Source organism: Heteronotia binoei, chromosome 5 (assembly GCF_032191835.1).
Source record: "Heteronotia binoei isolate CCM8104 ecotype False Entrance Well chromosome 5, APGP_CSIRO_Hbin_v1, whole genome shotgun sequence".
NCBI lineage: Eukaryota > Metazoa > Chordata > Lepidosauria > Squamata > Gekkonidae > Heteronotia > Heteronotia binoei.
In genome coordinates, this window is record NC_083227.1 from 22,347,406 (window position 1) to 22,413,615 (window position 66,210).

Genomic DNA, 66,210 nt, shown 5'->3' on the forward strand with positions numbered 1-66,210 from the left:
ATAGCATAGCTGCTTGTCACTGTTATTCGAATACACCAAGTCAGGCTTGCCAGGTTTCTCAAGAAACCCCCCAGATGTTTCTCTTTCACCACTTCCCCTATGTTTCAGAGGCCTAGGTTTTGATACGAAGCCTGAAGGAATGTTTCAACGCAAACAAAACATTGAACTGCAGGATCCATTTTCTTGACAGCCACTCCAACAGAAGCACTTCTCACATTTTGAGCATTTATTCCGCTTCTCACCAGTGTTTATTTTATTTTATTTATTTATTTATTTTATGATTTATATCCCGCCCTTCCCGCCGAGGTGGCTCAGGGCGTGTTCCTTTTAAGTTGTTAGTGTGAGTGAGCGCACAGATTTTTAGCCTCCAGCTCACACATTTTGGTCTTAGATCAGGAAAAACAGCCCCAGAGCACAATAATTTATGCAGCAACTCACAACTTTAATGCCAGTAGCCCACAACTTTAATAGTAGTAGCTCACAAAGTAGAATTTTTGCTCACAAGACTCTGCAGCTTAGAGGGAACATTGCTTCTCACCAGAATGAATCTTTTGATGTGTCTTAGGTGGCTACTGTGAGGGAAGCACTCTTCACATTCCAAGCGTTTATATGGCTTCTCCTCTTCATGAATCTTTTGCTGTGCTTTTAGAGTTCCATTCTCAGATAAGCATTTTCCACACTCCAAGCATTTATACGGTTTGTCAATAATTTGATGTGTAGTTAGGCTGCCATTTTGAGAGAAGCACCTTCTGCACTCCAAGCATTTTTATAGTTTCTCCCCTGTGTGAATCTTCTGGTGTACTCTTAGCCTGTCATTCCAAGAAAAGCACTTTCCACACTCCAAGCATTTATATGGCTTCTCCCCAGTATGAATATTTTGATGTGCTTTTAGAGATCCATTCCCAAAGAAGCACTTTCACTCATATAACTTCTTCCCTGTGTGAATCTTCTGGTGTGATCTTAGCCTGTCATTCCGAGAAAAGAACTTTCCACACTCCAAGCATTTATATGGCTTCTCCCCTGAATGATTCCTTTGGTGCACAGTTAGGCTCCAATTCTGAGAGAAGCATTTTCCACACTCCAAGCATTCATATGGTTTCTCCCCAGTATGAATCCTTTGATGTGTCCTTAGGTCACCACTCTGAGAGAAGCACTTTCCGCACTCCAAGCATTTATATGGCTTCTCCCCAGTATGAATCCTTTGATGTACGTTTAAGGGTCCATTCCCAGAGAAGCACTTCCCACAGTCCAAACATTCATATGGCTTCTCCTCGGTATGAATCCTTTGATGTGCTTTTAAGGCTCCATTCCCAGAGAAGCACTTCCCACAGTCCGAACATTCATATGGTTTCTTCCCTGTGTGAATCGTCTGGTGTGATCTTAGGCTGTCATTCCGAGAAAAGCTCTGTCCACATTCCAAGCATTTATATGGCTTCTCCCCACTATGAATCCTTTGATGTATTCTTAGACTATAACTTCGAGAAAAGTACTTTCCACAGTCTAAGCATTTATATGGTTTCTTCCCTGTATTGATCTTTTGATGTGTAGTTAGCTCACCATTCTGAGAAAAACACTTTCCAGGCTCCAAGCATTTATATTTCTCTTCACTGTGAATCTTTTGATGTTTGTTTAGGGAACTACTGCTGCAGAAACACTTTCCACACTCCAAGCATTTATATGGCTTCTCCCCACTATGAATTCTTTGATGTATTTTTAGGTGGCCATTCTCAGAGAAACACTTCCCACACTCCAAGCATTTATATGGCTTCTCACCTGTATGAATCCTTTGATGTGTTCTTAGGCTGCTACTGTAAGGGAAGCACCTTCCACACTCCAAGCATTTATATGGCTTCTCCCCAGTATGGATCCTTTGATGTTTTCTTAAGATACCACTCTGAGAGAAGCACTTTCCACACTCCAAACATTTATGTGACCTGTCCCCATTATGAATCTTTTGATGTATTTTTAGGCTGTCATTCCGAGAAAAACACTTCCCGCACTCTAAGCATTTATATGGCTTCTCCCCTGTGTGAATCTTTTGATGCATTCTTTGGTCGCTAGTCTGAGAAAAGCTCTTTTCACACTCTAAGCGTTTATATGGCTTCTCCCCTGTGTGAATATTTTGATGTATTCTTAGGCTGCTATTCTGAGAAAAGCACTTTCCACAGTCTAAGCATTTATATGGCTTCTCCGCAGTATGAGCCTTTTGATATGCTTTTAGGGGTCCATTCCCAAAGAAGCACTTTCCATACTCCAAGCATTTATATCGCTTCTCCCTAGTATGAATGCTTTGATCAGCTTTTAGGAGTCCATTTTCATAGAAACGTTTTCCAGATTCCAAGCATTCATATGGCTTCTCTCCTGAATGAATCCTTTGATGTAAAGTTAGTTCACAGTTTTGAGAGAAACACTTTTTGCACTCCAAGCATTTATGTGGCTTCTCCCCAGTATGAATCATTCGCTTGCAAGTTAATCTATTACTGTAATGGAAGCTGTTTCCAGATTCCAAGCATTTATAAGGCTTTTCCTTTGTGTGAATTCTTTGATGCCTACTTCTTGCACTACTCCAATGGAAGCACATTCCACATTCCACACATTTATACCTTTTCCAGCATGTTGTAATGTTCTGATATGTTTTAACACTGCCTTTGCTGTGGAACCCTTTTTGGTTCATAGCACTATTAGGCCTTCTCCTTCTATTGTCTGTTCCATCTTGGGCTGAGACCCCAGGCTTATTTTTGCTCTGACAGGGCACCAATTCTGTTCTTTGTATCTGTTTTTCTTTCCTTTTTCTTCTGTAATGTCTCTCTGGTCCCACTTGATCCCCAGATTTTGCTTCCACCTGCAGACTGCTGCTTTTCCCCACAATTCTCATTCCCGATTCCATCTCATGATCCGTTTTCCTCACATCTTGAACTGCAGGAGAGAGACAGAAATCCAGTAAGAATCAAAAGGGTACAAAAGCCAGTTAACTCATAAAGTGTGTAGCCAATGGTATTTTCTACAATGAGAACCCAGAGTCTGCAAAAACCTCAGTGAAAGGAAGAGACTAGTTCAGGCCCAAAACAGAAATTCCAATGAACTAAAAGCAGAGCACTGACCTAACAAGAAGTTGCAGAATGGTTCGGCTTTCATCTTGCCAGAGCTGCTGAGTCACCTTAATTAAAAGTGGAAGGGCTTCTAGCCCCACTTGTGAACCTCCTTTCTTTTTTGGCCACTGTGTGACACAGAGTGTTGGACTGGATGGGCCATTGGCCTGATCCAACATGGCTTCTCTTATGTTCTTAACAGCTGCACCAAGGGAGGAAGGGGCAGCGAGTTAATGTTTTCTCCTTCAGACTAAAGCCAAGCAGGAGGGGGAAAGGAAAGGAGTGATCACAGACATCTTTTTGGGTAGGAAACTCCCCTGCCTTTGAAGTCTGGATAACTTTTCCCTGATTTTAATTGATTTGTTGTTCCTTGTGGACTTGCCTGCTTAAGTACTGTTATTAGAGGTCACTTCCACTTCTCTGCAATAATAAAGACATTTTTTTGCCTGACCTTCTGGACTGGCATGTAGATCTTTGAGCCGAGGATCCCGTCAGGGGATTTAGAACCTGGAAACATATACTCAGCTACAGGGCTTTTTTTGTAGCAGGAACTCCTTTGTATATTGGGCCACACCCATCTGATGTAGCCAATCCTCCAAGAGCTTACAGGGCCCTACATCTGGGTGTGTGGCCTAATATGCACCCAAAAACTTGCCAGGGTAGTCCCTGCTTAACATACATACATATATATATATACATACATATATGTTACTTTGTGGTGGTGGTGGGGGGGTGCCAGACTTTGTGGCCCACTTGCAGACAGGCGGTGGACCGGTAGTGGTCCGCGGCCCAGGGATCCCTGTTCTAGATGACAGCCCTTCAAGGACTTGAAGACAGTGATCATATCACCTCTCAGCCGCCTCCTCTCCAGGCTAAACATCCCCAGCTCCTTCAACCTTTCTTCATAGGACTTGGTCTCCAGACCCCTCACCATCTTTGCCGCCCTTCTCTGGACCTCTTCCAGCTTGTCTATATCCTTCTTAAAATGTGGTGCCCAAAACTGAACACAATACTCCAGGTGAGGTCTTACCAGAGCAGAGTAAAGCAATACCATCACTTCACTATACTTCTGTTGATAAAGCCCAACACTGCATTTGCCTTTTTTAGCCACCGCATCACACTGCGTATGGTCCACTAAGCGTATCAGCGTATGGTCCACTAAAACCCCTAGATCCTTTTCGCACATACTACTGCTAAGACAAGTCTCCCCCATCCTATAACCATGCATTGGATTTTTCCTACGTAAATGCAGAACTTTACATTTATCCCTGTTAAAATTTATTCTATTTGTTTTAGCCCAGTTTTTTAGCCTGTCAAGGTATTTTGTTGTTGTCTTCTACTGTATTTGCAACCCCTCCCAATTTAGTATCATCTGCATATTTAATAAGCATTTCCTCTATTCCTTCATCCAAATCATTTATAAAGATGCTGAACAAAACAGGTCCCAGGAAAGATCCTTGAGGCACTTCACTCGTCACTCCTCTCCAAGAGGATGAGGAACCATTTAGTAATAGTATACCGGATTTAGTAATAGCATGCCAGTAGTATACCCTATTCGTTACAAGGTGCTGGTTCAAAGCCCTATATGGCCAAGGACCTGTCTACTTTAGGGACCGTCTCTCCCCACATGTTCCCCAGAGGGTACTTAGATCCGGGATGCAGAATTTACTATCGATCCCCAGGCCAAGGGAAGTGAGACTGAAGTCTACTACAGAGAGCCTTCTCAATTGTGGCCCCCTACTCGTGGAACCAAGTTCCAGAAGAAGTAAGGGCCTTGCAGGACCTTGCTCAATTCCGGAAGGCCTGTAAAACAGCATTATTTCGACTTCAGCTGAATAACAGTTTAAGAGGACGCCCAACATGGCTGAACATACTGAAATCAATGATACTAGCACCAAAAACGTTTTTTTTTGTGTTTAAACAATTTATTGGTAGCATATGGTTACAAAACTTAACTATTTCTTAGTTCCCCCCCCCCCGCATTAACCCATATGACATTTCCATCCCCCCTCCCTCCAATGTTGACTTCCCCGAGGTTATAAATTCAAAATCAATACTAAAGGCACTTCTAACTGCTCAAAGTTCAATGTATATATTCTTACTACTAAAAAATTGTCCAGTATTTCTTTACTTTCCAAGTTTTCTCCATATATCCTTTAAATTTTCTCCACTCCCTTTTGAATATCTCTAAATCTTAGGCCCTTTTCACACTTACCAGTGGAAACCGGAAGGGAGTCGGTATTGTGCGGCTTGCAGTAATCCGAGACAGGGATGGGAGTTTTCAGACACGTTTTTTTTTCCGGTAGGGTTCCGTGATTGAAGCGAGCCATTTCACACTGTTCCGCTCTTATCTCGCTTCCACCAGCGCCAGCCGTTTTTGCCTGCCGGCTCGCGATCTCCAGCTTTTTTTTTTTTTTGGAACGTCGGGCTAAGATCACTATAGCGCTATAGCAACGTATCACAACAGCAGCACCATAGAGATGGCTAGGCTCTATTGAGATAATTTACCAGGTTTCAGTGATACACCGCTATAGCGCTATAGCTATAGCGCTATAGCGATCTTAGCCCGACGTTCCAAAAAAAAAAAAAAAGCCGGAGATTGCGCGCGCCGGCGGGCGAAAAAGGGCGCGAAAACTGCTCCCTGTCGTGCCTGCCCCAGACCCCGCCCTTGCCAACTCAGAGCAGGAGCCACCTGAAACTGATCAGGCCACACCGGGCCCCAGCTCAGCCCCCGCCCTTGCTAACTCCGAGCAGGAGCCACCTGAGACTGATCAGGCCACGCCCGGCCCTAGTGCATCCCCTCCTGAATCACCACCTCCTGTAAGCCGGTTACGTGAGAGGAGGCGACAGGAATTCAGGAACAGACGGAGAGATGCACGCATGCGTGGGAGGAGAGATCTCAGCCCAGAGTATTAACAAGTTAACAAGCCAGCACAGTATATCTGTAGCCCTGACCCCAAGGCAAACTGTGCTGGCAACGAACGACCTACCTGGGACGTGACTACGCTGCACCCTCTTGCTTGCTACAAGAACCCGTGTGACTCCTGACCCGGCCTGAACCTTGGACTTCTGGATTCTGACTTGCTTTGTGGACTGACCTAGGTAATTGGCGTTGTTTTTCCTGGCTTCCGACCCCCTGCATTCCTGCGACCAAGCTTTCTGTCTTCTCCTCCGGCTGGACTGATTTACGGTGTTGAAATAATTGGACTGTTTAACGACCACTCCTGTGCTCCTCCCCAGCCGGCTGACAGAGTCCTGGCCAGCTGCCAGACGTCGGCCGCCGGCGTTCCTTATCTGCACACCCGGGCCGTGACACTCCCGGGTTAGATACTGGACATTTCACACAGCACCCCATAGCGATTTCAACCCAGAAGGAGGGGTTGAAAAGTGGAAGAAGCTGCTCTTTGTTTGTAACGACTCAGGCACGCCTCACTATCGGGACAGCCCCGGGAGTGTGTGAAAAGGTGAGAGTATTCCGGTAGCAGCCAGTTACTGAATCGGGTCTGTCTGAAATGCCAGCAGAAACCCGTTACTGTTTAGTAACTGACCAGCTTCCATACCGAAATACATAGACTGTATGAAAAAGCCCATAGTCTCTTAGTGTTCTAGTTAGTTTGTCCATTTCACACCACGATAAAACTTTCATGGTCCAGTCCCATTTCTCCGGTATTTTTTCTTGCTTCCAAAGCTGCGCGTATAATGTCCTAGCAGCTGATAGCAGGTACCAAATTAGAGTCCTGTCTTCTTTTGGAAATTTTTCTAATTGTAATCCAATTAAAAACGTCTCTGCAGTTTTCTTAAAGTCGTAGCCCAAAATTTTGGAGATTTCTTGTTGTATCATCTTCCAGAATTCTTTCGCTTTTTCACATGTCCACCACATATGGAAGAAAGAACCTTCATGTTTTTTACATTTCCAACATCTATCCGACATTTTCTTACTTATCTTAGCCAGTTTTTTCGGAGTCATATACCACCTATACATCATCTTAAAACAGTTCTCTTTAATACTTTGACAAGTTGATATCTTCATTGAGTTCTTCCAAAGGTGCTCCCATGCATCCATTTGTATTTCTCTGTTCACAATGATTGCCCATTTGACCATTTGAGACTTTACTACTTCTTCTTCTGTAGACCATTTCAATAATAACATATACTTTTGATATCAATTTTTCATTGTCACCTAGCAAGACCCTTTCCAGTTCTGTTTGTTCTCGTCTAATTCCCTCTGATTTTATGTCATTTTCCATCAAGCTTTTAATTTGTTGCATTTGAAACCAGTCATAATTGTTATTTAGCTCTTCTGAGGATTTTAATTCAATTTTGTCTCCTTGAATCTTAAGCAGTTGATTATATGACATTTCTCTTTTTTCTTCGGATTCAGCTGTTATTTTTATTACTTCTGCTGGCACTATCCATAGCGGTTTTCTCTCGTCCCCGTATTTCTTGTATTTTATCCAAGTACTTAGTAAAGTATTTCTGACATAGTGGTGAGAGAAAAAACCATCCATTTTATTCTTCCCATAGTACATGTACGCGTGCCAGCCGAATTTATTTCCGTGAGCTTCTAACCATAAAGGTTTTTTGTCTAACAGCATTATCCAATCTTTTATCCATGTCAAACAAACTGCATCGTGATACAATCTTAGATCGGGAAGTTGAAAACCTCCTCTCTCTTTGGCATCCGTTAAGATCTTCATCTTTATCCTTGGTTTCTTTCCGGCCCAAATGAAATCAGAAATTTTCCTTTGCCATTTGTTAAATTGTTTTGCATCTTTTACAATCGGGATGGTTTGAAACAAATACATTATCCTTGGCAGAATATTCATTTTAATTGCAGCTATCCTGCCCAGTAAAGACAAGTTAAGCTTATTCCATTTCATCAAATCTTTGTCCATCTTACACCACAGTTTTTCATAATTGTTTTTAAATAAATCAATGTTCTTCATTGTTATCTTAACTTTGGTTGTGACTTCACAACCCGTCACCTTTTGTAGTTCTTTTATTTTCTTTGGTTGCATGTTTTTACATAAGAATTTCGATTTCTCCTTATTTATGTATAATCCTGCTAATTCTCCGTACTCTTTTATCTTAGCTAACAGCAATGGTGACACTTGGATCGGATTCTCCATTATGAACACTATATCATCTGCAAAAGCTTTGTATTTATAAGAGAATCTTCTGATTTTTAGACCTTCTATTTCTTCATCTTTTTGAATTTGTTGTAACAGAATTTCAAGGGTCATTATAAACAACAATGGTGATAGCGGGCATCCTTGCCTTGTTCCTTTACTCACTTTCAATTCTTTGGTAAGATCTGCATTTATACACAGTTTTGCATGCTGATCTGTATATATTGCTCTTGTCATTTTTATAAATTATCCCCCTAGATTAATTTTTTCCATTACCGCAAACATAAAGTCCCAATTCAAGTTGTCAAAGGCTTTCTCTGCGTCGACAAAAAATAAGGCCGCTTCTTTTTCTGGGTGCTTCTCATAATATTCCATGACATTAACAACAGCTCTTACATTGTCCCTTATTTGTCTTTTAGGAAGAAATCCCGCTTGGTCTTTGTTTATAAAGTTGATCAAGTATTGTTTCAATCGCTCTGCTAAAATTCTTGTATAGATCTTATAGTCATTATTCAACAATGAGATTGGTGTATAATTTTTTACATTTCTGATATCTTTATCTTCCTTAGGAATCAAAGAAATTACAGCTTCCCTCCAGGTCTTTGGAATTTTCCCTTCTTCTCTTATCGTATTTAACAACTTCAATAGTTTGGGTGTTAATTCATCCTTAAGAGATTTGTAAAATTTTGATGTAAATCCATCTGGCCCTGGGGCTTTACCTTCTTGCATTGCTTTTATTGCTGCTTCTACTTCAATTTTCTCTATTGGATCATTTAATGTCTTTTTCATATATTCCGTCAAAGGTGCCACCTGGATATTTCGTAGATACTCTTCCACTTTTTCTTTACTTATGTTCACACCTTTGAATAATTTTGCATAGTATTTAAAGAATTCTCTTTTAATTCCTTCTTGATCCACTATTGTTTTCCCATTTGCCATAATTTTATTTATAGTCTTATTTTCTTTCTTTTTTTTTAGTTGCCAGGCCAAATATTTACCAGGTTTGTTCGCACTTTCAAACGATTTCTGTTTCAAATTTTTTAAATTCCATTCTAATTCTTTATTCAGCAAATGCTTAACTTGGGATTGTAATATCGTAATTTCTTTTATTAATTTTTTCTTCCCTGGTCTTTTTTTCAAGTCCCTTTCTTTTTTATTTATTTCATTTTGTAGTGCTGACAGCCTTTCTTCTTTTGCTCTTTTGTCTTTATTATTCAATGTAATTAATATACCCCTCATTACTGCTTTATAAGTGTCCCATACTGTTTGAAATTCCATATCCTCCGTTTCATTTATTTGGAAGAATGCTGCAGTCTCCTTTTCTAAGAATGACACGATGTCTTTATTTTGTAGTAAATCCTCATTAATTCTCCATCTTCTTGATTTCCTTTGCAATTTTGTAGACCAGCATATTGGATTATGGTCCGCCCAAACCTTTGGAAGAATCTCAATTTTTTTTGTTATGAGGCCCAAGCCTTGGGAACCCCATAACATGTCAATTCTGGAAAAAGAATTATGCCTTGCTGAGAAAAATGTATAGTCTCTTACCTCAGGGTTGAACTTTCTCCAAATGTCTTCTAAATTTTCCTGTTTAATCAACTCAAAGAAAGAATTGGGTAGCTTCCCTTCTTTGTCATTCTTCTTTGAACTTGATCTGTCAAGATTATTTTGTATTGTCCCATTGAAATCTCCCATCATCAATACCTGATCATATGTCCTTTCATCCATTTGTCGATTTATGTCTTTAAAAAATTTGTCTTTCACTCCATTGGGTGCATAAAGTCCTAGTAATAACGGTTTTTTCGCCTCTATCGTCACCTCAACAGCAATATATCTTCCTTCTGTATCTTTAAAAATTAATTTTGGCTCAAGTTGTTCTTTGATGTAAAAGACCACCCCTCTTTTCTTTTGCTCTGCTAGTGAAAAAAATTCCAACCCCAAATTTCTATTCCACAAAAATTTACTGTCTTTGCGTTGTATATGAACTTCCTGTAAACAAATTATATTACATTTTTGCTTTTTAATCCAATGAAATGTTCTCCTTTTCTGTGGTGAATTTAGTCCGTTTATATTCCAAGATAGTAATTTGTACTCCATTATGATGTTGGTTCTTTATTTTCTTCAAAAAAGCTATGCATCTCTTGTTCGCTTCGTATTGTTATCCTCTTGCCATTTTGTTCAAATCCAAGACCCTCCAGTATTATCCATCTATATCTTGTGCCCTCTGCACGTAGCTGGTCAGTTAGCCTCTTGTATTTTTTCCTATCACTGATCACTTGTCTTGGTAGCTCTTTCATTATTTTAACTCTGCTCCCTTCTATTGCCCAGGCTTTTTGGTACCCTTTGCTCAAAATCTTCTCTGCCACCTCTTTTGATCCTAGTCTTATGACAATGTCTCTTGGCAGGTTTTTATTTTTTGCATAAACTGAGTTGACTCTATAGGCACCCTCCAACATACTCTTAAATTTGTCAGGGTCTTCTTCTATGTACTCAGTGATGATATTCACCATATAGCCCTTTAAATCTGCCCCTTCCTTTTCAGGTACCCCTCTCAGATGAACTTGTGATTCCATCAACTTACAATCGTGTATTGTGACCTTTTCTTGAAGTTTTAGCAAGGCAGAGGCCTGTGTATCCACTTTCATCTCTACCTCCTTCACTTTATTTTGAGTCTCTTCCTTAAAACCCTCTATCTCTTTCCTAAGATCTCCAACTTCTTTCTTAAAATCTTTTTTCATTGCCAAATGCAATTTGTCCATTGCTTTTAACATTTTTGCCTCCAGAGCATCAAATTGGGATTGCATCTTATCAAATGATTGGGCTCTTGCACGTGTTATTCTTTCTACTGACATATAAAAAATCACCAAACCTTAAAAAAATCCCCACATAAAGTTTAGCATCCAGTCCAATAGCTTAGAACAAGTTCTTTCAGATGAGACTAATTTCGTTTTCCTCCCTTCTTCCTAAGCAAAGATATTGAATTTTAACAATTTTGACAGTTTTTCTCCCTTTTAAAATGGCAATCGTTATTTCTCTATGGTACAGTTCCAGTCCAGAGAGGTCTTTCTTAGTCTTTCTTGATCTTGGACTCAATTCCTTTCTGGTTCAAAGGTCGGATGTCACAGCTTTTGTAATTCTTATAGGCTCTGTATTATTGTCCAGCCCCTTTTAGTTTCACTTCCTGTTACAGCTTGGTCTAATCTCGTGTCCAGTTCTCGCAGTTTTTTGAGCTACATGAAGAAACCGAAACCACAAAAACCCAAAACAATATGTCTTTTCTTCAAATATCTTTGAAGGCAATTATTTTTGCAGCATCCAATTTTCACAGGCTGAATTCTTCTTCTACTATGCCCCCACTCAGCTCAGTTCATTCAAAGTTCCACAGTTTGTGGGCATATATACACGGCAAATCTCTATTCTTCCTTCTGCGTCACTAGCCTCGGACTGCCAACATTCTCTCTTATCTTAAAGTTCTTTTGCTGTTGTTCGCTTCCAAAGTCACAGAGCTCAGCTTAACAAGGTAAAGATTTTTTTTTCATTCAATTATGCTTTGCCTTCGTCTGTTTATAATCCACTCAGTGTTTAAATTATATTCAAAGTCTCTCAGAGTGAAGATAAAAATGATGAATGTACCTTGCAGATCTTCACAACTCCCCCGGCTCACGTTTTCTTGCAATTAAAATCAGTCCGTCTAGAGTGTTTGGATTCCGACAGGCTTGAGTCAAATTAATGACTTTAGAATCACTGCAGATAATGGTTGACAAGTCCCGTACCGCCGGACATCAAGAACTGAAGGAGACAGCTCCCTGACCCCTCCAGATCGATATCAACAGCTAAAGGGAAAAAGAACGTCGTCTTGGATTAACCCTTGCCTACGGTTAATGGGCATAGACCTTTTCACGGGTCTTTAATACCCTGAACAGTGACAATAAAATCCCCCTCTGTTAGGGAGCTGCAGCCTGTCTTCCAGCCAAACAGGAAGTCCCCACCAAAAACGTTTTAAATTGTTTTAAACTATTTAATTGTTATTATTGGCTTGGTTTAACTGTTAAACTCTAATGCTTATCTATTGTTTTATTATTTTAGTTTGATTGTTGTGAGCCACCCTGAGCCTGCTTCGGTGGGGAGGGCAGAATATAAATCCAATAAATAAATAATTTACAAGCATTCTTTGAGTGCGATCTGTCAACCAGTTACAGATCCACCTAATGGTAACAGGATCCAAACCACGTTTTACCAACTAGTCAACAAGCATAGTGTGTGGAACCTTATCAAAAAGTCTTACTGAAATCAAGATAAACGATGTTCAGCCTCCATGCCCTCTTCCTTTGACACTCCAGGGCAGCTGGTGGGCCACTGTATGAAACAGAGTGCTGGACTAGATGCACTGATCCAGCAGGCCTCTTCTGTTCTTTAAAATAACAGCAAATGGCAGGGTGGGGGAACAGATGTTTCTGATTTCAGCTCAATAAACAGAAGCCCCCTTTTGTTTTTCCAGGGGAAGGAAAGTGGAAGGGTTCCCATTGGTGGGGAGAAAGGAGGACAAAGTTCACCGCCTTGATTTCCAAACTTCTGGAGCAACATTCTCTGAACTGCAGAATGGAGTAAAGAGAAGGGGACCCCACCCCCTAATCCCTCTTGGCCTTCATTAATCTCCTCAGATTCTCTGAAGATCAAGCAGATGCTGTAAAGAGGACATGGGCAGAGTGGGTGCCTGGCTAGGCTCTCACTGGAACCTGCTGTGAACTGGCCAAGGAAGAGCAGAAAGTTTAAAGATGGAATCTTGGGAATATTTGTGGAAGAACTCTATGAAACTCGCAACATGTCATAGTATTAAAGAAAACTGTTTTAAGATGATGTATAGATGGTATATGACTCCAAAAAAATTAGCAAAGATGAATAATAAGATGCCAGATAGGTGCTGGAAATGTAAAAAGCATGAAGGTTCTTTCTACCATATGTGGTGGACTTGTGAAAGGGCTAAAATGTTTTGGCAGATGATTCAGCAAGAAATTACTAAGATCTTGGGATATGAATTTAAGAAATGTGCAGAGACTTTTCTGCTGGGATTACAAATGGAAAAATTTCCAAAAGAAGATAGAACTTTAATATGGTACTTGCTCTCAGCTGCTAGGACATTGTATGCGCAGTTATGGAAGCAAGAAAAAATACCAGAAAAATGGGACTGGATTACAAAAGTTATGTCATGGAGTGAAATGGACAAATTAACAAGAAAACTAAGAGACTATGATTTAGAACTTTTCAATTTCGAGTGGAAGAAATTCAGAAGATACGTAGAGAAAGAGTGGAAAATAAAAGGACATTGGACAATTTTTGATGATTAAGATTTTTAAAATAAGAATATAATTTTTGGAGGGGGGTTCTTTTTTTGTTTTTTCTTAATAGTTAAGGGTACCTTTAATATTTGTTTTTTCTTTTAAAAATAACACTGGCGGAGGTCAAGTAATGGAGGGAGGGGTGGGAGGAAAGTAAGATATGGGGTAGGAAGATTTTTCTTTTATTTTAAGTTCTATATAAGTTGTAGATATAACTCTGCTACCATATGTTACTAATAAAATTGTTTATACACAAGGAAGAGCAGAAAGTTAGGAGGAAAAGCACTTCTGCCTCCCAAATCCCCACTTGTCATCTGGAAGGGGGGGGGGGTGCAGTGTCTCTTGCCTTCCTTCTCTTCCCCTAACTACCAATGTCCTCACAGTTAACACTCTTGTTCTCCTCCACCAAGATTTTATCTGGAGTTTTCCATGAAGGCAGGGGCCTTTCCCAACCCTAAAATGGAAGATTCTCCCCATTTCAAGGGCTGTGAACTTTCAAAAGGTAGATCTTAAGCTGCACTACTGATGAAGGGCCCTTCCTCTGGCCTAGTCAAATCAGGAATGCCTTTCCTCCTCTCTTCCCATCAGTCTCACTCACTCAAACAAAGGACTGCAGAAGAGCCACTCTGCATCATAAGAACATAAGAGAAGCCATGTTGGATCAGGCCAATGGCCCATCCAGTCCAACACTCTGTGTCACACAGTGGCAAAAAATTCTATATATACACACACACTGTGGCTAATAACCACCCATGGACCTCTGCTCCATATTTTTATCTAAACCCCTCTTGAAGGTGGCTATGCTTGTGGCCGCCACCACCTCCTGTGGCAATGAACTCCACATGTTAATCACCCTTTGGGTGAAGAAGTACTTCCTTTTATCCGTTTTAACCTGGCTGCTCAACAATTTCATCGAATGCCCACAAGTTCTTGTATTGTGAGAAAGGGAGAAAAGTACTTCTTTCTCCACTTTCTCCATCCCATGCATTATCTTGTAAACCTCTATCATGTCACCCCGCAGTCGATGTTTCTCCAAGCTAAAGAGTCCCAAGCGTTTCAACCTTTCTTCATAGGGAAAGTGTTCCAGCCCTTTAATCATTCTAGTTGCCCTTTTCTGGACTTTCTCCAATGCTATAATATCCTTTTTGAGGTGCGGCGACCAGAACTGCACACAGTACTCCAAGTGAGACGGCACCATCGATTTATACAGGGGCATTATGATACTGGCTGATTTGTTTTCAATTCCCTTCCTAATAATTCCCAGCATGGCGTTGGCCTTTTTTATTGCAAATGCACACTGTCTTGACATTTTCAGTGAGTTATCTACCACGACCCCGAGATCTCTCTCTTGGTCAGTCTCTGCCAGTTCACACCCCATCAACTTGTATTTGTAGCTGGGATTCTTGGCCCCAATGTGCATTACTTTGCACTTGGCCACATTGAACCGCATCTGCCACGTTGACGCCCACTCACCCAGCCTCAACAGATCCCTTTGGAGTTCCTCACAATCCTCTCTGGTTCTCACCACCCTGAATAATTTAGTGTCATCTGCAAACTTGGCCACTTCACTGCTCACTTCCAACTCTAAATCATTTATGAACAAGTTAAAGAGCATGGGACCCAGTACCGAGCCCTGCGGCACCCCACTGCTTACTGTCCTCCACTGCGAAGACTGCCCATTTATACTCACTCTCTGCTTCCTATTACTCAGCCAGTTTTTGATCCACAAGAGGACCTGTCCTTTTACTCCATGACTCTCAAGCTTTCTAAGGAGCCTTTGATGAGGAACTTTATCAAAAACTTTCTGGAAGTCAAGGTAAACAACATCTATCGGGTCTCCTTTGTCCACATGTTTGTTTACCCCCTCAAAGAACTGTAACAGGTTAGTGAGGCAAGTTCTTCCCTTGCAGAACCCATGCTGAGTCTTCCTCAATAACCCGTGTTCATCAATGTGCCTACTCATTCTGTCTTTAATAATGGTTTCTACCAACTTTCCTGGTATTGAAGTCAGACTGACAGGCCTGTAATTTCCCGGATCTCCTCTGGAACCCTTTTTAAAGATGGGGGTGACATTTGCTACCTTCCAGTCCTCAGGAACGGAGGCAGATTTCAATGAAAGATTACAGATTTTTGTTAGAAGATCCACAAGTTCAACTTTGAGTTCTTTCAGAACTCTCGGATGTATGCCATCCGGACCCGGTGACTTATTAGTTTTTAATTTGTCTAACAGTTGTAGGACCTCCTCTTTTGTCACCTCAATCTGACTCAGGTCTTTCAACACCCCTTCCAAAATTAGTGGTTCTGGGGCGGGCAAAAAGTTCTCGTCTTCCATAGTGAAGACGGAGGCAAAAAATTCATTTAGCTTCTCAGCCATTTCCCTATCCTCCTTCAGTAATCCTTTTACCCCATGGTCATCCAAGGGCCCCACTGCTTCCCTGGCTGGTTTCCTACTTTTAATATATTTGAAAAAAAAATTATTGTTGGTCTTTATGTTTTTTTGCAATATGCTCCTCATAGTCCCTTTTTGCCTGCCTGATCACAGTCTTGCATTTGATTTGCCACACCCTGTGTTCCCTTTTACTAATCTCACTTGGACTGGTTTTCCACCGCTTAAAGGAGTCCTTCTTACCTTTTACAGCTTCCATTACTTTGTTTGTTAACCATGCAGGCCTTTTCTTATGCCTGTTTGTGCCTTTCCTAACTTGTGGTATGTATTTTATCTGAGCTTCTAGGATTATAGTTTTAAATAGTGACCAAGCTTCCCCAAGGGTTTTGAGCATATTTACCTTTCCTTTCAGTTTCCTTCTCACATGCCTCCTCATCTCAGTGTATTTACCGCTTTTAAAGTTAAACATGGTTGTGGCGGTCTTTTTGGGCAACTCCCTATTTATACAAACGGTAAAATCAATAACATTATGGTCACTGCTCACAAGCGGCGCAATCACTTTTACATCTCTCACCAAGTCTTGGGCATTACTTAGGACCAAATCCAGGATCGCCCCACCCCTGGTAGGTTCTGAGACCATCTGCTCCATGGCACAGTCATTGAGAGCATCAAGAAACTCAATCTCTTTCTCTTGACCAGAACACATATTGACCCAATCAATCTGCGGGTAGTTAAAATCACCTATTACGACACAGTTTTTACGTTTAGCCGCTATCTTTAAGCCTTCCATCATATTATAATCGTCCTCTCTCTTTTGATTTGGTGGGCGATAACAAACTCCCATAGTTAAATTTCCTTTTGGGCCCTCTATTTCAACCCAAAGCATTTCTAAAAGGGAATCTAATTCTCTGACCTCAGTTTTACTGGACTGTATATCCTCTCTGACATACAGAGCCACCCCACTCCAACCCTTCCCTCCCTATCCTTCCGATATAACTTATATCCAGGAATCACCGTGCCCCACTGATTCTCCTCATTCCACCAAGTTTCTGAAATTCCCACAATGTCTACGTTTTCTCCCAACACTAAACATTCCAATTCACCAATTTTACTTCGAACACTTCTAGCATTTGCATACAAACATCTGTAATTTCCCAGGCAAGTTAGGCCCGCCACTTTCCTCCTGCCGCCTCGAGACTCAGGCAGACAGTCCATACTGTTTGTCACCATCACAGTGGACAACTCTGGTCCGTTACCCGGTAGAAAAGTAGCAGCCAACCCTTCATCTCTTTGAGATGAGTCCTCCCGAACCAGAGACATTTCATCTCCTGTCGGCTTTCCCCCAAGATTTAGTTTAAAAACTGCTCTGCCACCTTTTTGATTTTAAGCGCCAGCAGCCTGGTTCCATCCAGGGACAAGTGGAGACCGTCTCTTTTGTACAGCTCCCTCTTGTTCCAGAAAGCATCCCAGTGCCTAACAAACTTAAACCCTTCCTCCTTACACCATCGTCTCATCCACACATTGAGACTTCTAATTTGTGCCTGTCTCTCCTGCCCTGCACGTGGAACAGGTAGCACTTCTGAGAAGGCTACCTTGGAGGTCCTGGCCTTAAGTCTCCCGCCTAGCAGCCTAAATTTTTCCTCCAGGACCTCACGACTGCATTTCCCCACATCGTTGGTGCCAACATGCACCACGACCACAGGCTCCTTCCCAGCACTGTCTATCAGCCTATCTACTACACGCGTAATGTCCGCTACCTTAGCACCAGGCAGGCAAGTCACCATAAGGTCAGTACGCAGTTTCGCCACCCAGCTGTCTACTTGCCTAAGGATCGAATCACCAACTACCAAAACTCCCCCTCTCCCCTTGCTCAGGGATGGTTCCTTGGCGCGAAAGGATTCCCGCTCACCAACCAAAGAAGAGGTCCCTTCTGAGGGCGCATTCCCCTTATCCTCAGCACGGTGCCCTGTTCCCTCTCGACCCTCACGCTCTCTGGCAGCAATGGGGCTGCTACGTTCAGAGCGGGGCTCATCTAATACGCCCCGGAGAGTCTTCCCCGAGTGCCTAACTGACCGTCTCTGCTTCTCCAGGGCAGTCACCTCGGCCTCAAGGGTACGAACCCGTTCCCTGAGGACCAGGAGCTCCTTGCATCGAGCACACACCCAAGACTTCTGTCCTTTGGGCAGATAGTCATACATGTGACGCTCAGTGCAAAACACTGGAAAGCCCCCAACCCCCTGCTGGCATTCTATCTTCATGATATATATATATATATATTAAAATATACAGTCCTCTTTAAATGCTGTCTGTTTAAGTGGCTCCCCTTCTGGAGGGTCAACTTACCTTACCTTACCTTACCTTATGGGGAGAACAAGGAAATCAGGGATCTGGGTTCCTGGTCCTTAGGGAGCCCCTAGGCGAAGAGCCACAGGCCAAGAGCCCTTTAGCTCTCGCCCTTCGGCTCGTGCCTTTGGCAAGGCGCAGCTTAAAATGCAAAGAGGGTGGGGCAGAGTCACTCCTCAGCAATCAGCAGCAATCACTCTTAATCTCTTTCTCCTTTAGCCACTCAACCAAACAAGAGCAAACAAGACCAAACAAACAGCATTTCCCCTGCTATCACACCTCAGAATTTTTGGCAGCCCCACAAGCTCAGAATGAAGTCTTCCAACACTCAGAAATTCCCAGCAACTTCTCCAGCTGCTGTGCACTGTTGTGCTCCTCTCAGACCTCTGTGAGATGTGCCAAAATACAGAGGCCAAAAAATAAAGCAGGAACCGTGGGGATTTCCTAGTAGGAACCTGACTTGGTATTGTGTACATCTCCCAATCAGAAAACATAAGAGAAGCTATGCTGGATCAGGCCAGTGGCTCATCCAGTCCAACATTCTGTATCACACAGTGGCCAAAGAAACCAGGTGCCCTCAGGAGCTCCATCTGTTCATCAACAGGTTTCTCTTTACATCATGTACGCATTTTGTTTTCTTTCTTAGCAGCTTTAAGATCCCCAAATGTGGGAACTCTGTTCTTTCCTCTGAGGCAAATTAAAATGTGCCCTGAAATCAAAGAGGTTCAAGGAAGATGCCACCCCCACCTCCATATTCTTCCATAATCATTACAGAAGGGAAAAGATCCTTACCAAGAGAGGCCACAGTCTCATAATTTGCCTTCATTACATCCCAGTAGAGATTCTTCTGGCCTGGATCCAGCAGAGCCCATTCCTTCAACGTGAAGAACACGGCTACCTCCTCAAAGGTCACTCGGGATCTCTGAAAGAGGAAAACATGGCCAAGTTGATCACCTATTCCTTTCCCTATCTATTCATGAAAGAAAGAAGAATCCCATTGGCCAGTTAACTGATTAAAAGATGCAATGGATCAAGCTGATAGCGAGAGAAATAGGTTTTTTTCAGCCTCTGACAGGTATAGTATACTGAAAGTCTCCAAGTTACATAAACTCAGACTGTTGAAGGAACTAGATTTCTCTGTGTTGAGGCCAGTTAAAAGTGGGGTGGGGGGATAGACCATAGGGCTGACATAACACCACCTTGCATGCTAAACCCCAGAAATACACAGAAATTGTGCTCTGAGAGACTGCTTCTTCTTGAAACATTTTCATCTGCAGAGGGGTTCTGTGCTACTCTAAATATTGCATCCAACTCTAAACATGAACTAGTCTAATTAAAGTCTATGTGTCTTTTGTTCTATTTTTAAGAACATAAAAGAAGCCATGATGGGTCAGTCCAGTGGCCCATCCTGTCCAGCACTTGGCGTCACATGGCATCCAAAGGACCATCAGGGAGTCCACCACTGGGGCCAGGACACTAGAAGCCCTCCCACTGTTGCCTCCCCCCCACCCCCCAGCACCAAGAATATAGAGCATCCTGCTCCAGACAAAAGTGCTCCATCTGTACCTTGTCACTAATAGCCAATGATAGACCTCAGCTCCACAACTGAAGAAGTGATCAGTGACTTGTGAAAGCTCATCTCCTGCCACAAATTTTGTTAGTCTTTAAAGTGCTCCTGGACTCTTACTCTTTTCTACTCTGCTCCATATGTTCATCTAATCCCCTCTTGAAGCTGCCTTTGCTTGCAGCCACCACCACTTCCTGAAGCAGAGATTTCCACATGTTCATTACTCTCTGGGTGAAGAAGTATTTCCCTTTATCTGTTCTAAACCTACGGCTCATTAAGTTCATTGATTTCCCAATGATTTCTTCTTTTGTGAGAAAGGGAGAAAAGTACTTCTCTCTCTGCTTTCTCTATCCCATCCATAATTTTGTAGACCTCTATCATGTCACTCCTCAGCAGGCCCATAGCCAGAAAATTTAAGGTGGGGAGGGGGGGGGTCCAGGGAATAAAATTTTAGGTGGAGGGGCCCTGGGGCCCAAAATGGCATCACACACTTTAAAAATAAATTTAAAAAGAGAATGGCGGCAGCAGCAAGCCTGGGGAGAGCAGTGGGGAGAGTGGAAGAGGCAAAAACGGAGCAGTGAGAGTAGAAGGGAGAGGGGGAAGCGAAAACGGGGCAGCAAGATTGGCAGGGAGAGTGGGAGAGGCAAAAAAGGGCGGTGGGGAGAGCAGTGGAGGCAAAAACAGGACGGGGAGAGCAGCAGGGAGAGCGAAAATGGGTGGCAAGGAGAGCAGGAGAGGCAAAAATGGGCGGCAGGGAGAGCAGGGGAGGCTAAAACAGGGGAAGCAAGAGCGCAGGGAGAGCGGAGGCTGTGGGGAAAGGAGGGGCCATACAAGTGGAAGGGGGGGGTTGGGTGGAGTGTCCAGAGCCCCCCATAGCTACGGGTCTGCTCCTCAGTCATCATTTCTCCGAGCCAAAGAGCCCTAAATCTTTCTTCATAGGGAAAATGTTCCATCCCCTTAATCATTTTCGTTGCCTTTTCTGCACTTTTTCTAATGCTATCTTTGTTACTACACTATACTATCTTTTTTTGAGTTGCAGTGACCAGAACTGTACACAGTATTCCAAATGAGGCTGCACCATTGATTTACGCAGAGCCAGTTTGGTGTAGTGGTTAAGTGTGCGGACTCTTATCTGGGAGAACCGTGTTTGATTCCCCACTCCTCTACTTGCAGCTGCTGGGATGGCCTTGGGTCACCCATAGCTCTCGTAGGAGTTGTCCTTGAAAGGGCAGCTGCTTTCAGAGCCTTTTCAGTCCCACCCACCTCACAGGGTGTCTGTTGTGTGGGGAGAAGATGTAGGAGATTGTAAGTCACTCTGAGTCTCTGATTCAAAGAGACGGGCGGGGTATAAATCTGCAGTCTTCTTCTGGCTAATTTCGTCTCAGTTCCCTTTGTAATAATCCCCAGCCATTTATATTGCAGTAGCGCACTGAGTCAACATTTTCAGTGAGTTCTCTACCACAACTGCAAGATCTCTCTCCTGGTCAGCCTCCCCAAGTTCCGACCCCATCCGTGCGTATTCATAGTTAGGGTTCTGGCTCCGGTATGCATTATTTTGCACTTGCCCACATTGAACCTCATTTGCCACGTTGATGCTCACTTGTCCAGCCTCAAAAGATTGCTCTGGAGAGCCTCACAATCCTCCCTGGTGATAATATAACTGCCTCCTATTTGTTATTATCCAGATTATAATGAACAAATGCCTAATAAAGGTTTCAGTCGAGTCCTCCCTGGTGCTGACCACCATGAATAATTATGATATGTTTCTTTAACAACAGCACTCACTCACCACAACACAGGTACTCACTGTAAAGCCTTAAAATAGCTATTACCTTCTCGACTTGGGTCCAGCCAGTGTGTGGCTGATAACTGGTTTGTTTGAGGGGCTAAAAAACTCCAGTGTTTACCCCTTTTGACGCCTAGATATTGTTTGGGTATTTCTGTGGTCCCTTACAGCAATTTAGTGTCATCTGAAAACTCAGCCATTGCTAACTCCAAATAATTACTGAAGATGTTAAAAAGCTTTGGAACTTGTACTGACCCTGGTGGCACCCCACTGTTTGCCATTCTCCACTGTGAAAACTACCCATTTAGATGCACTCTTTGTTGTTGTTAATATTATTATTATTAATTTATTTATATTTCGCCCATTCTCCCATGGGGGCTCAGGGCAGAGTACATCAATGAATCACAACAAATTACAATAACGAGTTAGTAGTACAGCAAGATGGTCCAACGGAGTGATGTAGTAGTGTGGTAGCACTGTGTGATACCACAGGGGGGGCCAACCGAGCTATCAAGTAGATGCCTGCCACCTCATCCAAAAGCCTGGCGGAACAGCTCTGTTTTACAGGCCCTACGAAAGACTAACAAGCCAGGTAGGGCCTGATCTCCATAGGGAGCTGATTCTACCAGGTTAGGGCCAGGTTATTTCCTGTTAATTAACAAGTTGTTAATCCACAAGAGGACTTGTCCTCTTATCCCGTGACTGCTGAGTTTACTTTGGAGTCTTTGATGAGGAGCTTTATCAAGTGTTTTCCGGAAGTCTAGGCAAACAACATTTATTGGGTCACCCTGGTCCACATGTTTGTTCATCCCCTCAAAGAACTCTAACAGGTTAATGAGACAAGATCTCCCCTTACACAGTCCATGCCGATTCCTCCTCAATAGCTTTTGTACATTTTTAACCTAACAAAGCAATGTGATCCTTGGGGTTTCCAGTTCAGAGATCTTTCTTGAGGGAGACGCATATTGGAATCACTCTCTAGAGCAGGGGGCCTTAACCCTTCTTGCACCATGGACCTCTTTGGCATTCCAGTGAAGAGCATAGACCCCTCGTGAGAATGTTTTTAAATCAGTGTAAATGATATTTCAAGATATCTGCAACACCTTCATGTGATATGGAAATATCTCATTTCCATTGGTGACATCACAAGCACTTCCATGCAATGTTCCCTCTAAGCTGCAGAGTCTTGTGAGCAAAAATGCTATTTTGGGAGCTTCTGGTATTAAAAGTTGTGAGCTCCTGGCATTAAAGCTGTGAGCGACTGCATAAATCAGTGTGGTCTGGGGCCACTTTTCCTGAGCGAAGAAAAAAAAGGTGTGAGCTGGAGGCTGAAAATCTATGTGCTAGCTCACACTAACTCAGCTTAGAGGGAACACTGCTTTCATAACAACTGTGGTTTGCTGCCAACAGTCATAATCAAAGGAAATGCTAACTTTCAGTGAAAGCGTAGGGAAAATGAAGATGAAAATTGTTTCCCATTCATGTTCAAGGGCCCCCAGTAACCTCTTCCAGGTGAAGAACCCCTGCTCCAGATGAATCAACTATAGGTGTTTAAAGTACTTCCATCACAGGAGCAAAACATGGCCCAATGTGTCTTTTGGTGCTAGCCCACAGAGCACAGAAAAAAAGAAGATGATATTGGATTTATATCCCACTCTATACTCTGAATCTCAGAGTGGTCACAATCTCCTTTACCTTCCCTGCCCTCCCACACCAGACACCCTGTGAGGTAGGTGGGGCTGAGAGAGCTCTCACAGAAGCTGCCCTTTCAAGGACAACGCTTGCAAGAGCTATGGCTGACCTAAGGCCATTCCAGCAGCTGCAAGTGGAGGAGTGGGGAATCAAACCCAGTTCTCCCAGATAAGAGTCCGCGCACTTAAACACTATACCAAACTGGCAGAATAGAACTGGCAATGAACCCAGCTAGATTAGACCAGGGGTCCATCTGGGTGTTAAGAATAAAAAGAAGCCCAGGCTGGTTGTAGGGGACACATACAAGGAGATGAACACACAAATACCCAACCTCCACAACACAGATCTGACCCTGAATCCTCTCCCCTGATGCACCCGCTGGCCAGCTCTTCCTCCTCCACTCCTCTTACATATTTTCTCTCCCTCCTCTGCTCTTGACCAACAGCTGCTGATGAAACTCACCTTTCCTGCAGACTCGCAAAACCCAAATTCTCCCTCCAGCCGGGGGAAACAGGAAAGAAGGGAGGCCCTGTGGAACTGCAGATCCCATACACTTCTGCATCCTTCTTGAGGAAAAACCATGCCCTGGTCACCTGGAAAAAGCAGGGATGATCCTTTTGAAGCTTGCAGTTCCTTCTGGGAAATGTAGTCCCCTGCAACAGCAACACCCAAACAGAATAAAGCAACTAAATATTTGGGAACATAGAACAGAAGGGACCTTTTGCTCATTTGTCACTACCAGGGGCAGCTTCTTGTGTACATGAATAAATTTTCTTTTTTCTATTATCAACCCAACTGCTTCAGATCAACAGAAAATTTATATCATAGCAGTGACCCAAAGCCTTTACACTTCCTACCCTAGCAACATCTTGTCACTGAGGGGAAGCTGTGTATCAAAAGAACAAAAAGAAAACAGTGTGGAAATGCGTTCTTAAATCCAAAACAGTCAAAGGAAGATGCCACCCCCTCCCTCCTCTGCCATGTTCATAATAAAAAGGAGAACGAGCCTTACCCAGAGAGGCCACCATCTCGTAATTTTCCTCCATCACTTCCCAGAAGACCTTTCTCTGGCCTGTATTCAGCAGAGCCCATTCCTCCTCCGTGAAGGAAACAGCTACCTCCTCAAAGGATACTTGGGATCTCTGAAAAGGGAAAAGATGGCCCACTTGATCATTTATTTCAGTCCCTGCGGTTTTTATTTTTATTTCATTCGATTTATATCCCGCCCTACCCCACCGAAGGTTTTAAGAAGAGAGCAGGCTCCCATCACCCACTCAGTTGTTTAAAACACTGGTTCCCAACCTTTTTGGCACCAGGGACCGGTTTTGTGGACAACAATTTTTCCAATGACTGGGGAGGGGTGATAGTTTTGGCCAATGCACCCTCTAAGCTGTGGAGTCTTGCGAGCAAAGATTCTAGTTTGGTGTAGTGGTTAAGTGTATGGACTCTTATCTGGGAGAACTGGATTTGATTCCCCACTCCTCCACTTGAACCTGCTGGAATGGCCTTGGGTCAGCCATAGCTCTGGCAGAGGTTGTCCTTCAAAGGGCAGCTGCTGTGAGAGCCCTCTCAGTCCCACCCACCTCACAGGGTGTCTGTTGTGGAGGGAGAAGATATAGGAAATTGTATGCCACTCTGAGTCTCTGATTCAGAGAGAAGAGCGGGATATAAATCTGCAATTCTTCTTCTACTACTACTTTGTGTGTTACTGGCATTAAAATTGTGAGCTACCGCATAAATTAGTTTGCTCTGGGGCCCTTTTTCCTGAGCTAAAACAGAAATGTGTGAGCCGGAGGCTAAAAAACGTCGGGTTCAGAATGACTGAGGGAGAGCTGCAATGCCAAAAAGCTTTCTCTGTTACTCTACATTATGTCCGGTTCAGTAAACATAAAGTGGCCTATTTAAGCTCATCATGCATTGTGTTCTATTTTTTTCTGAACAAACCCAAGGCCTCCTCATTCCAGCCTGTGTGATCCTCTGGGCTTCACAGAGGAGAGAGGCAGGGCACTTAACAGCCACCAAAAATGGGCCACCTCAGAGACCTTTCCAGGTATTTGTGCAGGCCCGTAGCCAGAAAATTTTAGATTGGGGGGGGATCAAAATTTAGGGGGGGGCTGCAGGGCGGGTGAGTGAGAAAAGCGGCAGGTGAGCAAGGAAGGTGACAGGCAGGCAGCGGGGTCTTGTGGAATGACTGCGATTTGCACAGCAAGCCGTTGAACTGCACACAAGCGACTGCTGCATCAACTCAACAGAATTTCAATTTCATAGAACCAAGATAAACATCTTGCAGAAAAATCCCTAAATTGGAGGGCGAGGGGAGATAATTTATCCACAACAAAATGCAAACTAGGAGCCTCAACGTTGGGTTCAGGATGACTGAGGGAGAGCTGCAATGGCAAAAATTAGGGGACTGGGCATATCCTGGTCCAGACAGACCCCAGAAAAACCCCTCTAGCAATTGGTAATAGAAGGGAGGGGTGACTCCCAAGAAGGCAGGAAGGTGGAAGCAGCCCAGACAGGGAGAAGGAAGTTCATTCTCGCCTTCACTAAAGGAACCTTTAGACCCCTTTCCAGTTCAGGGCACTTCTGGAGAGTGATGCTCATTGGAATCGTTCACCAGAGAGAGCAAAAGGTGACCCTCCCCTGCTTCAGGGCAGCTGCTGTGAGAGCCCTCTCCAGCTCCACCCACCTCACAGGGTGTCTGTTGTGGGGGGGGCGGGGGAAGGTAAAGGAGATTGTGAGCCGCTCTGAGACTCTTCAGAGTGGAGGGCGGGATATAAATCCAATATCTTCTTCTTCTTCTTCAGGGTCATCAGAAAGGGGGGGGGGATGTCCGCTGGACACTCCATTATTCCCTATGGAGACCAATTCCCATAGGGTAAATGGAGAATTGTTCCGTGTGTATCTGGGTCTCAGTGGGGGCTGTTTTTTGAGGTAGAAACACCAAATTCTCAGCATAGTATCCGGTGCCTCTCCTCAAAAGACCCTCCAGGTTTCAAAAGGTTTGGACCAGGGGGTCCAATTCTAGAAGCCCTCAAAGAAGGTTCCCCTATCCTCCATTATTTCAAATGGGGGAAGGCAATTTAAAAGGTGCGCAGTCCCTTGAAATGTGACGGCCGGAACTCCCTTTGGAGTTCAATTTTGCTTGTCACAACCTGGCTCCACCCCCAATGTCTCCTGGCTCCACCCCCAAAGTCCCCAGATAGTTCTTGAATTGGACTTGGCAACCCTAGGCAGCGAAGAGGGCCCGGGAAGAGCAGACGAGGAAGTTCCCTGCTGGGTCAGGCCGGGGGTCCGTCCAGGACGGCGTGAAGAAGAAAAGCCCAGCCTGGCTGCAGGGAAGATACTGGAGGGGCTGGAAAAAGCGCACCCACATTCTGCTAATCTCGCCCGGGGAAGCCTCTCTGCTCCCTCTCCCTCGGCTTCCACTTCCCTCCTTGCAAATGATCTCTTTTCGGAAACCCTCAACTCACCTTTCCTGCAAAGGTGCAGACTCCGGATTCTCCCTCCAGCCGAGGCAAAGGAGGAAGACGAGTAACGCTGCGAAATTCCATGGCTCCCAACTTTGCTTTGCCGCCTTAACTATTTTAAAAACCCTCCGCGGCTGTCCGCATGGAAAAGGCAGGGCTGACTTCTCTGGGTCTCGCAAGGCCTTCTGGGAAATGTAGTCCCCTGAAACAGCCAGACCCCGGGGGGGGGGGAATGCAGAGAAGTGGTCGTCAAACTGTGACGACACAGCAGCGTAATTACGCCCGTTTAATAATTTATGTGTTGCTTGCTTTACTACATCATGCCCCAAGGCAAGACACCGAACTTTTAAGAGTGGATTGGATAAATATATGGAGCAGAAATCCATCAGTATCTATTAGCCACAGCGTATTGTTGGAACCCGCATTGGTCTTGTCAGCCACCAGCGAGTCTGCAGCAGACGTGGACTATCGCACCCTTCTTAAATCTTCGTTTGCGAAGTCAAGCCGAGAGAGAGAGATTGTTGGAACTCTCTGGGGCAGTGATGCTCTGTATTCTTGGTGCTTGGGTGGGGGCACAGTGGAAGTGCTTCTAGCCCCACTTGTGGACCTCCTGATGGCACGGGTTTTGTGTGTGTGTGGGGGGGGGGGGGCACTGTGTGACTGGATGGGCCATTGGCCTGATCAAACATGGCTTCTCTTATGTTCTTAAACATTTCTTAAAACGAGAAAAAAGAAATGCAATCAATTGTATAATCCACAATGAAACAGAATAGGTTTTATCCAGAAGAGAAAGTGGAAAATAAAAAAAAACCCCTTGCTATACTTTGGTTTGGTTCAGTTAATATTTCTGCTCTATTTTGTAAAGACTTTCTTTGAATGCAATTGCATGGAGTTCAGTCACTTATCTCTGCACTATTCACATAAATCATACAATCATAGAGTTGGAAGGCACCTCCATGGTCATCTAGTCCAACCCCCTGCACAATGCAGGAAACTCACAAATACCTCCCCCTAAATTATCAGGTTACACATTGCTGTCAGATGGCCATCTAGCCTCTGTTTAAAAACCTCCAAGGAAGGAGAGTCCACCACCTCCTGAGGAAGCCTGTTTCACTGAGGAACAGCTCTAACAGTCAGGGAGTTCTTTCTAATGTTGAGCAGGAAACCCTTCTGATTTAATTTCAACCCACTGGTTCTGGTCCTGCGGCCACAGAAAACAATTCCACATCATCCTCTAGATGACAGCCCTTCAAGTACTTGAAGATGGTGATCATATCACCTCTCAGCCACTCCATCTCCGGGCTAAACATGCCCAGCTCCTTCAACCTTTCCTCATAGGACTTGGTCTCCAGACCCCTCACCATCTTCATTGCCCTACTCTGGACCCGTTCCAGCTTGTCTATATCCTTCTTAAAATGTGGTGCCCAAAACTGAACACAATACTCCAGGAGAGGTCTTACCAGAGCAGAGCAAAGAGACACCATCTCTTCATGTGTCTAGACACTATGATTCTGTTGATACAGCCCAAAATTGCATTTGCCTTTTAAGCTACCACATCGCATTGTTGACTCATGTTCAGCATATGGTCCACTAAGACTGTTAGGAAATTAATAATGTTGATTAGAATGTTCATTTATTCAATTATGTTTAAACATATAAAACAAGATAAGACGTAGAAGAAAAAGAACCCCCCCATACTTTCCGCAAACATAGTACACCTGCCAGACATTTGAGCTGGCTCTGCAAGCAATTTCCTGCTGCGGCTTGTGGCAAGCTACTTCCTATTGCAGACTTATTAATAGCTAGTATCTGATTTGCTAACATCTGTTGCAGATCTAGCCCCTCTCACTGTTCCCTTATAGATCTTAGCCTTTTCTAATCTAAGATAAATAGAACTGTTTCTCATTTGCTTTAAGGCTTGCTAGGAAACGAAGGCATAATCAATATTTAGTATGAGCAAAAGGATAAATGAGTAACTAGCAGGGACGTCAAGTATACCTATCTCTCTGCTAGCAATTTCCGGCCTTCGTCAGTGTGGTTGTAGCGAGGCCATTTCCTCTTGAAGTTTCATAGCAACTCTAAGATGAAAAGCTAAAGATCTGTCTTAATTGCTTTCTATTCTTTATGGGTTAAAGTATATTAGTAAAAGTATTTTTAGAATCTTAGTGAGCTAAGTTAATATAATTTTAACAAGTAGACCATTAGGGGAGGTATTAGTTGTAGAGTTATATTAGGTTTAGAATTTTGTATTTAATAGAATAAAACAAGGGGAAAACGATGCTATAAGATGTTTGTACCTTATATGGTTAGAATATGGCATTCTAAAAGTTGTGCTGTCCCTTTAAATGTGATGGCCAGAACTCCCTTGGAGTTCAATTATGCTTGTCACACCCTTGCTCCTGGCTCCGCCCCCAATGTCTCCTGGCTCCACCCCCAAAGTCCCCAGATATTTCTTGAATTGGACTTGGCAACCCTACCTGCACACGAAATACCCAGAATTAAACTTCAGACTGACACAGCTACCCAACTGAATCTAAGGGGCGGGAGGGGAAGGGACATGACAGAGATTTATAAAATGATGCATGGGGTGGAGGGAATGGACAAAGTTTACTCTCTCTCTCCAAATACTACAAAATAGGGATTAAAATGTGAGGGAGTGATTACAATGGAATTTGCTGCCAGAGGACCACAGGAATCAACAGCTTTCAAAGGGGATTAGATTCATAAAGGGCTTTTTGGTCGAAAAAGCCCTGCAGGAACTCATTTGCATACTAGGGCACACACCCCCTGACAGCACCACTGTTTGACCAGCTGGAACTCATTTGCATAGTGGGCCACACCCCCAGACACCAAGCCAGCTGGAACTGCGTTCCTGCTCCCCCCCCCCCCCCTAGATTCATGGAGGAGTCAGTTAAAGACTACTAGGCATGGTGACTGAGGGGAATCTCCATTCACAGGCACTAATCCTCTGAATCCCAGAGCCAGGAGGCAACATCAAGCAAAAGCCTTGGCCTCTGTGACCTGTTGTTGGCCCTCCAGAAGAATGTGCTTGGCCACTAAGGCTGTAATTACACACACCAAATAATGCACTTTTGATGCACTTTCCAACTGGATTTTGCCAGTTCACACAGTAAAATCTGGTTCGAAAGTGCATTGAAACATTATTCAGTGTGCATGACTGCAGCCTAAGTAGATTCTGGTGGGTAGTGTGTTGATCTGAAGAAACAGAACAAAGCTTCAGTCTAGTGGCATCTTTAACACTAAGCCGTAATTAAGCTTTGTTGGTCTTAAATGTGCCGCTGGACTCAGATTTTGTTCTGGTTGGCTACTGTGTGAGACAGGATGCTGGACTAGATGGCCTATTGGTCTGAGTCAGCAGGGCTCTTATGTCTCTTTCACACATAACACTGATGCAAACCTGTGGCTGCTTTTGCCACCAAGTATGCCCACAGCAGAGAGCCAGAACCAATGACGATTCTCACCGCGTACATCCGTGTAGATAGATCCAAGTGGGCAGCTGTGCTGGTCTGAAGCAGTAGAACAAAGTAGGAGTCCAGTAGCACCTTTAAGACCAACAAAGTTTTATTCAGAATGTAAGCTTTCGTGTGTGCATGCACACTTCTTCAGACGAGGACTCAAGGTAAAGTGAGCGGAGCTACACAGAGCTGGTAGGCAGTGGTTTAGAATGCAAAATGGTACAAAGTTAAAATCCAGGGACAGAATAGTAAAATTAACAAATTGAGCAAATCTTTGTTCTGGGTAGCATGAGCATGAGAAACCAATAAAACAGTAACCTGTCAAAATGTGAGAATGTCTGCTAATCACTCTATTGTTATAGGAAAGGTCCCCTGTGCGAGCACCAGTCATTTCCGACTCTGGGTTTCACGGCAGACTTTTTACGGGGTGGTTTGCCATTGCCTCCCCCCCCCCCCCCCAGCAAGCTGGGTACTCATTTTCCCGACCTCGGAAGGATGGAAGGCTGAGTCAACCTCGAGCCGGTTACCTGAAAACCCAGGTTCCACCGGGGATCGAACTCAGGTCGTGAGCCAAGCTTAGGACTGCAGTACTGCAGCTTTACCACTCTGCGCCATGGGGCCCTCGCTATTGTTATAAGTAGGGTTGCCAAGTCCAATTTAAGAAATATCTGGGGAGTTTGGGGGTGGAGCCAGGAGACATTGGGGTGGAGCCAAGATCAAGGCTGTGACAAGCAAAATTGAACTCCAAAGGGAGTTCTGGCCATCACATTTAAGGGGACCGCACACCTTTTCAATGCCTTCCTTCCGTAGGAAATAATGAAGGATAGGGGCACCTTCTTTTGGGGCTCATAGAATTGGACCCTCTGGTCCAATGGTTTTGAAACTTGGGGGATATTTTGGGGAGAGGCACTAGATGCTGTGCTGAATATTTGGTGTCTCTACCTTAAAAAACAGCCCCCCCCCCAGAGCCCCAGATACCAGCAGATCAATTCTCCATTATTTTCTATGGCAATAAGTCTCCATAGGGAATAATGGAGTTCCCAGCAGACATTTCCCTCCCCTCCCCCCGCTTTCCGATGACCCTGAAGCAGGGGGAGGGCCTCCAAACCAGGGGATCGGCAACCCTAGTTATAAACCTGGGCCAAAATGAGGGCATTTCTTTCTCTGAAGCTTTTCCCATTCAACTAATTTACCTTTTAACATGTAGCATACATATAGTTTGCTGTTAGAAGAAAAATATATTAAAATATAATGAAAGATGTGTTTAGTATATGTAATAAGTTAAACAGCCAATATCCCTTATTTGAGTACATCCATGATACAGATGCTGGTCATACTCACACTTTGCACCCCGGATGCACACTTGAAACCCGTAACCTGTGCACAGGACTTCGCTTCTGCACACTCAAACCTCCGTTACTGCACCGCTTATTGTTTTTTCGCTTAATTGCCCACCCACGGTTTCCTCCCTGCGTCCCTACCCCCAAGAGCGATGAGGAAATACTGGCAATGTAAGACAGTGCGGGCATCTTCGAAAAGGGCAAAGCAGACATTTTGTTTGGCCACAACCATAGCTCGGCCATCATGGAAAAGGGTAAGGCGCGCCTTTTGATCATAGTGATGCCTCCGGTGCAACCATCTTTGAAAAGGGCAGAGTTGCTTGCGCTTGTTCCAGAGACGCTGGAGCCTATGGCCATCTTGAAAGAGGGCAGGAGCCCGTTTCTAAAGGATCTACAGCGCCCTGAGATCTGGATAGCTCATGCTACCCCTACCTTGTCAGCTTTCAGAAGCTAAACAGGGTTGGCTATGGCTAGTATTTGGATGGGAAACAAAGAATGTAAACAAGAATGTAAGCTATTGCAAGTGAGCTGTTGCCTTAGCAGTGGTTCCTGATAAAAATACAGGTGGCCAGTGGAAGTGGCAGATGAAACACCAACAGAATCTTGGACTTGTGTAGCCACACCTGTTGGATGGAGGACTGCTACCTTTACACCATTTGAACATACGTTATTCCTGTGTCTTTCAGAAAGGAAATTCAGAGACAGGACATGTTACCAATCAATCACAGCATTGAAAATATCTCTTTGGAACTAGAGAAATAATAGCTGAACTTTGAGCTCTGTTGAGCCACTTTGATTTGTATTTGATAATTGTTTTTGATTAGTTCCAATGTTTCAAAGCTTGTTAATTTCTCCGTGTTTTCTTTCTAGTTTACCCAATCTGTACACTGTGGTTTCCTGTTTGATCTAATCCCCAGATGGGGGCAGGGGATCCCCCAAATGGGGGCAGGGGATCCCCTGGTTTGGAGGCCCTCCCCCCTCCACCTATTGGCTGCATTTCTTACACAGTGTAACCTGCTTTGAGTCTCAGTGTGAAAGGAAGGAAAGGTCCCCTGTGCAAGCACCAATCAACTCTGGGGTGACGTTGCTTTCACAACATTTTCACAGCAGACTTTTTACGAAGTGGTTTGCCATTGCCTTCCCCAGTCATCTACGCTCTCCCCCCCAGCCCCAGCCCCAGCCCCAGCAAGCTGGGTACTCATTTTACCGACCTCGGAAGGATGGAAGGCTGAGTCAACCTCAAGCTGGCTACCTGAAAACCCAGCTTCCACCGGGGATCAAACTCAGGTCCTGAGCACAGCTTAGGACTGCAGTACTGCAGCTTTAACACTCTGCCTCATGGGTGAGAAAGGCAGCCTATAAATAGTGCAAATAGGTCCTAAATGAGTGATTAAGCCATCATGGCACTCAGGCAGGAGGCAAGCAAAGCAGCAGGCGTGCAGGTTACAAACTGGCAGTGTTTTTGTTCTTGTTCAGAGGGAAATTCCCTGATTGGAGCCTCCATGTTTTACCTATGAATTTACATAGGTAATACTACTAGACAAGTAAGGGTCCGGATCCTTGAGCACCAGTCTCGGGTTCGTCTCAAAAACATGGAGGCTCCTTTAATGGAACATTATGTATCTGTTAATCATACTGATAGGGATATGAGGTTTTGTGTCTTATATAAATAACAAGGGATCAACAAAACTCAGAATGAAATTCAAGGGATATTACTCAGGGAAGAAGCTGCCTGATTTTCAAGTTGAATGCATTGGAACCTTTAGGTTTGAATTCAGTCCTGGATTTATCTCGCTTCTTATAATATGGAGCTAATTTGGCAAACAATTTCCAGTATTGTTTATAGTAAGGGATATTTAATAACTTAGGCTTGGGTTTCCAGCCCTCATGTTAGCAATGTTGTTTTAAAAAGTTGCACCAGCTGTTTCCAATTTGTAAAGATAAAAGGAGGCTGTGAGGGAGGATCCTTTGAGGTTTACTCCAGAGCTAGTGCCATAGGAATGGTGTATGCTGGAAGCTGGTGAGTTGGCTGTCCTGGTTGATTTGTATGAATTGTATTTAGTGTTGAAAGATGTGTTAGAATGATGTATTGTGTTGGTTATAGATAAATGGACTACGTCTCTCAGATGAAGACATTTGAAACAGTATTACAAGCTTTACTGTTAGAGGCTTATGACCATCCATTGTATAATATACGTCTTTAAAGAAATGAAGTTTAAAGCAACGTCTTAACATCATAAACTCTTTGCTGAAGAACAAGAATTATCTGCAGTTGCAACACATTGGACACTGGCACTTTAATTAATGGTTTTCAAGGACTTCAAACTGGATATGGACTAACTGCAAGCACTTTTGAATATTTATTCTCTGTACTTTATATCTTGTATTTGCGATAATATGCTGCTGTATGTAATGATATGTGAAAATGTGCAAAGTTGAAGTGTTTAATTATCTATTACACTTTTGAAGTATTTTTCACTAATTTTTCGTTATTTTTCCACAGTTTTTTGTTGTTGGTTGAGCCTCCTGGGGGTTGGCCACCCTATGCTCCTGCAATCGGAGAAGATGGGGAGGGATTGGAGACACAACCAGCTTCACACTGGTTTCGCCAAAGCAGGAGTCCAGTAGCACCTTTAAGACCAACAAACTTTTATTCAGAATGGAAGCTTTCATGTGGATGCGCACTTCTTCAGATGAGGAATGAGGTACAGTGAGCAGAGCTACCTGGAGCTAGTGGGGTTTTGCCAGTTCCACTTTCATCCTTGCATAGCAGCTTCTGCACAATCTGGGAGACTGGTCCAGATCCGGCCAGGGCAGTGAGGGGCCAGGTGCTAACCCAAAGGGTAGAGGAGCCAGGTTGCCAACTCTGGTTTGGGAGATTTGGGAGCAGAGCCTGGGGAAAGCAGAGGGAGCTCAGCTGGGATGCGATGTCATAGCTTATTTGCATATCAGGCCACACCCTCTGCCACCAAGCCAGCCGGAACTGCGTTCCTGTTTGTTCCTGCTCAAAAGGAAGCTCTGGTGCCCAGCCTCCACAGGAACTGATCTCCATCAACTCAAAACCAGTTGTAATTCTGGGTGAGTGTACCAACCCTTATAGGGAGTGATGTCAACACAGCGAAGGCCTATTGGTCATGACAACCATTATTTATTTATACATTTTACACTGCTCTTCCTCCAAAGAGGTATACTTTACATATTTCTGTACTGTATCTCCATGACCACCAGAAAGGGAGAGTGTGTGACTAGCCCAAGATCACCCTTCATTGGTCTAGAAGGAATCTGAACTCAGGTCTGCTTAGTCCTAATTCAGCCACTGGCTTGTATAAAATGTCCTTAAAGTCAACATAGTACAAAGTCTCTCTGAAATGAAATGTGGGTTTGATGGGTGGCTTTCCCTCCCTGCAATCCAAGCACATGTAAGATTTTCTGCTCCCTTCCATGGGTTCTTGAATGTGTTTCAACAGTATGTGTAAAGCATTTCCATAACATAAATGGTTCTTGGAAAATCTCCCAGTTTGGATCTGTTAGGCTGGAACCGGAGCTCTTTGCCGTCATTCATCTCTAAGCACTGCAGACATAAGAACAGAAGAGAAGCCATGTTGGATCAGGCTAATGGCCCTTCCAGTCCAACACTGTGTCACACAGTGGCCAAAAACAGGAGCCATCAGGAGGTCCACCAGCGGGGCCAGGGTACATTCTCAAAAAAAATTCCCACCCACCAGAATTTTTACCAGTCCACGTGTGTGCCAGGGGTGTTCAAGAATTTCATATACGATGCACAGACGGTATTATGGGACCCACAAAATCAGCTGAACTGAGCAGCCCAGATCTCCACAGATCTCAGAAGCTAAGCTGGGTCAGGCCTGGTTGGACAGGAGACCATCAAGGAAGTTCAGGGTTGTTGTGCAGGGGCAGGCAATGTCAATCCACCTCTGAAAGTTTCTTGCCCTGAAAACCCTGCAGAGTCACCATAAGGCAGCTGAGACTTGATGGCGATTTCCATCCCCAAACTGTTTGCCAAAGGACACCCCCCACCCCACCCTTAATCTTTCCCCCAGTCAGTTTGTTCCCCAGGCAGTGGCTGATCTGGCTCTGACTTTTATTGCAAAAAGAGTGTTCTTGCTCAGAATGTGGTCCAGCCAATGAACAAATTAATTTGATGACATGGCGGTGCTGGGCAGCCAGCCAGAACTGGCTTTGTGATGACGTCATAAAGCCAAATCAGAGCAAGGCTCTCTGCCCTCACTAACGGGTGAACATTTTCTCCTGTTCCCTAGGCCCACAGAGGAGTTTCATGAAGGGCAAAGTTTTCCTTTGAAAAATGTCCTCATGCCCACACATACCTATGTTCAGGGGTGGAATTCTAGCAGGAGCTCCTTTGCATATTAGGCCACACACCCCTGATGTAGCCAATCCTCCAAGAACTTACAAGGCTCTTTTCTGTAAGCTCTTGGAGGACTGGCTACATCAGGAGTGTGTAGCCTAATATGCAAAGGAGTCCTGCTAGAATTCCACCCCACCTATGTTTATCATCGCTAGTCTACCAACAGCCTTAACAAACCAAATGTCTTCCCATTTAGAAAAAGGCTCCCCGTTTAATCACCAGGAGGTTAATATGACTCGCCCTAGATGATCAGGCAGCCTGCCTATTTACAAGTCTCCTTTATCTATATATCACACAGGTGTCCCGCTCTTTATCCCAGGAGCGCAGGTGGGCATACATGGGATCATCTGGTTGGCACAGTTGCCCTGCTGTGTGACTTCCCTAATCATGTGTTTCATAAGGTTCGTGTTACGCGTGAAGCTCATGCCGCAGTTGACACATTTGTGTGGTTTCTCTCCCGTGTGGGTTTTCTTGTGGCTCTTCAGGTTGGTGCTCCGGCTGAATCTTTTCCCACACTCTGAGCACTGATATGGTTTCTCTCCCGTGTGGATTCTTTGGTGGATAATAAGATGGTGGCTCAGGCCAAAGCTCTTCCCGCAGTCCAGGCACTCGTACGGTTTCTCTCCTGTGTGGGTTCTCTGATGTCTCATAAGGTGCTCGCCCCGGAGGAAACTCTTCCCGCAATCTGAGCATTTGTACGTTTTCTCTCCTGTGTGGATTCTCTGATGCCTCAGAAGGTGCTCGCCCCGAGAGAAGCTTTTCCCACAGTCTGGGCATTTGTATATCCTCTCTCCCGTGTGCAATTTCTGGTGGCTCACAAGGTTCCATCTATTAGAGAAGCTTTTGGGGCACTCTGAGCATTTGTATGGTTTGTCGCCCGCATGGGTTCTCTTGTGGCTGCAGAGCTGCGAGATCAGAGAGAAAGTTTCCCCGCAGTCGGTGCATTTGTAGTGTTTCTCCCCTGTGTGGATTCTCTGATGTCTGTAAAGCTCTGAGTCCTTTCCAAAAACTTTCCCACATATCAGGCACTTACTCCTTCGGCTTCCGTTACAGGTTCTCCTTTGCAAGCCTGGGTGACAAGTGACGGATTTATCACCTGCATGACAAGCGATGGATTTATTCCTTTGCATTTCTGCCTCTCCCCCCTGCCAGGCACGTCCCTCTGGATTCCTGTTATTTTCTTCCAGCATGCAGTGCTTGATCTCTTCTATCTCCCTTTGCTGTTCTGCATTTACAACTGGCCAGCCTCCACCTGCTGGAATCAAGAAAGAAGACCATTAAAAGAACAGTGGGGAGGGACAGTGGCTCAGTGGCAGAGCATCTGCTTGGTAAGCAGAGGGTCCCAGGTTCAATCCCTGGCATCTCCAACTAAAAAGGGGTCCAGGCAAATAGCTATGAAAAACCTCAGCTTAAGACCCTGGAGAGCTGCTGCCAGTCTGAGTAGACAATACTGACTTTAAGAACATAAGAGAAGCCATGTTGGATCAGGCCAATGGCCCATCCAGTCCAACACTCTGTGTCACACAGTGGCAAAAGATTTTATATATACACACACACTGTGGCTAATAGCCACTGATGGACCTCTGCTCCATATTTTTATCTAAACCCCTCTTGAAGGTGGCTATGCTTGTGGCCGCCACCACCTCCTGTGGCAGTGAATTCCACATGTTAATCACCCTTTGGGTGAAGAAGTACTTCCTTTTATCCGTTTTAACCTGTCTGCTCAGCAATTTCATCGAATGCCCACAAGTTCTTGTATTGTGAGACTTGGATGGACTGAGGGTCTGATTCAGTATAAAGCAGCTTCATATGTTCAACACCAGAGATATGATTAATTATACCTATAAAGGGGCCTTATTGGTTCACCCAGACCAGTATTTTCTACTCTGTGCTCTCCAAAATCTCAGGCCCAGAAAGGTATAGGGGACTGAACCTGGGTCCTTGTTATTATTTTACTATATGTTTGGTGTAGTGGTTAAGTGCACCGACTCTTATCTAGGAGAACTGAGTTTGATTCCCAACTCCTCTGCATGCACCTGCTGATGTGATCTTGAGTCAGTCACAAGTTCTCGGAGAGCCGTTCCTCTCAAGAGCACTTTTGTTACTTGTAAAAAATTGCTATTGCAAATAAAAAATATAAATGTAAAAAAAGAGAGAACAGTTTCTGTCTGAATTCTCTCAGCTCCATCTACCTCACAGGCAGTGTTCCCTCAGAGCTGAGTTAGTGTGAGCTAGCACACAGATTTTTGGCCTCCGGTTCACACGTTTTTGTCTTAGCTCAGGAAAGATAGCCCGAGAGCAAACTAATTTATGCAGCAGCTCACAACTTTAATGCCAGTAGCTCACAAAGTAGAATTTTTGCTCACAAGATTCCATGGCTTAGACGGAACATTGCTCACAGAGTGTCTGTTGTGGGGAGGGAAAGGAGATTGTAAGCTGCTCTGAGACTCCTTTGGGTAGTGAAGGGTGTGGAATAAATCCAATCTCCTCCTCTTTTTCTACACTGGTCCTGCTGCATTGTAATTGAGGGTGGGGGGAGTTGTATGTATGTATGTCTGTGTTTTGCACCTGGAAGTTATGGTGATTGACCCCAACTGGGGGCCTGAAGGATATTCAGAGAGGTGGCTGAATAGAGCCTGCCTTGTCCTCTTGACTGGGTATTCGAAAGGAGATCTCCAATCCAGGCTGACTGAACCACAGTCAACCCTGCTTTCAAGATCTGCATAGTTAAATTTTGTAAAATCCCTAGAGCCTTGGCAAGGAAGGCAGACTATGAACAAATGTTTTATTTCCTTTGCTACTTATTTTATTGTGTTTGTAGTCCACCTTTCGCACTGAAACTCAGTGCAGTTTACAATGTGAGTTGATGTGATGAACAGTAGTAGAATACTCCCTCTAAGCTGCGGAGTCTTGCGAGCAAAAATTCTACTGTGTGAGCTGCTGGCATTAAAATGTGAGCTACTGCATCAATTAGTTTGCTCTGGGGCCATTTCTCCTGAGCTGATGTTGCTTAGAAAGCACACAAAAGCTCACGTTCTGAATAAACTTGGTTGGTCTTAAAGGTGCCACTTGACTCCTGCTTTGTTCAACTAAGGCAAAAATGTGTGAGCAAGAGGCTTAAAAACTGTGAGTTAGCTCACACTAACTCAGCTTAGAGGAAACACTGGTAGGAACGGATTCCAAAACTAGAAAACAATGTGATAAAAACGGTAGAAGACATAAGAAATGCAAAACCCCACAATTCCATTTCGCTGTCTTAAGGCCTCAACCTGGATGGTCCACACTAGTCGCATTCTGCCAGATCTTAGCAACTAGCAAATACTGCTACAAACAGCACCACTGAAAACAATAATAATACATATGCTTAAATTCTTATATAGGTTTTTTTTTACATTTAGTCTTATTATTATCACCAAAAAAGAAAAAACAAACAAAAGATACACCATCAAACAAGACAAACGCACACACACAAAAAGGATGGAGAATGCATTTTCTATACATAACACAACCCTAACGTACAATCACATATAACGTACAATCACAAATAAAATAAAATAAAATTACCTACCTACATATCCTTTTCACCATTGTTTTAACTTCTCTTCACTCTAGCTACTACCTCAGCAGTCTCTTTGCCAACTTCGCTCTTTACAATAATCCATTATTTAGATTTATATATCCAATCATTTGGTGGTAATCACTTCCATACCTCAAGCTAATTCTCTTCTATTTCAGTATATATGACAGGGTATTTTTTTTCTTCTTTCTCTTATTTCCCTTTCTCTCCCTCTCTCTCTTCTTTATTGGATGGGAGTCATTTATAGAGGTTAATTAGGGTTGCCAAGTCCAATTCAAGAAATATCTGGGGACTTTGGGAATGGAGCCAGGAGACTTTGGGGGCAGAGCCAGGAGCAAGGGTGGGACAAGCATAATTGAACTCCAAGGGAGCTCTGGCCATCACATTTAAAGGGACCACACACCTTTTTAAATGCCTTCCTTCCATAGGAAATGATGAACAATAGGGGCACCTTCTTTTGGGGCTCATAGAATTGGACCCCCTGATTCAATCTTTTTGAAGCTTGGGGGGTATTTGGGGGAGAGGCACTAGATGCTATACTGAAAATGTAGTGCCTCTACCTCAAAAAACATACCCCCCCAGAGCCCCCGATACCTCCATATCAATTCCTCATTATACCCTATGAGAATCGATCTTCAGATAGGTAATAATGAAGTGCCCAGCAGACATTTCCCTCCCCCACCCCTTTCTGGCTACTCTGAAGCTAGGGATTGGCGTCTCTACTCACGAGTCGCTGCCAACGTCTTCAAAGTAACACAGACACACCATCCCAAGAGGATGCCTTTCAATCAGAGACTGAAGCCTCTGGAGGTGGAAAGTCACATGGTGGCTTTGGGGGCGGGGCTCCCCCCACTGGTCAGCTGACTGGGGGCAGGAAGGAGCCTGAGAAAGCGGAAGAACCCCCGCTGGGACCTGGGGATTGGCAAGCCTAAGGCGAATGTTGATTTTAGTCTTCTCTTCTTCATTAGCCATGGAATTTCTCTCAACTGCTTAGTCTTTCTTTCGGTAATCTTTAGTGACTGATCCATAAAAATTTTCCAAACCGTCTCCTTAAATATTTTTCTATTAACCCTTCCATGTTTACCCCTCTGAAGTGGGTACTTTCCAATATCAACTAATCTGTCCCTCAGTAAACCATCTGTTTCTTTCTCCATATCTAAAGACTCAATTTGCCTTATCACGGCCCATGCATCATTTGATCTTTGTATTGGGGCCTCTTGCACTCCAGATCCCAAGGCCTCACTCAATACACCAGATAAGCCTTCCTGTACCTGCTGTCCTGGTATATATGCTGTCTGCTTTGCCTCCAATCCAACCAGCTTTTCTTCTGACTTTTGAACTGTTTCTATGACTTCCTCCTTTTGGCTCATTTCCTTCATCTCCAAACCATAAGACTTGACCATTTAACTTGAACCAAACACTTCCACTTTTAAATCAGTTATCTTTCCCTGCAAACCATCCACTTTTGAATTTAGCCTTCCAATCTGACCTAACAGATTGCCCTGCATCTGACTCAACGCTGTTGCTAGATACATTTGCATACTGGTTTGCCATTCTTCAACAATCTCCTGTGTAATCATATCATGCACTGGTTCAGGAATCCCTGAGGGTGAGGGTGTCATTCTCCCTGTCTTACTCATCATATATAGGCTGAGTTTATCTCCTACTCCTTAATTTACTTTTTTTTTTAAACAAAAATGTTTTACCTTCCCTTATCCCTGTTCCAATTCAAATTAAACTACTCAATTCATTAGTTCACAAGATCACACTATAACAACTTAAGTTAGCTATTTCTCTCACCGTTAATTACTATTCCCTTGACAAAAATCACCAGTCACCAACCCCACTATGGACCATTCACTATTCACCAAATTCCAGTCACCCATACACTCACAATGCTCCACAATATTTCATTAACTACCAGAGTGAATCATTCTAAACAATCAGAGCCAAACAATATAAACAATAATTAAATACTCAGTCTATCCAGTATTAGACTCCCATCAGTCAAGATATTGTAGTGTATTTATTACCCAAAGTTCATCAAGTATTCAGTTTAAATATCTCTTTCCAGTCTATAATATTTCCGCCAGCTTTCCTTCCTGTCTTCCTAACACTCACGTAGGTGCAGGGGTGGAATTCTAGCAGGAGCTCCTTTGCATATTAGGCCACACCTTTCTGATGTAGCCAATCCTCCAAGAGCTTACAAAAAAGAGCCTTGTAAGCTCTTGGAGAATTCGCTATGTCAGGATGGTGTGGCCTAATATGCATAGGAGCTCCTGCTAGAATTACACCCCTGCATAGGCGCCTTTGGAAACTACATTTCCCAGAGTTCCTGGCATCTGGGAGGCTGTTTGTAGCCTGGCCAGTCAGCAACTCCACCAACTGCAGATACCCTCAGTAGTCAGAAAAGCAGTTTGTGAATGTTAAGATCTTTGAGAAAGTCGACAAAGAATAGACAAGAAAACCCCAAATCTATTTTGGATTGAACAGATTCTTACTGAGAGCGCGGCCGTCTCCTCCCTCTTGCTTGACCTCTCTGCTGGTTTGTGTTCTTGTGGTTTCTGGAGTAATCCCTTCTGCCAGTGGAAAATTCACACCCCAGTCCTGGAATAGCTTCCCTTGCACCTAGAAGAAGAAGATATTGGATTTATATCCCGCTCTTCACTCTGAACCTCAGAGCGGCTCACAATCTCCTTTCCCTTTCTTCCCCACAACAAACAACCTGTGAGGTAGGTGGGGCTGAGAGGGCTCTCCCAGAAGCTGCCCTTTCAAGGACAGCTCTGCGAGAGCTGTGACTGACCCAAGGCCATTCCAGCAGCTGCAAGTGGAGGAGTGGGGAAGCAAACCCAGTTCTCCCAGATAAGAGTCTGCGCACTTAACCACTACACCAAACCAGCCACAGACACGTTAGGCCTCTGACTCCATAGAAGGAAATATTGTTTCCCCATGCAGTGTGGCATGTTTTGTTATTAATGTGTTAATCCCAATGGTGACAATATTCAGGGCTTTTTTTGTAGCAGGAACTCCTTTGCATATTAGGTCACACACCCCTGATGTAGCTAATCCTTCAAGAATTTACAGTAGACCCTGTACTAAGAGTCCTGTAAGCTCTTGGAGGATTGGCTACATCAGGGGTGTATTGCCTAATATGCAAAGGAGTTCCTGCTACAAAAAAAGCCCTGATTATTCATAACAAGAGCCGTGATAAATATACATGGTAGAGTTGTCAGACTCCCGGTGGGACCTGGAGATCCCCTGGAATTACAGCTCATCTCCAGACAGCAGAGATCAGTTTCCCTGCAAAAAATGGATGCTTTGGAAAGTGAACTCTATGGCATTGTACCTGTCTTCCCTAGCCCCTGTCCTCCCCAGCCTCCTCCCCCAAATCGCCAGGAATTTCCCAACCTGGATTTGGCAATTCTACCCCCATACTAGGGTTGCCAAGTCCAATTAAAGAAATATCTGGGGACTTTGGGGGTGGAGCCAGGAGACATTAGGGGTGGAGCCAAGATCAAGGCTGTGACAAGCATAATTGAACTCCAAAGGGAGTTCTGGCCATCACATTTAAAGGGCCATCACCTTTTAAATGCCTTCCTTCCACAGGAAATAATGGATAGGGGCACTTTCTTTTGGGGCTCATAGAATTGAACTACCTGGTCCAATCGTTTTGAAACTTGGGGGTTATTTTGGGGAGAGGCACTAGATGCTGTACTGAAAATTTGGTAGCTCTACCTCAAAAAACAGCTTCCCCAGAGCCCCAGATACCCGCGGATCAATTCTCCATTATTTTCTATGGGAATAAATCTCCATAGGGAATAATAGAGTTCCCAGCAGACCTTTCCCTCCCCTCCCCCGCTTTCTGACGACCCTGAAGCGGGGGGAGGGCCTCCAGGGGATCCCCTGCCCCCACGTGGAGATTGGCAACCCTACCCCATACTCCACTGGTGGTCCGGGGGGGGGGTGGCTACTGTGGGGCTCTAGAAAATTTGAAACTTTATGTGTATTATTCTTCAAATGTATTAATTTCTTTTTTTAATCTTATGACACATGGATAAATTTTCATTGCACTTTATGTACATTATATTGCTAGTTGCATTTTTATTCCAAGACAACACTGTAAACTAGGGTAGGTTGAAAAAGTGAGCGTTCCAAGGTCACCCACTGAGCCTAATGGCTGTGGGGGTGATTGGAACCCAGGTCTCCCTGTTCATAGTCCAACACTAAACCAGCTAGCTCTTCAGGATTATTTTATAATCCTTTCAACAACCCTGTAAGGTAGTGTTCTATGATTAATCCCTCGGGTTTGAGAGCAGGGCTCACCTACGGCCACTTAACAAGTTCACGGCAGAAGTGAGATTTGAATCAGGGTCCATAGTCCCCAACTCTGGACCGCTCCCAATGAAACCCTCTCACCTGCCGCTCCTGTCCCTTGGTCACTTCCTGCCTCAGGAGGAAATCCTCCACCAGGGCCACTGCCTGGGAGCAGCTCTTGGATCCCCGCTCCTTCACCCAGCACTGGATCTCCTGGGGCAGGATGGCTAAGAACTGCTCCAGGATCACCAAGTCCAGGATCTGCTCCTTGGTGCATAGTTCCGGCTGTAGCCACTGACGACAAAGATCCCAGAGGTGGCCATAAACTTCCCGCGGCCCCTTGGCTTCCTGGTAGCGGAACTGCCTGAAGTTTCGGCGCCATACCTCTGAGCCGACTGCTTCCTCCCCCTTGACTTTTTTCAGTTGCCCGGATCCTCTTTCCTCCGTGGTGTCCAGCTCTCCACCAGCCCAAGGCGCCCCTCCGTTCATTCCAAGCAGGGGTCTGGCTGCCCCTTCTTCTGCCAGCCACTGGGTACTGGTGACAGCTAGTCCCTCAAAAAGGCCAAGGGAGGTCTTCGTATCGCCCCACTGTGTTGTCTCAGCGAGCTGCGCGTTATATAGACATCCAGACTGAGGGACCTGAACTGTCTTGAGGAATTCCTGCCACTGGGCTTCCCACCTCTGCAACACCGGTCCGTCTACCAGTTCCCTCTTAAACATCTGAGGGGGGCCCCACCTCAGGCACTGCTCAAAGGGCCCCCCTGCTGGAACAACACGAGGGGCTCCCCCGGCTCTCTCCAATCCCATTTTCAAAATGGCCGCTTCACCCACATTGGCTTCTGTCTGCAGCCCGGACTCCAGGAACCGGAGACCCAAAGCCGACACCTCTCCCAATTCAGCAGCCATGTTTGCTGAGCCCCAACTTCAGCTCCTTCTTCAAGAAACGTCTGACCAAGTGGTTTTCCTCTTGTTTGTACAAAATGGCTCACGTTCTCCTTCACCGTCCCACGAAAATGAGATAGGAACACCCTCACCTCGGGTTCCTAATGCCAGTACAACACAGCAGTTCTGCAAGATTACAGGGTCCCTGTCATCAGCAAATTTGGCAAAACTGAGAACATTTTCCCAGGTGACCTTTTCTGTGGAGGAACAGAAAAGTGAAATGATATGTGTACACCTTTTGCAGAAGGAAAAAAAAATCTGAGTTAATTCAGTGTGGGTCAATTCAGACATTAGGGTTGCCAAGTCTGTGTTGGAAAATACCTGGAGGCTTTGAGGGTGGATCTGGGAGAGGGCAGGGTTTGGGAGGGGAGGGGCCTCAGTATGGTCCAATGCCACAGACTCCACCCTTCCAAGCAGCCATTATCTCAAGGCGAGCTGATCTCTGCCAGCTGGAGATCAGTTATAAAAGTGGGAGATCTCCAGGCCCCACCTGGAATCTGGCAACCCTACTTGATTATCCAATTCATGGTATCTCCAGTTCAAGGAACTGTGGTACTGGGAAAGCCTGAGAGACCAGAGAAGTTCTGCCAGAGAAGTCCCCTATTTCTTCCCACCAAACCTCCTTCTCCTTTTATCAGGGTGAGATTTAGAGCCACCTCCAATACAAAACCTATTGCTTATCGGAGATTTGGGGGCAGAAGATGAGGAGGGAGAGGTCTAAGGAGGGAAGGGAGTTCAGCTGGTACGTAATGAAGATTCTGTGAATTTAGGGGGAGGTATTTGTGAGTTTCCTGCATTGTGCAGGGGGTTGGATTAGATGATCCTGGAGCTCCCTTCCAACTCTATGATTCTATGATGCCGAATACATAAAGCCTATCTTCCAAAGCCACCATTTCCTCCAAGCAGGGCATTTTTTGTAGCAGGAGCTCCTTTGCATATTAGGCCACACACCCCTGATGTAGCCAATCCTCCAAGAGCTTACAGGGCTCTCAGTACAGGACCTACTGTAAGCTCTTGGAGGATTGGCTACATCAGGATGGTGTGACCTAATATGCAAAGGAGTTCCTGCTGCAGAAAAAGCCCTGCCTCCAGGGGAAGCAATCTCTGCAGTGAGCAGATCATTTGTTATTCTGGAGGAACTCCAGGCCCGACTTGGAGGATGGCCACCTTTAATGTGGGAAGGTTAAAATCCCCACACACATTCTCCCTTCCTCCCTTATATCTCGCAATGACCCTGTGAGGTAGATTGGCCTGAGTGCTTGACTGGCCCAAGGTCATCTAGTAAGCTTCCATGGGGAAGCAGAAATTCAGAAGTGGGTCTCCCCAATGTTTGTCTGATGTTCTGTTTCTCCAGTGCTGTCAAAGGACATCAAGATGAAAATTAAAAACCTAGCTCACTGTTTGCCTGTCTGTCTCTTGACCTGTGTTCTCCATGTTGTTAAGTATTTGATGCCCTCAATGTCAGTGAAACTGGCAATCAGGGGTGGAATTCTCGCAGGAGCTCCTTTGCATATTAGGCCACACACCCCTGATGTAGCCAATCCTCCAAGAGCTTACAAGGCTCTTTTTTGTAAGCTCCAGGAGGATTGGCTATATCAGGGGTGTGTGGCCTAATAAGCAAAGGAGCTCCTGCTAGAATTCCACCCCGGTTGACAATGATCCAGTGAGCAAAAGTAAAGAAGCACTGTGTGAATCCAACATGTTCAAAATGAGTCACTTGGCTGCTTTCGTTCACCCTTAGAGCATGGAACCTTTTAAGTCCTTATGTAATTTTATTATCTTATTTTGTTAATTGCTCTGGTTGGGTTACAACATAAAATTATTCAAAATTTGTGGCTGGCTGGTTTTTGTTCCTTGAATATATCTGTTAAGAATGAGTACTGCAGTATTTTAGAGGCAGTCAACACTACTGAATGACATCCTAATGAATGTGTATTTTTTTCCTATCTCCTTTTTTAATTTTTGGCCTCTGTATTAACAAAACAGACCGGCTCGTCATTGTTTCTTTTTCTATTATTATTGCTTGTTAATGGAACTTGTATAATTCTTCAATAAAGTTACATTGGTTGCAACCCCCCCCCCCATAAAATTGTAACAATTTCAACAATCCCTTTCAAAACTTTAAAAACATACAATTACCAATCAAGAAACAATAAGATGAGATGCAACCCAAGAATCATACCATACTGACTCCATTTCTAAGTTAATTTGCCTTTTTTTTGCCTTTTCTTTTTTTAATGAAACTTTAAAAAAACGATATGCAACAAGAGCAGCCAAATGTTCACAGGCCCTTTAAATCCCCTCCCCCAGACAAAAACCTATAATCACACATCTCTACCATCATCCTAGGCTCAGATTCGAACAGGCAAAGTTCCAGAGGCTGATACAGCAACAAGACAATCTGAACAAAAGAAAAGGCTGCATAATTAACTCCCTACCAAGAGCATACACACGGACAGAGCTCAGAAGAGCTCAGTTTATGGAATGCACGGAAAATTATGATAGTCTGGCCAGATCGGAGGGTTACGGGCAGTGTTCCCTCTGAGCTGAGTTAGTGTGAGCTAGCTCACAGTTTTTTGGCCTCCGACTCAAACAATTTTTGCCTTAGCTCAGGAAAAACGGCCCCAGAGCCAGCTAATTTCTGCAGTAGCTCACAATTTGAATGCCAGCAGCTCACAAAATAGAGTTTTTGCTCGCAAGACCCCCCCCCCCCCCCCACAGCTTAAAGGGAGTGTTGGTTACGGGTATGCCAACTCAGTAACTCTCAGATCAGGCCATACTAACAGAATATGAGAGAGAGAGAGACTTTTAACTCACGTTTCAGAGCTGTAGGAAAAGACTTCTTAAGAACGCTCCAAAAAAAAAACACTCCCTGGGAAAATGCAGCAAACAAGCGATCCTCCCGGTTAGGAGGAAGGAGCAAGACAAATCTCTTTCCTCTCCCACCCCCCTTTCTTATTTTTTTCCCCACATTTCCGGGGCCTGTCTAAGCATCGGGTCTCTCTATTCATTTAACTCTTTAAAGCTCAACCCGAGTGCAAGAGCTCTGGATGGGTGAGCTGCGAGTAGCTTTGTTATAATCAGCAAGTAGGGTTGCTAGTGCCCCCCCCCCACCCGGCAACCGGCAGGAAATGGGGCACAAGAGGGTTGCCAGATCCAGATTGGGAAATTCCTGGAGATTTGAGGACGGAGCCTGTACAATGCCATAAAGCCCACCCTTCAGAGCAGCCATTTTCTCCGGGGGAACTGATTTCTGGAGTCTAAAGATGAGCTGTACTTCCACGGGATTCTCCAGGTCCCATCTGGAGGATGGCATCCCAATTGCCAACCCATCTAGCTATAGATACACATATACACAAGAAGCTGTCATAGGAATCAGGCCCTTGGTCGACCAATGTCCATCTTATCTATTTAGACTGGCAGCATCTTTCCAGGATCTCAGGTAGAGGTTTTGTGTATCATCTGATTCTTTTCACTGGAGATGTTGGGGATTGAACCAGGGGCTTCCTGCATGCAAAGCAGAGGCTCCTCCATTGAACCTCAGTCCCTCAGTATCAGGGGAAATACTGCTTTGAAACACATGGGGCTGCGATCAGTTTTAGAGAGTCACGCAGCTCAGTCTACTTGGGGGCCCTTATTGCTAACCTCCAGGTGGAGATCCGCTAGCTGGTCTCCAGATGACAGAGATAAGTTCCCTTGGAGAAAATGAGCTACTTTGGAGGGGGGGGGGGAACTCTATGGCATTGTAGGTCCCTCTGCTCCCCAAACCCCGCCCTTTCCACAGTCCCTCAGAGACGGTAGATTTTGGGGATGAGGGAAAAGCTGACTTGATCAGATGCCCCTTAAGAGGGAAAAGAAACCACTGTCACAAACAAATCCCTGCCGTCAAATTTATGTGAAAGTTCTGGTTGCTGATGGGCCTGGAGAAAAGTGTACTTTGATGAGGGTCAGTGTGTGAAAGCAAACAGGTAAGGGCTTTTCAGGGCATGGTGGGCAAAAGCATCATCTGGTTGATAATACCCTATTAAACCCCTATTGCAGAGGCAGCACATTTTCCTTCAGACCTGTTGCCAACCTATAACTGACACGTCATGCGTATGATCAGTGGGCTGTGTGAAAAATCTGTTGCCCTTTAAGGTGATCCAGGGACCAAAAGCCAAGAGAAGCTTTGTGTGAATCCAACATGGTCATAATGAGTTCCTTGGAAGGTTTAGTCCACGCTCAGAACACACAACCTTTAAGTCTTTGTGTAACCCCCTGAGGCGCAAGAGAAGAGTGCATATGTATCTTAGATCTATCTTTTACTTTTAAAATCTCACTTTTCCTCCAAAACTCTTTGGCTGTTATTTACAGACCTAGACTGTGTCAGATACTGGGTCCATTAAGGCCGGGGTCCCCAACCCCCGGTCCATGGACTGGTCCCAGTCTGCGGCCTGTTAGCAACCGGGCCGTGAATTGTATAATTACTTCATTATATATTACAGTGTAGTAAGAAGACGACGACATTGGATTTACATTCCACTCTCCACTCCAAATTTCAGTCTCAGAGCAGCTCACAATCTCCTTTCCCTTCTTCCCCCACAACAGACACCTTATGAGGTAGGTGGGGCTGAGAGAGCTCTCCTAGAAGCTGCCCTTTCAAGGACAACTCCTAGGAGAGTTATGGCTAACCCAGAGCCATTCCAGCAGCTGCAAACAGAGGAGTGGGAAATCAAACATGGTTCTCCCAAATAAGAGCATGCATACTTAACCACCACACCAAACTAATAGAAATTGTATCATCCCGAAACTTTCCCCCACGCCCTCCGGGCCCTGGAAGAATTGTCTTCCACAAAACTGGTGCCTGGTGCCAAAAAGCTTGGGGACCGCTGCATTAAGGTATCTGAAGAAGAATTGCAGATTTATACCCCGCCCTTCTCTCTGAATAAGAGACTCAGAGCAGCTTACAATCTCCTATATCTTTTCCCCCAACAGACAACCTGTGAGGATTGGGCTGAGAGGGCTCTCACAGCAGCTGCCCTTTCAAGGACAACTTCTGCTAGAGCAATAGCTGACCCAAGGCCATTCCAGCAGGTGCAAGTGGAGGAGCGGGGAATCAAACCTGGTTCTCCCAGATAAGAGTCCATGCACTTAACCACTACACCAAACTGGCTCTCCACAGCTCCTCCCCTACCACAAATTTTATTAGTCTTTAAGGTGCTCCTGGACTCTTGCTCTTTTCTATTGGTCCATTAAGGTCTATATTGTCTGTTCTGATTGGCAGTGGTTCTTAGACCCAAGTTAATAGATATTATCCAAGAACAACAAGCAGATCCCCTGTGCTGGAAAGAAGAGAATATCAGATGCTGGAGAACAAACAATTAGTGGAGAGGGAGAGCTGTTGCTTACCTGTCTTGTGTGTGGGTGGGTGCTTTCCTGCCAGTATTGGTTGGAGGAGGAGGAAGAGTTGGTTTTCTACACTGCCCTTCACTACCTGAAGGAGTCTTGGAGCAGCTTGCAATCACCTTCCCTTCCCCTCCCCACAACAGACACCCTAGAGTCATAGACTTGGAAGGGATCTCCAGGGTCATCTAGCCTAACCCCCTGCACAATGCAGGAAACTCACAAATACCTTCCCTCCCACACCCCCAGTGACACCAAGCCCAGGAGATGGCTGTGACGTGTGTGGGGCTGAGAGAGCTGGGACTGGCCCAAGATCACCCAAATGGCTACATGTGGGGGAGGAGTCAAGAATCAAACCTGGTTCTCCAGATTACAGTCTGCTGCTCTTAACCACGACACCACAGCTGAATTTCTGGCCAAACTTGCTTAATGGAAGAGCCATATAGAATAAATGTCAGATGCCTGAGAGCCGCAAGACATGAATGTCAGATGTTTGAGGATGGGCAGGCAGAAAAATAGATTGGGAAGGGAGAGGTGGAAAGAAAGCAACTTTAAATGCATTCTCCAGCTGGTTTGACTTGGAGAAGTGATTTAAAGAGAGAAATGCATTTTCCGAGTCGGCCAACAGGGCAGTAGGGGCTTAGAGAGCCCCACAATATATGTGAAACAAACATGTGGCTCCCGAGTCGCAGTTTGGCCACCCCTGCTCTAGGTTGAAAGGTACAGAGGGTAGCCGTGTCAATCTGCAGGAGAACAGCTATATCTGAGTCCAGAAGCAACTCAGAGACCAACAAGAGCGTAAGTTGGAGCATAAGCTTTCAAGAACCAACGTTTGAATCTAGCTGTTCCTGCTTGACAGGCCTTTTTCCATTTGAATTTTGTGCATGTAAAAAATGAGGCATTTACTTGGGCTAGAGTTGGTTTGTTCATGTAAGGGTCCTCCAGCTTGTAGCTTTGAGAAAATAAATTTTACAAAAGAAATAAAAGAGAGCTAAATTGAATAAAGACAAGCCCTTTCAAGGAGAGAAGCCTTTATTGAAAAGCAGGCAACAACCTTCGTCTTGCAAGCTGAGTTGGTGATTGCCTCAGACAGCTGGAGTGAAAGGGCTGTATAGGTCCTGCATTTTTGTTTTATTGTATTCTTCTACCCTTCAATTATCAACCAAGCCCCATCAATGTAACAGTCTAACAGCAGCTATTATCATAATACCATCCCCATAATCTAGCACCAGTGTTCCCTCTAAACTGAGTTAATGTGAGCTAGCTCACAGGTTTTTTAGCCTCTGGCTCACACATTTTTGTCTTAGCTCAGGAGAAATGGCCCCGGAGCAAAGTAAGGTATGCAGGAGCTCACAACTTTAATGCCAGTAGTTCACAAAGTAAAATTTTCGCTCTCAAGACTCCACAGCTTAGTGGGAGTATTGTCTAGCACCGATGCATCTCTTTTTCACTTCAAAAATATTATCATGGTACAATCCAGACAACAATCCTGTAAGGTAGACCAGTATTATCATACCACAGATGCCAAAGGGGACTGGCTTAAATAGGACCACCTAGTCAGTTTGTAGGAAAAATGAGATTTGAACCAGGGACCACCTGGATCACAGCGCATTCTCTTGACCACCATGCCACATCAGCTCCCTAGGAAAAAAGAAGGATATGGACATATTTAGGTATTTATATCCTCCTTTTCTCTCCAGTGGGCACCCAAAGAGGGTTTCATTGTTCTCTCTTCGATTAATCCTCACAACAACCCAGTGAGGTAGGTGAGGCCAAAACTGGCCCAAGATCACCCAGCGAACTCCCATGGCCGAGTGGGGATTCAGTTCCAGGCTTCCCAAATCCTCTTCCAGCTCTTTAACCATGAAATCTGTGCTGTGACATTGTTCCCAGCAGGGCTTTTTTTTGTAGCAGGAATTCCTTTGCCTATTAGGCCACCCCCCCCCCGCCACCACCCATGTAGCCAATCCCCCTGCAGCTTACAGTAGACCATGTAAGAAGAGCCCTGTAAGCTCATGGAGGATTGGCTACATCAGGGGTGTGTGGCCTAATACGCAAAGGAGTTCCTGCTACAAAAAAAGCCCTGGTTCCCAGACTTTCAAGATATCAGTTGAAATGAAATCAAAATGAAATAAACAGAAAATCATGTTAAGGGACGCAGAACATCCTTGTGAGGGAACTGGGAAAAGAGGCTACTCTGACGGCAGCGTGTCCAATCATGCTTTTGTACAGAAGTCCTGCAGCCCAAGCTGTGGCTGTTTAAACCATTTTGTTCCCACACCTTCCCGGTCTGGTCTACTTAACTCCCTGGCTTTCATTCCTGATCTCCAAAAACCTCCTGTCGATGCCCACTCTGATGTTTTCTGACCAGCCACACCAACAGTGGGAGGGCTTCTAGTGTCCTGGCCCCACTGGTGGACCACCTGATGGCACCTGACTTTTTTGGCCAGTGTGCGACACAGAGTGTTGGACTGGATGGGCCGTTGGCCTGATCCAACATGGCTTCTCTTATGTTCTCATGTTCTTAACTTCCCCCTGTAGCAGACCTACATTACCACTGGTGCAGCTAAACCATGCAGGTTGAATGCCTGCGCACATTCCGTGCCATCCCATCCGATTCCAGCCACACCAGCTTTCCCTTTAATAGACCTGTGCTACTGTGCCATCCCTATCGGTTTGTGCAGCTCGGCTTTGGATTCAGAACCAGCTGGGCCCGACGGATGAGATGCAGACATGGCCGCTTCCCCCCGGCCTATGACAGGTTCTCTCGCGTGTGGATCTTCTTGTGTTTCGTAAGTGCTGGCCTCTCCCGGAAACTCCTCTCGCACACCAAACACTTGTAAGGTTTCTCTCCTGTGTGGATGCGCAGGTGAGCCATGAGCAGCGCCGTGCGTGTGAAGCTTTTCCCACAGATCGAGCAGGTGTAGGGCTTCTCCCCCGTGTGGACCCGCCGGTGAACGATGAGGTTCGAGTGCTGGCTGAACCCCTTCCCGCAGTCTGAGCAAGTGTAGGGCTTCTCACCGGTGTGGGACCTCACATGGTCTGTCAGGGCGGAGCTGCGGTGGAAGCTCTTCCCGCACTCGAGGCACTTGTAGGGCTTCTCGCCCAGGTGGATCTTTTCATGTTGGTGCAGGCCGGAACTCCAAATGAAGCTCTTGTGGCAGAAGGAACACGAGTAGGCTTTCTCTCCTGTGTGGATTCTCTGGTGCCCGAGAAGGCAGGAGCCCTGGGTGAAGCTTTTCCCACAATCCAGGCACTTGTATGGCTTCTCCCCTGTATGGATTCTCAAGTGCCTGTTGAGGTGCGAGAGCTGGTGGAAACGTTTCCCGCACTCCACGCACTTGTGCGATTTCAGGCCAGGGGGAGTTTTTTCGCAGGCGCTAATGTCAGAACGCAAACCAAAGGCTCCCCTGCAATCTTCTGACGTTTCCTTTTTCTTAGGGCTATCCAGCTGAGAAAGAGCTGAGTTTTTCCTGGTCGGCACCTCGCTGTCTGCAGGAACGATAAGAGAATTAGCACTTGAAGGAAGTTTCAGCTGGAACTGACCCAATTTTAATTTTTAGTTAACTTAAGCAGGGAATAAAAACCAAGTTTTAAATCTGTGTACCAATGTTCCCTCTAAGCTGCAAAGTCTTGTGAGCAAAAATTCTTGTTTTGTGAGCTACTGGCATTAAAGCTGTGAGCTACTGCATAAGTTAGTGTGCTCTGGGGGTCACCCTTCCTGAGCGAAGGCAAAAATCTGTGAGCTGGAGGCTAAAAATCTGTGAGCTAGCTCACGCTCACTCAGCGTAGAGGGAACACTGCTGTGTGCAAACTTCCCTCTCTCCCAGAGGAGGGGGTACATTTTCTTGTTGCAGAGTGAGCTTTTCACTTCTCTCTCTTTTTGGCTCTCTACTATCATGTGTTTAAAAAACAAACAAACATCCAGGCAAGGTGGAGGGATTGTCTATCCCTCATGCCAATCATAAGGTCACCTCCTTCCCACATTTCCATCTGGCTGTGCAGGTTGTGAATTGCCACAAGGGACAATCAATCAGTGCTCTGAACAGCCAGATGGGAGGCGGCAGGGTGATGGCTTCATGACTGTCACAAGGAACAGTTAATCAGCACTCTGAGCAGCTAGATAGGGAGGTGGGAAGGAGGTGGTTTCATGATTGTCACGAGAGACAGTCCATCAGTGCTCTGCACAGCCAGACAGGAGGAGGGAAGGAGATGGCTTCATAACTGTCATGAGGGACAGCCAGTCAGCACTCAGAACAACCGGATTGGAGGTGGGAAAGAGATGGCGTCAAGATTTTCACAAGGGAGAAACAGTCTGCATTCTGCACAGCCAGACAGGGAGTTGGGAGGAACGTCTTCCTGACTGTCACAAGAGACTGTCAATCAGGACTCTGCACAGCCACATGGAGAGGGGGAGAGAGTCAGCTTCATGATTGTCACAAGTAGTGTTCCCTCTAAGCTGAGTGTGAGCTAACTCACAGTTTTTTAGCCTCCGGCTCACACATTTGTCTTGGCTCAGGAAAAATGGCCCCAGAGCACACTAATTTATGCAGTAGCTCACAGCTTTAATGCCAGTAGCTCACAATGCAGATTTTTTTTCTCACAAGACTCCACAGCTTAGAGGAAGCACTCTTGTACAGCTGATTAATTCCTTCATAATATCATAGGTTTCATAGGATGCCCTAGAGTTCTAATATTTTGATCCTTAGGCAAGTAGACAGCTGGGTGGCGAAACCGCGTACTGACCGTATGGTGACTTGCCTGCCTGGTGCAAAGGTAGCGGACATTACGCGTGTAGTAGATAGGCTGATAGACAGTGCTGGGGAGGAGCCTGTGGTCGTGGTGCATGTTGGCACCAACGATGTGGGGAAATGCAGTCGTGAGGTCCTGGAGGAAAAATTTAGGCTGCTAGGTGGGAGACTTAAGGCCAGGACCTCCAAGGTAGCCTTCTCGGAAGTCCTACCTGTTCCACGTGCAGGGCAGGAAAGACAGGCACAAATTAGAAGTCTCAATGTGTGGATGAGACGATGGTGTAAGGAGGAAGGGTTTAAGTTTGTTAGGCACTGGGATGCTTTCTGGAACAAGCGGGAGCTGTACAAGAGAGCTGATTTAAAGGAGCTGTACAAGAGAGCTGTACAAGAGAGATGATTTAAGCTGATTAATTCCTTCATAATATCATTTTTCTAAGTCTGTTATGATTCTGGCTTACCTGAAGAGGGACAGAAGTAAAAATTGCGTTGTGAAGTATTTAATATAAACTGCAGAGTAAAATGATTATTATTTTATTAACTGATATTATTTATTGTCCATCTGAGGCATGCCCTTTGTGGTCCTGCGATACGTGCTGTGCAGGGATGACATATATATCTTTTCAAATAAAATACAAACAAAGAAGTCAGAAGCGCAGCAAAGCCTTACCCGGTAAAGTGGGATCCGCACTGCTCTCCTGCCTCCCCCTTTTGGAGCTGCCAAGTGGAGCAGACTTCGTTTTGGAGGAGTACAGGCCCACCTCCGCCAACAGTCCAGAGACCTGAGACAGAATGAAAATTTGGATCAGGACCCAATCGGGGTGGGCGTCACATTGGATGGCAGTGAAACAGAAGGTCTAGGGTTGCCAACCCCAATTCAAGAAATATCTGGGGGTGGGCCAATGTCTCCAGATATTTATTGAATTGGACTTGGCAACCCTACCTCAAAAAACAGCCCCCCCCCCAGATACCCACAGATCAGTTATCTTATTATATCCTATGGGAATCGGTCTCCATAGGGTATAATGGAATGCCCAGCAGACATTTTCCTCCCTCCTCCACTTTCTGATGACCCTGAAGCGGGGGGAAGGCCTCCATACTGGGGGATCCCCTGCCCCCACCTGGGGATTGGCAACCCTAGGAAGGTCTCCAGTTCAACCCCTGGCATATGGAGGTCTCTCCCATATGACACTGTCCATCAATGACTTCCCACCCCCCTCCTCCAGTCAGCTCCTGTTTGCTGAACCACTCACACTGAAGTGTTTTATCTTCCTCTGTCTGAGGCCTGGAGTTTCTCTCTGACCAGGTGGAATGGCTTCCACTGGAGCAGACTGGGGAGTGCTCTCTCTCTGTTCCTCTTCCTCTTTTTTAAAGGAAAAGTAAAGCATAGGAAGGCAACCAAAGTAATTAGGAGGTTGGAGCACCTTCCCAAGGAGGAGAAGTAGAAGAGTCAGGGACTTTTCAGTTTAGAAAAGAGATGTCTAAAGGGGGGGGGGGGGCATGATAGAGGTTCAAAAATTATGCATGGGATGGAGAGAGATGACAAAGAGAAATTTTTCTCCCTCTCTCAAAATATTAGAACTCTAGGGCATCCTATGAAACCTATGGGCAGGAGGTTCGTGACAGACAAAAGAAAACACTACTTTAAATGGAGACTGATTACAATGTGGCATTTGTTACCGGAGGCAGTGTTCCCTCTGAGTTAGTGTGAGCTAGTTCACAGTTTTTTAGTCTCCAGCTCGCACATTTTTATCTTAGCTCAGGAAGACTGACTCCAGAGCACACTAATTTATGCAGTAGCTCACAACTTTAATGCCGGTGGCTCACAAAGTAGAATTTTTGCTCACAAAGACTCTGTGGCTTAGAGGGAATATTGGCTGGAGGATGGAGTGAAGGCCTCAGGAATGAACAGCTTTCTAAGGGAATTAGATAAGACTCATGGAGGATAAGCCTATCAATGGCTACTAGCTACAGTGACTGAGGGGAACAGCCACGTTCACAGGCACTAATCTGAATCCCAGAACCAGGAGGCAACCACAGGGGAAGGCCTCGGCCTCTACGCCCTGTTTTTAGTTCTCCAGAGAAACTGGTTGGCCACACTATGTGAGGCAAGACGCTGCACTGGATGGACCACTGGTCTGAGCAGGGCTCTTATGTTCTTAAAGCAGTTTTATTTTGGACAGCTTTTCAGTGTTCATCTAGATCAGGGGTGGCCAACGGTAGCTCTCCAGATGTTTTTTGCCTACAACTCTCATCAGCCCCAGCCAGAACAGCCAATGGCTGGGGCTGATGGGAGTTGTAGGCAAAAAACACCTGGAGAGCTACCGTTGGCCACCCCTGGTCTAGATTTAAGCCCAGGAGCATCTTAGAGACCAAGAGTTTTGGGGTATAAGCTTCTGAGACTCAAAGAACATAAGAGAAGCCATGTTGGATCAGGCCAGTGGACCCTCAGTCAAGCTTTTATGCAGAAAGAAGCAAGAGGGGGAGAAGGAAGATGACAGCCAGTTGCTCAGGGGCCTGATTCGTCCCCCGGACCACATGTTTGACACCCCTGATTTAGATGGTGGCCACAATCCTCCCAGCTTCTCCTCAACCAGTTATCCATTTGTGTGTGTGTTTAAGCTCCAGAAGTTTTTTCTAAATGGGTAGTGGGGTGGGCAGATGAGGCAGGGAAGTCAGATCCTCACCACTTTCTCCATATGTTGTAAGGGCAACAGAGACTCATAGTGCCCCTCGCCTTCCACAAGAGGCTCAGAGAGATCACAGTCCAGCCTCAGGGGCTCTTCCTGCCGCTGCAAGAAGTCTTCAGCCAAGGCCACCGCCTGAGCACAAGTCTCAGGGCCGCCTTCCTTGACCCAGTTCTGGATTTCTGGGGGCAGGATAGTCAGGAACTGCTCCAGGATCAGCAGCTCCAGGATCTGCTCCTTGGTCCTTCTCTCGGGCTTCAGCCACTGATAGCAAAGGAACCACAGGCGACTGCACACCTCCCGTGGACCCTCAGTCTCCAGGTAGCAGAACTGCCGGAAGCGCTGGCGGCAAACCTCCACACTGACGGTCTCTTCCTCACCTGTCTCATCTTTGGCAAACACCCTGATGTCTGTCTCTGGGCCAGACAGGAGCTCGGCCAGGCGTTCACCTGTCGGCTGGTGGCTGGAGTTAGTGGCTCCTTCAAAGGGTGGCAGGAAAGGTCCAGCTTTGTCCCATGGGGAGGGCTCTGTGATTTGTGGGTTCCCCCATCCCACATGAAAGGATTGCAGCTCCTTCGAGAAATCCCGCCACCGGGTTTCCCAAGATTGTGTCAACCTCTCGTCAGCTTCCTCTTTGATTTGTGGAGGTGTCAGTTTATCTGGAAATTCCTCCATATTCCCACTCTGGATGCTGCAAGGAGTTTCTTTCACTCCTTCAGCTTCTTCTTCTGGTTTGGGACTTACCAAGCCTTGTTCTTCTGTTTGCCCTCTAGGCTGGAGTCTGGCTTGGAACAGCAAAAATGAATTTCCCACAGTCTCTTGCTTGGCAGCCATTTTGTCTCTCAGGCTCAGGGCAGCCTAGTTGTAGCGAAAGGCCTCAATCTCCATTGGCATTGGTCCCTGTCTCTCGACCTTTGGGGACAATTTTCTTCTGAGCCTTTTCCTCAAACCCTCATGGAAGCTGGACTTCCAGCCAGGGTTCAAGTCTTCTCAAAGCTATTCCACAGAAGTGCAATGTTTAAATAAAACAGGCATTACACAGGTGGCAGCAGACTTGCGTGAGGGACGTCACCCTGCAGGGAAGAGATATACAAAACAATGACATCAAACATATAGAAACAAAGTCTTAGAGAAACGGGTGCTGAAAAAAAAATCCTGGATTTGGCAACAGGCCAGGACATAAGCCTAATTCTTCTGCCCCCCCCCATCCAATTTTTCATGCCATGGGGGAAAATTGTATTTTGTTCCTTAAATGATAAAAAGAGAGCCTATATATTACTTTAGCTCATTTTAGTACATCCTTTTTTCAAGAAGCTCTGACTGTCATACATGGTTCTTCCTTTCCCCTTTCCATCTTCACAACAGTCCTATGAGGTAGGTTAGGCTATGTGGCCCCAAGGGTAGCCAGCATTCTTTGTGGATGGGTAGACTTTGGGAGGGCTTCTGGAGTTCTGGTGGACCTCCTAATGACCCTTGTGTTTTGGCTGCTGCGTGACACAGAGAGTTGGACTAGATGGACCACTGGCCTGATCCAACATGGAGAGCCAGTTTGGTGTAGTGGTTAAGTGTGCGGACTCTTATCTGGGAGAACCGGGTTTGATTCCCCACTCCTCCACTTGCACCTGCTGGCATGGCCTTGGGTCAGCCATAGCTTTGACAGAGGTTGTCCTTGAAAGGGCAGCTGCTGTGAGAGCCCTCTCCAGCCCCACCCACCTCACAGGGTGTCTGTTGTGGGGGAGGAAGGTAAAGGAGATTGTGAGCCGCTCTGAGACTCTTCGGAGTGGAGGGCGGGATATAAATCCAATATCTTCTTCATCTTCATCTTCTTCTCTTATGTTCTTATGAACCTAGGTTTCACAGATTGTAGTCTGGCATTCTACCCCCTATACTACAATTCTGGTTTACCCGTTTTCTCCCTCTCCACATCTTTGGAAGATATATGTAACTGCTGCAGATACCCCTGCCTTCTGTGGCTAGGCAGATGGTAACCTTAGATATGGCCTTCTTGTTCATGCTACCAAAACTTTGGAGCTTCCTGATCTATCTATCTATCTGTCTGTCTATCTATCATCCATCCATTTATTTATTTGACTTAATGGATTGTCCCATCCCGACAATGCTGGGCTTTGGGTGATGTACAGCATAATTTGTCCTTTCCCATCTATCACTGTTTTTCACCAATAGGTAAATACATTTTTTTCATTTCACCTGACTTTCCCTCAGCAACACCTCCTTTCCACTCTCCATTTTAATGTAGTTTCTGCATCTTTACATATGTACCGTATTTACATTTGGGTTTTAGCTGGCTTTCTTATAGGGTTGCCAAGTCCTATTAAAGAAATATCTGGGGACTTTGAGGGTAGAGCCAGGAGACATTAGGGGTGGAGCCAAGATCAAGGCTGTGACAAGCATAATGGAACTCCAAAGGGAGTTCTGGCCATCACATTTAAAGGGACGGCACACCTTTTCAATTCCTTCCTTCCATAGGAAATAATGAAGAACAGGGGCACCTTCTTTTGGGGCTCATAGAATTGGACCCCCGGTCCAATTTTTTTGAAACTTGGGGGGTATTTTGGGGAGAGGCACTAAATGCTATACTGAAAATTTGGTGCCTCTACCCCAAAAAACAGCCCCCCCCCGAGCCCCAGATACCCGCAGATCAATTCTCCATGATTTTCTATGGGAATAAATCTCCATAGGGAATAATAGAGTTCCCAGCAGACATTTCTCTCCCATCCCCCCGCTTTCTGATGACCCTGAAGTGGGGGGAGGGTCTCCAAACTGGGGGATCCCCTGCCCCCACCTGGGGATTGGCAACCCTACTTTCTTATCAATTTTTATAAGGCTCTGTTTAAACAGCCACCTTAGTGGCTCTGACCAGGGAGAGAGGCAGCATATCTATTTTGTAAAGAATTAAGTAAAATTCTGTCCAAGTATACAGCCTTGCTCTCCAGCCCGTCTTCACTATCAAAAGATCTACAAGCCAGCATGACATAGTGGTTTAAAGTCTTGGACTAGGATCTGGGAGACCCAGATTCGAATCCCCACCCTGCCATGAAAGCTTGCTGGGGTGACCTTGGGTCAGTCACCCCCTCTGAGCCTAACCTACCTCACAGGGTTGTTGTGAGGATAAAATGGAGACGAGAATGATGCTTTGGGTTCCCATTGGGGAGAAAGGTGGGGTCTATGTGTGTGTGTATGTATCATTGCAAATATTATTGCAAATATTATTGCAGTAATATTATTGCAAATGTTTTCATATGAAGATGGAAATGAACTCCTACCTGCAGCCTGAAGTGGTCTGATGGAGACTTTGATTTTGCAGAGCATGATTTTTTAAAAACCAACAAAAATACACCAGAGCAAATTCAGACTTTGCTGCTTCTGGAAAGCTGAATGAATTAATATGTCTCCGTTAACAGAGCTCTGTTTACATTATCAATAGCTCCACTTTGATGCAACATAGCTAGATGTTGAAAAACTGCATAGGGAAAGGTGAACTCACGTTTATACAAAGTGTAGGGAAAGAGAGAGGGAATAACAACCCTCCCAGTGGTAGGAAATTACAATCCCTTTCTCAAAGCTATATGTGCCCTATCTTGGCTAAAATAAAGCATAATAATAGAGATCTAAAGAATACAGATAATGCATTTTTTAAAAATGGAACTCTGTTCATTTTGCCTTGCTGAAAATGCCTGGCTGTGTTTGCTAGCTTTAAAAACGTGATTCACCCCATAACAGGACATTTTAAATCTCCCAACACCCCCACCTTTAAAGCACCCCCCCTTTTCCCCCCTTCAACTCACCCCAGCTGCTGCAAACACTGGCAATGCAACAATAGCTGCCCAGCAGAAGCTTAGCTGAGCACCGTAGCAGGAAGGGACTTTACACTGTTTACCGTCCCCTCCCCAACACCTCTCAAAGTTCGGGGGCCCCTCTGCAAAGGACTTCTCTATGGCTTTAACCCTTGAAAGCAAAAGTGACAAGCTTGAGGAAATCAGAAAGCAGATTGGGGCAGGAGATTTCTAAGGATGTGGAGGACCCGTCTTTTTCTTTCGCCGTTGTCTTATTCCAGATTGCAAGCTCCTTAGGGCAGGGAGCCATCTTGAGCCCTTGCCTGTGTTGCCTCCCCTAAACCCAGTTAGGGGCAGGGACCTATCTTCCTCAATTCCTTCTGTTACCGTCCCTGTCCCGATCTCCAGACAATTAGCATTTCCCCTGTAAGAAATGGCTGCATTGGGAGATGGATTCTATGGCATTAGTTCCCCGCACCCAGGTCCCTCCCTCCCTAAATCCTGTTTTCCCAAGGGCCTGCCCCAAATCTCTCAATCTGGGGGTGGTAACCCTGTCTTTCTCCCTTCCCTTTTTTGCATCCCTGAAGGAGGAGGAAAAAGAAGAATCGCATGGCAGAGTTACACACAGGAAGCATATAATAATATAAAATACCTAACCAATTTGAGACAATGGGTATGCAGGTCAATTGGACAGCCCCCCTAAGAACTAATGTCTAAATTTTCAATCCACTCAGCAGCAACTGGGGAGAGTTCAAAGAGCTCTATCACATCTCCCTGGAAAGCACAACACTCACGTTCCTGTGATGGAGGTGGTAGGGATGCCAGCCTCCAGGTGGCACCTGGGGATCCCTCGGAATTACAGCTCATCTCCAGACGACAGAGATCAGTTCCCCTGGAGAAAATGGCTGCTCTGGAGAGTGGACTCTATGGCATTGTACACCACTGAGGTCCTGTCCTCCCCCCGCCCCATCCTCAAATCCTCCGGAGTTTCCCAACCTGGATCTGCCAACCCTTCCCCATCCCACTCCAAAGATCAGGGGAGACCTGGCAACCCTATTTGGCAGGCTGAGGCTGCACTACAACTGCATTTGGGTCATGGTATTTTGCCCCATTTAAACGATAGGTCTGCTCTGCACAATGGCCAAAGCCCGTTCATATTCAAATAGCTGTGCAATTCTAGCTCACCTCTTCGTGTTTCACCCTTAATAACACTAAAGAGCTAGGCTGCCAGACAATTGTAGGATCTCCTGGCTACACTACACACATGGACTGTAAACTCCATGAGGCAAGATACTGCCCTTCTTCGGGCTACCCCTCCTGGGCTGCCCTACTCTACATGGTTTACATCTCTCTTTTGTCTCTTGGAAAGACTTTTGTACAGAAGAGTCAGAAATCCAACCAATGCAGATTCTCAGCTCAAAGCTATTTGTGGTTATAGAAAAGCTAATCCAGGTGGACTTCTGCCTGCTGTTTTAAAGGATGCCCCTCCTCCCAGGGTTCCCAGGTCTGTGTTGGAAAATACCTGGAGACTTCGAGGGAGAATCCAGGAGAGGGTGGATTTTAGGGAGGGGCCTCAATGATGATGATGATGATATTGGATTTATATCCCGCCCTCCACTCTGAAGAGTCTCAGAGCGGCTCACAATCTCCTTTACCTTCCTCCCCCACAACAGACACCCTGTGAGGTGGGTGGGGCTGAGAGGGCTCTCACAGCAGCTGCCCCCCTTTCAAGGACAACCTCTGCCAGAGCTATGGCTGACCCAAGGCCATGCTAGCAGGTGCAAGTGGAGGAGTGGGAATCAAACCCGGTTCTCCCAGATAAGAGTCCGCACACTTGACCACTACACCAAACTGGCTCTCTCACTGGCTCAGCATGGTGCAAGGCCACAGAGCCCCCTTCAAAGCAGACATTTTCTCCAGGGGAGCTGATCTCTGCCACCTGGAGATCAGTTGTAAAAGCCGGAGATCTCCAGGCCTCACCTGGAGGTTGGCAACCCTCCCTTCTACCCAAAGAGTACAAAACAAAATTGGAGTTTAGTGGCACTTTGAAGACCAACAAAGTGCAAATCTGGTAGGATTGCCAATCCCCAGGTGGGGGCAGGGCATCCCCTGGTTTGGAGGCCCTCCCCCTGCTTCAGGGTCATCAGAAAGTGGGGGGGGGGGAGAGAAATGTCTGCTGGGCACTCCATTATTCCCTATGGAGACCGATTCCCATAGGATATAATGGAGAATTGATCTGTGAGTATCTGGGTCTCAGTGGGGGCTGTTTTTTGAGGTAGAAACACGAAATTTTCAGCATAGCATCCGGTGCCTCTCCTCAAAAGATCCGCCAGATTTCAAAAAGATTGCACCAGGGGGTCCAATTCTCTGAGCTCCCAAAGAAGGTTCCCCTATCCTCCATTATTTCCAATGGAGGGAAGCAATTTAAAAGGCATGCAGTCCCTTAAAATATGATGGTCAGCACTCCCTTTGGAGTTCAATTATACTTGCCACACCCTTGCTCCTGGCTCCACTCCCAATGTCTCCTGGCTCCACCCCCAAAGTCTCCTGGCTCCACCCTCAAAGTCCCCAGATATTTCTTGAATTGGACTTGGCAACCCTAAATTCTGGGCAGAAGCTGTCATTTCTTCAGATGCGCAGCTACATTTCAGTTTCCTGCATTTCTTACTCCATTCAAACCGACTCTGCCCCGGTGAAAGTTACTATTAAAGCGTCAGCACACTGATTCCTAGAGAGGCCTGATGAGGGGGGACAGTTGTGACCGAGGAGCCTTTCCTGTTCCTTTCCTTACCCGCGTAGAAGGGGGGAAATCTGCATTTTGAATTTCCCAAGCTCGAGCATCGGAGTTCCTTGGTGCAAAGGAGCTGAAGGTGCAAAGGAGCTTCACTGCCGCGCTCAAGTGGCGGTGAGTTTCAAGGCACCTAACCATTTTGCATAAGAAGGTAAAACTACCGGGAAATGAGAGGGAGGGCATTAAAACGGGCAAAGCAATGCACCGTCCCTAACTTCCCCCTTCAGAGTCAGGGATGGCCTGGAGAACTGAGCCCTGCATGGAAACTCTATCTAGAACCACCTAAGAATAGGACGTATGTTAGGTTGCCAACTCTTCAAACAGCCCCTGGAGCTCTGTCTTTCCCAGAAGTTTGATTGGCACCCCTGAGCCCGTGACCGGGGGTGGCCAAACTTGCTTAACATAAGAGCCACATAGAATAAATGTCAGGTGTTTAAGAGCCGCAAGACATGAGCATCAGATGTTGGAGAACTGCGAGGAAGGAAGGAAGGAAAATAGGAGGGAGAGAGGGGTGGAAAGAAAGCAACTTTAACTTTAAAGGCATTCTCCAAGCCACTGGCTGGTTTGGTGAAGAGATTTAAAGAGACACATGGCTTTTCCAAGCCAGCCAACAGGATGGTGGGGGCTTCGAGAGCCACACAAACTGTGTAAAAGAGCCACATGTGGCTCCTGAGCCACAGTTTGGCCACCCCTGCCAGTGGTCATGTTTTACAACCCAAAAATTCTGTGTGGTTTCTGCAGGTCAGGGGCAGGGGAAGATCACGATAGTTTTGAAAATTTTTCCAGGCCAGTTGACAACCCTAGAATTGAACCTGAGAAATATTCTCGTTCCTCTGATGGGTAAAATTGAAGATTTTTAAAAGACAGAGCTGATTTTCACTTGAGAGCTATACAGAAAATTAAGAACATAGCCATGCTAGATCAGACCAGTGGTCCACCCAGTCTAGCATCCTGCCTCAGAGTAAGAGACCAGTTCCTCTGGAGGGCCAACAAGAGGGCACAGAGGCCAAGACCTACCCCTGATGTTGCCTCCTGGCTCTGGGATTCAGAGGATTTGTGCCTCTGAACATGGAGGTACCCTTCAGCCACCATGGCTAGTAGCCCTTGACAGACTTATCCTCCATGAGTCTACCTAACCCCCTTTAAAAGCTGTTTATTCCTGTGGCCGTCATGACATTCTCTAGCAGCAAATGCCACGTTTTAATCATTCTCTCTGTTAAGTAGTATTGTCTTGTTCATCTTGAACCTGCTACCCGTTGGTTTCATTGGATGCCCTTGAGTTCTAGTGTTTTGGGAGAGGAAGAAAATTTTCTCCTTATCAGCTCTTTCCACCCCATGGATCTTTGCACTGATATGATATATTTGCAAATACTTAAAACTCGGTGTTGAAATGACTTCTTTCACAACAGAGAGAACCCATAGCTAGGTTGGCAGAGCTTTTCATGTAGATGATTCCGGGCTCGATCCCCAACAACTCCAGCTAAAAGGATCTCTTTGCCTGTGAGATCCTGACAAGCCAGCCAGAGGAGATGAACTACCCATCCAACTTGGCCGGTTTCAAATACAGACTGTTCTGGGGAGTAGCCGTGGAGCACCCAGGCAGAAGGTTCTAAGGTCACTTCCTGCCAATATAAGCCAAAGGATGAGGGAAAAAACCTCCCTCTCCTTGAGACCTCAAACAACCACCTCCTGTCTCAGAAGAGACCATCTTGAGTAGGAAGGACCAGTGGTCTCTGTGGAACGCAGCTTCAGATATTCTAAACTAGAAGCGCACATATGTTTGTTGTCAAACCAGGGAGTTTTATTTTGCCATTTTTGAAAAATAATTCTGAGGTACCTGGAAACCCAGTTTGGATTAAGACTGTGGGGAGGGGTGGGGTGGTTAAGTGTCCTCCCCTGGGCCATTTTCATAACCTGAACCAGGGACCCACTGTTCACCCCACTGAGTTAATTTATGTCCAAACCCAAACACCT

The 66,210-nt window shown here is 45.4% G+C and overlaps 2 protein-coding genes across 2 annotated transcripts; both read right to left on the reverse strand.

Annotated features, from left to right (window-relative positions):
• Positions 1-916: 916 nt before the first annotated feature.
• On the reverse strand, positions 917-47,765 carry LOC132571833 (zinc finger protein 227-like). Its single transcript, XM_060238627.1, has 9 exons — positions 47,652-47,765; positions 43,995-45,031; positions 42,080-42,206; positions 36,295-37,256; positions 24,341-24,470; positions 23,791-23,981; positions 19,076-19,205; positions 1,644-2,916; positions 917-1,562 (listed from the first exon to the last, which is right to left on the reverse strand). The coding sequence occupies exons 2-9, from the start codon at positions 44,796-44,798 to the stop codon at positions 917-919; spliced, it is 4,263 nt and encodes a 1,420-aa protein (XP_060094610.1). The 5' UTR covers positions 44,799-45,031; positions 47,652-47,765.
• A 5,200-nt stretch (positions 47,766-52,965) lies between these two features.
• LOC132571187 (zinc finger and SCAN domain-containing protein 31-like) lies at positions 52,966-58,698 on the reverse strand. Its single transcript, XM_060237882.1, has 3 exons — positions 57,652-58,698; positions 55,635-55,746; positions 52,966-53,708 (listed from the first exon to the last, which is right to left on the reverse strand). The coding sequence occupies exons 1-3, from the start codon at positions 58,483-58,485 to the stop codon at positions 52,969-52,971; spliced, it is 1,686 nt and encodes a 561-aa protein (XP_060093865.1). The 5' UTR covers positions 58,486-58,698; the 3' UTR covers positions 52,966-52,968.
• Positions 58,699-66,210: the final 7,512 nt, after the last annotated feature.

Excerpts from the sequence above, each read along its gene's own strand:
- LOC132571833 (XM_060238627.1), bottom strand. The coding sequence starts at position 44,798 with ATGGCTGCTGAATTGGGAGAGGTGTCGGCTTTGGGTCTCCGGTTCCTG. Across the intron at positions 37,257-42,079 it reads AGGAGACGGCCGCGCTCTCA|CAGGTGGAGGCTGGCCAGTT; the intron begins GTAAGAATCTGT and ends TCTTGATTCCAG. Across the intron at positions 1,563-1,643 it reads TGTGGAAAGTGTTTCTGCAG|GAATGGTGAGCTAACTACAC; the intron begins CAGTAGTTCCCT and ends GTGTTTTTCTCA.
- LOC132571187 (XM_060237882.1), bottom strand. The coding sequence starts at position 58,485 with ATGGCTGCCAAGCAAGAGACTGTGGGAAATTCATTTTTGCTGTTCCAA. Across the intron at positions 55,747-57,651 it reads TACAACATATGGAGAAAGTG|GTCTCTGGACTGTTGGCGGA; the intron begins GTGAGGATCTGA and ends ATTCTGTCTCAG. Across the intron at positions 53,709-55,634 it reads TGCGGATCCCACTTTACCGG|ACAGCGAGGTGCCGACCAGG; the intron begins GTAAGGCTTTGC and ends TCGTTCCTGCAG.